Below are 60,948 nucleotides of genomic sequence, written 5' to 3' on the forward strand. Positions count from 1 at the left end.
TGTGCATGTGTGTGGGTGATGTAAACCTTGCAATTATGTGCCAGTGACACACACTTTGTCAAGAAGGAGTCTCAGGTCTGGGTTGTTAGAAAGCCAGGACTCATCAGTTGTTAGATCAACATGATGTAATTGAGCTTTTTAAAGCGCTTTGCCGGGCCGCCTGTGCTGAATCTGTTACAGATTTGGTGTTTTTCCTTCATGCATTTCCATTGGACATCGTGTTCTGATGAGTCTGTTGAGTGGCTTTGATATTGCAGCTGAAATAGCCAGACTAATGCCAGTAATAACTGGGGGAAGATTGAGAGGATAACATTGGGAAAGACATCTAGTGTGTCTTCTTTGCCAAAGGGAAGGGGTCTTGGAATAACAGGCTTAAGATTAAGGAAGAAATATTTTCTCTTTCTGCTCACTCTACTGGTTGCAAGAAATATTCTGTGGGAAAAAAGTCAAAATCTTCATTATGTTTGGTGACAAAAAATAAAAAAAGCATACTGTAACCTTTCCAGATTGAAATATGTTTTTTCTTAAAATTAAAACTTCAGTTTGTATTTTTTATTTTTGCACAATTGAAAATGTCTCCCTTTTAAAATGTTTGTTTGTTTGTTTGTCTTTAAATCAGATGATAAAACTAAATCATGTTTTGTATAGACTTCCTACTCCATACTCCACTTGGATGTTGTGGACTCACTTGTTGCTTTTGAAATGGTTGCTTTGAAGTTGGGGGCCACGAATAGTGGTGACAAATAGTAATGACATTGTGCTTAATTACAAAGTGATGTAGGCACCTATCAACCTTGCTTTTATATAAGAACATAACCAGTTGGCAATCAGCTGAGTTGTTATCTAATGCAAAGAGACAAGCCGGAGATGAGGTGCAGTTATCGGTGCACCCTGCATTTAGTCTGCAGTTATTTGCAAACCTTCACCAACCTAACTGAGAGCAATTGCAGTCAGTCCGAGTCAGACCACAACTGGTTGGAGACAGGTTGCCTCCCACCAGACAACCTATTTAATCACCTTGTAATCAAAAGTGGTCGCCCAGACGTTGAGCTTGCAAAAAGTTTGCATTAAATTCAATTAAATTCAATTTTATTCATACAGCGTCAAATCACAACAACAGTCGCCTCAAGGCGCTTTATATTGTTAGGTAGACCCTACAATAATGCATACAGAGAAAAACCCAACAATCATATGACCCCATATGAGCAAGCACTTTGACAACAGTGAGAAGGAAAAACTCCCTTTTAACAGGAAGAAACCTCAGACAGGTCTGAGAAACCTCAGGTTCAGGGAGTGGCAATCTGCCATGACCGTTTGGGGTTGAGTGGATGAAGACAGGACAAAAGACATGCTGTGGAAGAGAGCCAGAGATTAATAACAAGTACCAATGTACCAATTCACCAGGCAACCACCAATTTATCCTAGTTGCAAAGAGGCTGCTATCATAGTTTTGTTCTAGAGTGAGCAGTTAGCAGCACTCTACTGTCTGTGCCTTATTCAGACATGATCACAGTGAAAGGATCTCGCTGGCCTTGAGATTACTTTACACGTGTGAAGTGGTAATGTGCAGTAATTTGTAGTGTAACTTGTGTAACAGTTAGTCTTTGCACCTTACTTACAAGATGTCTTTCTAAGAGATGCTGTGATGTGAAGAAAAGAGGTCATAAAGTTCTGCAACGCACCCAAAAAACAATCAAACACCATACACGACTTAAATTTGGCTGAACACCCCTTGGAGGTCGTCTCCGTGGACAGCTCTGCGGTGCTTACAGTGGGGCTTCTATTTTTTAGTCAAAATTAATATTAGGGGTTTTTTTTCTTTTTAATTTTTAGAAACATATTGTAACTTTGTGATCAGACCTTTTATTTCATGCTCAAAGGAGGTCTTGAATATGCACAAATGTCTTGGCAATCAGCAATCAGGACAACAGTCCAGTCTAGACCAAAGGTAACCCATCAATACACCACTTATTCGATGAACAAGTCCACACTGTAATATTGTGTGAATACCACTAATACTAATAGTAAATAATGACACTGATACACTATCATTGACAGATTTTTTTTGTTGTTTTTTTTAAACCAAACTGACCACAGAGCCAGCTGAGAGGAAGCTTTGTAATGTTATTAAAACCCAGGGACTTTCCTCAGTCTTGTTTTTGAAACCAGTAAATGATGTTTGAGCTTTCCACCAAAATTTTTATGTTTCTTCTCTTTAGCTTATGGAAATAGAGTCATCCCATTGAAGTGTCTCATTGTTATAGGTTGTTATCATTTTTTTTATTTACTTCTGCACATCCCCACACAGGGGATTTCTGGTAAAGGGCCTGACCCTGCAGCTGGGCCCAGTTTATGCGATGCTGACTGCCAGGTGGCAATGAAGCAACTGGAAAACCCACAATAAACCCACAAACGCTCATTCCCACAAGAAGAAGAAGTTCTTTATGAGCCGTTGTCAGCACATCTGCCTTGTGCTCATTGAAAAACGCTAGATTTTCTTTTAATACGGTATCTGTTCTTACTCTTTTTTTGGCTTTTTTGGTGGGTGGATGACACTATTTTGAAGATACATTTCACCCCAAAAACAAGGATGCATGAAATTGCTTTTTGTTTTTCAGAACATATGATGTAAGTTAAGTTTTGTATTGAACCAAGAGTAACTATTTCTTCATCCAGCAGAATCCTGCCAGCAGGGTATGTGGGAGTTGAGTCAGTGTCACTTTGCCATAATCACCATAAGCTAGTTTAAAATAACATACAGAGCTGAAAACCCCCAATTAGAGTTCAAGGCCCTCTTGTCACCGTGAACTAAATCTGTCACGCTAATCACAATCTTGTAAATTAGGCACGCTTGTTTGCCTGCCTCTTTTGCTGCCTGACAACTGTCTGTCTGTATCATTTGATCTCTTCTTTGAAATAAAAAGAAGAAAAGTCTGTTTTATTCCCAGCACCTGCCTCAGTATATTTGTTGTTTTCACTACAGACTTCAGCGTATCTGCTTCAATTCTTTTGTGTATTCCAAGGATTTCAATGAGTCCTTCCATCCATCCAATCTCTTGCTGAGAGTCGCTCCCAGGGCTGGTCTGATGCAGACCACACGCAGAGCTTGTGCATGACGGCATTGACTTCTCATTCACTCTGCTTACTCTCCCAGGACTTCCCTTGGAGAGGTAAAATAGGGTCTGCAGCGTTATTTTGCCCCTTCCAAAACCTCACAGTGAGTTTCGGCATGCAGGATGGATGCATGGATATGTTTTGGGATGCGAATTTTGAAAATTGCCTACAACAAAAGTACAAACAAAACCAGCCTGAGGTCTACATTGACAAGTCCGCTTTGATGTTGCATACTCTCCCAGTGATGTCAACCTGCCTCTATTAATGCCGTTGTCATCTACAAGAAAGGGCTCGGTGCTTGACAGAGAGTATTGCCAGCAGAAGACCGTCTAGGAGCCAGAGCATTAGCATAGAGGCTAGACAGGTCCACTTTCAAACCCAGTCACCCGAGCTGTCATCTATCAGCTACCGCCGCTTGTTGCTGTGAGCCCCTGTCATGGCTGGGTCTCAAAATAACTACAAAATAATATTCAAAGAAATGCCTGTATTCTGTAAAGATATTTCTTCTGCAAAGCTCATCTCTCTGCCGTGCTGTAATTGGGGTGTGACCTAAATATCTGACTGAAGCTGCACTTGAACGAGTCTGCAGCCTTATTGACCTACATTCGAGGAGAACATTGGTAAAGCTTTGCAGGAATCGATACACCCCAATGTCCTTGCACTGCACAGCGGGATTGTCTGTCTGAATGCAATTCATTTTGTTGTTGTTATTTTTGTGTGAGGCTAATAACTTTGATTAATTTACTGTGTTGCTATGACCACATGGTGTTTGTTACCAACCTGTTGGCCAGCTGAAAAAAAAACAGGAAGTGTTTGATTTTAAAACCTTTTTCTCATACAGCTTTTAATTTTTTTAAAAATAAAGAAATAATTTTGATTTTAAGATTTGTTTGGGTTAACAGAGACTTTCCCTTTTGTCCTCTTTGTGTGGCTGTATCAGCTGCTATTCATGACACAGTCGATTTGATTGAAGCCTTGAGTTTTCTTTTTGGCGTGTTTATGCTTTGAAAGGAATCTTTCCCCCCCAAGTGTTTCACTCATTTTCATGTGGTCAGTTTTTGTCCCTAACTTTGTTTCGGCTTAAACCCTCTGTGATCCTCAGAGATGGTGTCTGCAAACAGCACTGATCGCAGACAAAAGGAACAGAGTGGCAAATATAGCCGTTCTGCATTCATACTGCAAATGTTTAATGCTTTTCATTATTTATTTAGATCGCAATTTAGTCTTTAAATGGCTGCTGAACTTTTGCACTGTACACTTTATTCATCTGTACAAAAAAAGGGTTCAATTACATAAGTAAAATAAATTTTATTAACACATTTACATAGTAATGAGGTGTCTAATCTGTTTGGGTAAAGGGATTTACATAAATGTAGCGTTGTACGTGTCGATATTCAGACAAGCAAAAGACTTTTGATGACATAATCACAAAATCTTAGATTTTGTGGGGGGGGAAAGGATTTATGAGGCTTTAAATGTATAATCTAACTGTTAGGAATTCATCAGTGCAGAAAAGGTCTAAAATTAAAACAGAAAGACAAAGGCTTGAATCCGAATTCATTAGGGGTATTCCCTGTGGCTTTGTAATTGATCGTGACAGATCCACCTCCTGATGATGACAGCCTCCTTCCTACTGTGAGCCCTCACTGAGTGGGATTGATTTAGGACTTCCTCCATGCTCTTCTCTGCCTTGGCAACAGCAGTAAAATCGGCTCCAGCCTGATGTTTCTGTGTTCTTAGCCCTCCAGCTTGGTTTGGTTTGCACGCGCCCTGTAATTAGGAACATCCTCCGGGTCCTGTAATGTCCATGAATTAGGAATTGTTCTTTGAGGAGATGGTCAGCAGTGGCACATGAGGTTGGAGACACTGTAGAAATGTATAAATAAACCTTTGTTCTGTGCGGATTTTAAATTACAAGGCTGTTTTCAAAAGCATTTATCATCTGGAAGATCTAAGGTTGAGACTAAATAGAAGTTTGACACCTTGAGCCTGTCTTGAATGAATGCTAGCTGTTAGAAAAAGTAAATAAATAGAAATGTCAGAAGCGCTGTTGTTTTACTCAGTCTGTATTAAAGTGTCACTTAGCAACTCTTTTAATGAAGCAATAAAAAAGCAACTATCCAAATAGGACAATGAACCCGATCCAGTTCCTCAGTGAAGTTAGCTTTTATAGTTGTGAATAAAATGTTACTTGAAGGACTGCAATCAGAGTTGTCAAGAACAGCTGGAACAACTTAATCCTCTGACTTTTCCTGCCGTGTAATCATCACGTCTGAATTTTGGGTTTTGATTTGTATGCAAAATTACTGCAAAGTGCTATTCCCCATCAGCCTCACCTGTGCTCAAGGTTTAGCGCTAATTAGCAAGCGTGAGCCGGGTAAGGTGATAAACTGAGATGGAATACATGTTAAACACGGGGGTGCCAATGGAGTGAGACTATTGGGGAGCAGGCCGGTGGTGGTGGAGTGGTGTCAAACTAATGAGCTAATAGAGAGATTACGACAGTTATGCTAGTTCAAAACAGAAACATTTCAACAAACGCTAACTGTATTTAAAGAGAAAAACACTGTGAAGTCGAAATGAAAATTATATTTCTGATGGGTGACACGGTGCACTAGTGGTTAGCACTATTGCCTCACAGCAGGGAGGTCCTGGGTTTGAATCCATTTGCTGACTGAGGCCTTTCTGAGTTTGCATCCTCCTCCCGGGTCTGCCTAGGCTCCCTCTGGGCACTCTGGGTTTCCCCCCACTGTCCAAAGACATGCATGTTAGGTTAACTGGTTATTCTAAACTGGCTGTAGGTGTGAACGTGAGTCTGAACAGCTTTTTTTCTTTCTGACAATAGACTGACGACCTGTCAGGGTGTACCCCGTCTCTTGGCTAATGACAACTGGGAGAGGCTCCAGCCTCCCCTACGACCCTGAAGTGAAGAAACGGGTGAAGATGGAGGGATACTTTCAGCTTTGGTTAACAGACCTTTACTACCTTTTCCTACCTCCTCCTACCAGGTAGGAGGAAAAAAAGAAGACCATAGAGAGGATTCGTGGATGTAGTGAAGGAGGAATAAGATACAGAAGAAGATGCTGGTGATGGGGTGAGACGGAGGTAGATGATCCGCTGTGGTGACCCCTAAAGAGAGGAGCTGAAAGAAGAAGAAACTATAACAGAGCTCAGCACTTTCTGACTCTCTGTAACAAAAGATTTAACAGTAAAACTGAAACCCCTCACCTTTCTACAATAAAATAAAAAACCGATTGTGATCTGTGGACTCGTAAAAAAACCGTCACTTATTTATCATTTTTAAAAATGGCATGTTTGAAATCTTTTTGTGTGTGATATGTCCCTTTGAATGTTTCTTTAACTGCACTTTTCTAAAATTTGAGAAAACTCTTTCGTTCACCTTTCCTCAATGTCACTAACTGTTCTAATCAGATTTCCCTCTCACCCCCTTCCTGTGCGCTTACGTAACATCTCTCTTGAACCATTATGCATGATTATTGACACGTGATCTCAACAGTGAAACGTTGTCCGGGCTCTTCCACTGTTAGGAAGTCGCTTTTCTCTGACCAGCAGCCAGAATTACAGGCAGGAAATTGAGAGCAGAATCGGTGCCAGAGGGTGTGTGTGTTTTGTAGCAAAGGGTGTTTTGTGGAGACAGCAAGTTGGATTGTGGATCCCTTCCCCCGCACGGCGCCATGAGGCCCACGCACAGGAAGCTTCTCCTGCTAAATACAGCCACCCCCCACCCCACCCCACCCATCCCCTCTGATCTACAGGTCTGCACACACAGAGAACACGCAGTGAAAGTAGCCTCCCATTTGCCCATCCTGCTAATTTGCCATCCCCCATCTACCCAACAGCTGTAGCTTGTAATGAGCTCTCAGTTTTAGGATTTCTTGCACCTCATTGTTTTTGAGATGATGTATTTCTGCGTGTTAACGCACATGACCGCGATCTGACCCCACTCGGTAATCACACAGACACAGCTCCGGTAGAGACCCTCTGACCCTTTGTGCCAGAGACCCTGTAAAAAGGCAGACAGGGTCTATGGTTTCGGAAACAGGATTCTTTACGACCTTCCTCTTTTTTCATGGTTTGCATTGGAGTTACACCCTTTGCCTTTTTGGATTCTGTGCAGGGCCTGCTAATCAGCTTTTAACATACTGCTAAAGACATAGGCGCTGCAAAAATGAAGCCCTAAGTACATCTCTGTACCAACACCTTGGTTAATAATGTTGTCTCTGTCCACACTAGAACATTTTTCTAATCTTAAGCACCGGAACAGACTGGAAGAGTAGCTGTTATCTCAGCAGAGTGCTGTCTAGCTAGCTGCATGTCAATCTCTTCAGCTCTGGGTGAATAAAAGAGAATACTGTGCATCAGCACTCTGCAGCCAGCAAGTAATTTAGAGGCATGACATTCTGGATTTAGTGTCAGACAAATGAAACTTTTTTCTGGGAGATTTCAGGCAGTCGAGGGACCTGTTAGCAATAATTATGGAGCATTCACGGCATTTACACCAAACCTACACCGTAAATTGTTTAATTTAATCCCAGAGGTATCCCTATGATTTATATCCTTTTTGGATGATTTACCTTTAACAGCAATCTTTACTGCCTCAGGAAGAAGTATGACCATCAAAGAAAGTGGTGGAAAGAAAGGGTGTGTAAATTTCATGTAGGGCACTAAATCCAGTTTAACTCCAGTTTAAACCATAACAATAACCTCTTCTGATTTTAAATCAGATTTTAAGAAAGGTTTTTGACTGCTCAATGAAAGCAGAGAAATCTAGTAATAAAACACTGAGTGGGCAATTCATTTTCCCACAGAGCCACAGGAGAAACTGGAACTGTTGTGGAGGGCCACACCAATAAGCTCAGTTCTGCTCAATATTATTTTTATTTCTCTGTAAACTGCTCCTGGTAAGGGTAAATGTTACAGTTATGCCCTAAAGATGGCCCCCTGGGAAAGTCAATTGCCTCCCCCTCCTCCAGGCTGATCTAACAAGTTGTTAGTGAGTGGCTAACAGTTTCTCATTGACACGCCCAGCAGATAATGAGCAACATTAGCATTAACTTCAACAGGTGTGATCACTAGATGAATGCATACAAACAGGTTTTCAGAAAGTTGGCTTCAAACTATGCGTTGAGGACAAAGGTATGGAAGCTTGTTTCAGATGCTGGGAAAAGAAGGAACGAAAAAGATATCCAAATTTGCTGGTTATTAGCTCGAAATTTTACTTTCCTAACTAAACCTTCAGAGAAAATAACGAAAAAAAATAAACTTGTACTACAAGCCTCATTTAACCATTCACAAGCACATAAGCTCTTTTTTCTATGAATAAGCATATTCAGATACTTTTATTGTTCAGTGTCTTTGTTAGTGGCCATTTATCCTTTATGTTTAAAATATGCTCAAAAATCGGAGAAAAATCTGATCAAGAACATAACAGCCTTTTGTTTCGTTTTGTTTTTTTGTATAATGAACCCTTGTTAGCATCTTTGCTTCTGGTGTTTGTCTTTTTTTGAGTCAAGGGGAAAAAAAGATAACTTTAATCTCTAGGTACGTTCTGAGTCACTGTTCGAGCCTTTTCTTTTAGGCAGTCTTTGGGTTAACCTGTGTGTAATGTAGGCCAATGTGGCTTTACTGTTTAAAGGAAATGACTGTGCTTCTACTGTAGCCGCTGTGATGTGGACAGAGGTTTTATTCAGCGATAAAAGTGTTTCAGTACCAGTAATAAAATCTCCAGGAGAAGGCAGGTCCGTGAACGTTTGTACAGTAAAGGCTGTTTGGCTTGTTGAAACTGGCATCCTACAGAATTTGAGAGTCGGTTATAGACCAGTCACAAACATTTAACTGATTGTTGATTGTCAGATTAATCTTGTTGCTAGGATGTCTGCCTGTTGGAAATCTCACTGCGGGTTTTACATTTATGCTGTTATGTGGCCTGAATGGCCTTTTTAAATTCATTCAGCTTAATGTGCTCCTCAAAAAAACTACGCCTTTCTATGGCTAGGAAAAACCCCATGTGTTTGTATACCGTTTAGTGGTGGGCAGGTAGCATACAGTGACAATTTAGAGCCTTTTCCCTGAAAACAACTGCCTGCTGTGCCTGGAAATTATGCTGATGTGTGCAGTCAGACTCAACCAAAATAATTAAAATGCAGGGCATAAAACCTAAACAACAAGCTGAAATATACTAAAACGACACGCAGAGCAGAGAGGGGGGCCACTGAGTTAATGCTGTGTGTGTTAATATGAATGATCTCTTTAATATCACATGCAGTCATCTAAAATTAATCCCAGGTTTTGCATTATCTTATCTAGAGATACGGCGCATGTTCAGCCCAGATTATGAAGTGATAGTAGTAGCTGTTGACCTTACTACCCAACCTGTGTTTTACTATCTACCACTACTGTTTGGTGACTGCACAGTCAAAAAAATACATATATGTGGGTTTGTTCAATCCAGAGCAACAATATTTGTCCTCAGTGATCCTTCAGTCCTGTACAGTATGCCTAGCAGATGCTGGCTGAGATGTAGCTGGCAGATTGTGGGTGATCTAGGCGCTCTGCGGGAGGTTGCAAATGAAGGAGATAAGCAAAAAAACACTTTAGGATAAGATGGGACGGATGAGGTTAAAGCCTCGGAAGACTGGGATAATAGGAAATGGGAAGAAATTTCAGCTGAGTGGATGACTTGATGGCAGACCGCTTCTGAATCAGTGTGTGCAGAGCTTATGTGAGCGATGTGTTGTATGACTGCTACCATAAGGATGTGCTAGAAGTGATACCAGTGGATCAAAGTGAAGCAAAAAGACTCTGATGAAGGAGTGCTGCAGCTGCCTTCACTGAATGGCTCGGGTGGCCTGATCTAAGCTCAGTTTGTCGTTACATTGAACTCAGCAGTAAGTGGCTTGTCTTAATGTGATTAGAGCTCTTTGAACCCTTGCAAGACCCCCCCCCCCCCCCCCCCCACACACACACACACACACTTGTGTAACCTTTCTCCCTTCCTCAGGTGATAGTGTGGGTGGTGAAGATTGCCACACGCAAACCAATTGACTCAAATATTAACGGTCCCACTTTTATTAAGAGCTCAACAATGATGCCTTCATGATTTTGTTATTAAATATAACAGCCTGAAGTAGCAAAGTAGATGATTTACAAAAAGGATTTTATCTCACAAATGAGCTCAGTTGCCACTTATCTGTGCCATTAAATCCCTCCTTGATAACTGGGGCGTTTGGTGTATTTTCCATAGGGCATTCCTGGTTCTGAGCATTATTGACCAGTGGCACACAGGCATTGACAATCAAACATGAAGAGAGTAAGCTCAGCTGTTTAAGGTACTCATCTGTGCGGTTTCTGCTGGTGTGTATTAATGGGGCTTTGGAGTGCTCCTGAGCTCCGCAGACTCCTTATCCCCATCACTGTTGTGTAAAGAGAGGGAGCCTAATCCTATCTGGCCTGCAAATCCTCCTCTGGGGCCCAGACTGTGTGGAAACAGGCAAACCAACGCACAGGCGCCTGGCTGGCCCACTCTCTGTGTCTTTTGTACACTTAGTCACACAAGCACAGACGCTCGCGCACACATCTGGATAGCAGCCAATTGCGCCGCAGTCACAGGTGAGCGCTGTAGATTACCGAAAACAAAGAAAGGGATTGTCAGGATATCTTCCGCATCACCTATACGCTGTGGTGGAAATTGTTGCCTCTTCTCTGTGCGTGTGTAATGTTATTGATGCTATAAATAGAAACGTAAATCAGCAAATTCAGGACTCTAAGCACCTGGACTACATCTTCCAGCTTTACATCAAGGTTTTAAATGGATAACATGTACATAAATATGAGTCCTAATTTCAACTCTTTGGTGAGTGTTCTTTTACTGTAAGACAGTCGATTATTACACTGCGGCCAAGCTAACCTGACCAAATGAAAACAGTGACCTCCTGTCCACAAGCCGGAGAGAACAGTTCTCTAATTGTTGCTTTGCTGCTCTGCTCGCCTTTGCCAGCCAGCTACATTATCCCTAAATGACAAACACACAGTGTTATTTCGGGCAGTCCGCAAAACTGCAGGAGTCAGTAGGACTCTCCAGTAAAACACAGACAAATGATAGTCTGCCAGGTTTGGTACACAAATCATCCAGTAGAAATAAGCAGTGTGCGTCCAAAGTATCCTTGTGTTGAGACAAAAGTGCCTTCATTTTACAAATACAACTGAAAAAAATCTATGCTTTGATTCTAAATTGTAGGCTATCATGTGTGATAGGGTTTCGCTCTGTTTATTTTAGTCCCTTCTGTGTTTGTTTTTGAGAAAAAAAAAATCAAGCTCATTTATTTTTAACCGGAGCAGTCGTGAGCATCACTCTGATCCTCTCCGATCAAATGTTTGTGAAGTTTTGTTTGCAGAAAGCTTTGCTCTCTAATACGATCAGGTGGAGCAAAAAAACAAACAAACATCCAAAACGTGTCGTTTTCAGCTGAAAAAAACGTTTCCTGGGAGAGCGGTCACTTTGTTTTTATATGACAGTAGGTTCTACTCGTTTAGGAGAATGGAAATTACAATGGGAGAAGGGGAAGTCCCTTCCTCATTTGACTGACAAACATGACAACCAAAATATCCAGTTGCTTCTGCGTCATCAGCGAAAGCTTGCACAGTTCTGAACCCCTTTCACCTGGAAGAAATTGGCATAAGTCACGCAAACAACTAGTTTCATGTTTCTGCTTTGAAATATTTTAACTGGGGTTTTTTTAAGAAATGTGTTTAGGTTAAATATTTTCATGTCAGACAGAAGACACATTAAATAAATACAATTAACTTTACTTCATTATCAAGAAATGTCAGCTTTTAGATCCATTGTTCTTATGGAGCATTAAGGCAAATCGAGCACCCTTGACTAAGTCAGTGTGCAGCAGAGGTTCAGAAGGTGAGACTTCAAATTGTTCTAGCAGATATTGTAATTGATTTACAATATTTGCATACCATATACAATTGTGTATGTTGTTACATCAGTCTATAGGCTTATTAGCTGTAAAGTATGAAAGGATTTACCTGAACAGTTACTGTTACCCGCAGCTGTTGAATGGAATGTATTGAAGTCAATGTACTTATCCAATGTTAACTTCAGCTCCACAGCAAAAACACAGGTAAAACTTTTGTAACAATTTTTATTATGGTTCTTATCAAAAGTTAATTTTATCTGTGTGTACTGAAAGCATAGAGTTTAATTTTTAAACATCTTGCCTTAAAAAATAACAGCTTAATCTTCTGTGCCATTATATCACTATGGGGTGGCTAGCATATGTTGCTAACTTCTGGAACTATAGCGAGGCTCTGTGATCTGCCATTACTGTAAACCAATGGTCCATTAGAGTGAGATGACACAAATCTTCCATTCAGCAACTCTGGGGAAAACCAAAGTTAGCCAATGGATTCTCATGACCCTCTATCACTTTATGTTTTTTGTATTTTGCTTTGCTTTGTTTTAACTAACTAGTCTGTTGTGTTGTAACTGCTTTTACTTTCCTTTTCTGCTTAGTAAGATTCAGAAAAATGTTGTGGGTTGAATTAACATTCATGCTGCATTCCTTTTAACTTTCAAGTCAAATTTCAGAGGTGGGAGTGACACTGCAACTGAGCTGTCATCTATCCGCTACCACTGCTTGTTATTTCAGTATTGGTAGCTGAAAAAACAGGCTTTGTTCGCAAGGTAGACCCATTTAAAGATCTCTACTAATACCTAGAGTACAACATTTAAAGCTGAACATTGGGAAATACCCAAGTTTCGAGTGGGATTGAACTGAACTCCAGATTTCCTTCTTGAAAAATCAGACAAGCTCCACTAACCCCTGATTTCAGCGCACATAAGCAGTGCTAAAATTGTAAGCTAGGCTACTGCTGTGTATTTGTGAGTCACTAAATTAGCCGCACACAAGGCGCGGACCAGGTTCTATCCATGAATGTGTTGCAGTGACACTTTCAAGTTACAGACATCGCGTTGTATTGCTAAGAGGGGATGAATGGCTACATCAGCTTGGGAGCAATGCAAAGTCTGTTTTTCCATGCATTTCCGACAAACACTCCTGGAATGCAGTCAGCTCAGGAACAACGTCACTTTCAGCTCTGACAACCAATTCCAAGGTAGCGTAAAAACACCACTGCACGGCATTTACAACTGAAGGCCGGTTGGTTTTCTGTGTGTGCCTTATATGGGAACCACAAGTTCCTACAACTGTTTTCCATCTTGGATAGCAAAATCGGAGTTGGTGTTGTGTAGTAACACAGAATTAAATGTAACGCCAAGGGTCTCGAGCTTCCACATTTGAAAAGCAGGGAGTGTCATGAAGCCACCACGTCACAGCATGGCAAACAACACTTTGTGCGTATCCCCGGATGACTGTGGCTTTGACATAATAGGAGTATTTGACAGCTTAGGAATGAAAACAGGTTGGGCCAGCTTTTTCCTCATATTTCAGAATGAACTGCTGTGACACCTGGTTGCTTTAGACCAAGCTAAGCTAATGAGGCGTCTGCCATTTTTAAAGTTCTATCCTACATGAAAAAGGTGTCATGTTTTTCTGACTGCGTTTTGCTCTTATTAAACAAGTAATGTGGCGGTGAATGACGAAATGGCAGGGGCTGTACCGCCGAACGGGACATATCTTTGTCACAAGATCGAGAGATCATCAACAGAGAAATCATTCCATCACATCTGAGTAAAATTTGCAATTTTATTAATCCCTAATCGCTGCCTTGAATTGGAATTATTCCTCGCGGATTAGCTCCCCTCTTTATTCCTCTGAGGCTTATACTCCAATAGTCAATCTATCTCAGCTCTGCAGAGCCCATAAATTGTGGCTAAAGAGGGTAGACAAACACAGTGGGCTGGCAGTGTGGGAATCAGGCGATTTAATCCTTTGTCATTATCTGGCAGGCCCTGCCAGCAGACATCTGCTTGTGAATGCATTTTAAAGGAACACTGAGAAAACTGGTGTTACTTAGGTTGGAGGGGAAGAGACACACCCTGGTCTCTTTATACCACTAATATGCACTTCATTGGGTTTGGCTGTTCTTCTCAACAATGGAGAACGGCCCCAGTCGTTGATAGTTTTATCTCCGAGTGGCAAAACAGACGCCAGAACCTGCCTGTCTCACTGCCAGCCTCAGCAGAAAAAAAATATCACTTCCTGTATCCTGCCGCGATATGGTGGGCAAAACTGATGAGTCAGGTTTGTGGAAAGGTGAAATGATTAGTCATGCTTGAAAACAAGAATCTGGAGCAGTGAAGTAAAACGCTATGCGGGAAAAGTTTATTTATTTCATTTTCTTTTTCGTTGACAGCAGCTGACTGGGCTGTTTCGCATTCAACAGCACACAGGCGAGGTCCAGAAGTCAATTTGTGAAAGTGGAACTGAAGCGTAATCTAGTTGAGAAGGTGTATTTGACAGAAAAACAACAGCAGGAAAAAAAACAATAATGTATGAGTATAAATTAAAAAAAACAAAACAGGGGAAGCTGATCCTGTTTGTTTCTTAAAAATGACCGTTGGAAAGGCAGTGTGGCAAATAGAGGGAAACAGAGTTGGTGGAAAGGATACTAATCTAGACGTAATCCCCTCAGCATCTGCCGCTGATGCATTAATCAGACAGAAAGGAAACATGTTATTCTGTAATGCCTCCTCTTATCTGAAGCCACTGTTGTTGAATTTTGCGGCATGGATAAGGGTCACGCGTTTCTTTATTCCAGAAACAACAGCAACAACAACATTTCACACTTTCCCAGCGCAGTTTACACAAGCTGATCGCATTTATAACAGCACTTTGATTGAAAACTATATGTACATACATTTATAGATATATAAATGATTTGCAAAGGATTTCCAAACAGCTTTGTTATTAGATTATAAAAGATTTAAAAGCTCACTCCATCTTAAAGGAGTCTTATTAAATTCACTGCCTCTGCCATCCTGTCAGCAGCAGACCCTGTGCGCTGATCTGACACGTATTTGCTTGTGAAAGTTTAACAGCGCGGAGGTGATCAAAATACACGGCGCTCTCTAATCACACCTGTAAGTGGTAAGCCCTCCTTCCCTTGGTTTAATTGAAGCAACTCCCTATCCAAATCAGTTACAGACATATTAATAAATGTATCTAATGATTGTTTTTTTTTCCCTCTGACTGGAATGACCCAAGAGGGTTAATTAGAGTATCAGGGCACCATTAGCATAGCGATGTTGATCAGCTGGTTGTCAGTGTGCCTATCATTACACCTATTCTCACTGAGCAAACACTTTTCATCAGCAATATCACAATTGCTATCATAAATGGGCCCCGCACTGCTGATACCAGGGCTGATGCATTCATGGCTGATTGCCTGTGCTTATGGATCCATTGTGTGAGAGGTGGGAGCATCATATTGTTTAGATGATTAACAGTACCTGGGGTAGGATGCCTAGTCACTGGTGGGATCTTCGCTCAGTCTTTAATCATCACGAAACACACGCTGTCACTCCCCCTCCCCTTCCTGTGCTCCTGTTAGTTGGAGAGGGGCTTAAGTGGGGGGCCCGAAGGCGATACGTATGCAGAGAACGCTGGTAGTGTGTGATGTCATGTTGGGGCTGAAATGATTAAAGTAGCCGCAATAAACATCGACTCTCAAACACATCATGAGATCTGGTGCCTTAATCCTCCATCAACAAAGACCCCGGGCTCCTTCTACAAAAAAAATAAATAAAAAAACACAAAATGTGTTTACACAAGCTGAGGTCAGCTGCTCGCTGCTGATTGGATTCACTTTGTTGTGTGTTTTTCAATCTAGAGCTACAGACACGAGTGTTTACAAAATCGATGGGCAGTTAGGTCCAACGTGCCGACCTCGATTTGCATTATAAACCTCAGCACACGCAGGGCTTCAGATTAAGATTAATCCACTTCATGACGACGTGCCCATTGATTATGTAACGACATAATTGGGATGATGATTTACTCTGCCACCGTTGACCATTAACGCCTGCGCTTAGAGGGCAAAAAATGCCCGTTTTGTTTTCCGTTTCATCTCTTGATTAGTCTCATCGAGATCTTAGATCGACTGAAGCTTTTCCCATGCAAGAAAACAGTAACCAATACATACTAAAACAACAACAGCAACAATAAAAATTACAGTTTTCGTGTGGTCGCTCGCGCAAACAAAAACACATTACACAGGAGCTCGGTAGCTCTTGATAAATGGAGTCCTGCGTCTGCATGTGATGTGCAACTCCCTCTCCATTTCACCCTGACGACCTTCCTCCTGGTACACAAATATTGCTCATTACACGGAGGTTTATGTGCTCGATATAGCCATTGACCCTCAGCCTGCCTCTGGCTCCTGCCTTTCCTTCTCTCTTCCTCATCTCCTCACTGTCGATGGCTAGTTACCAATGGGGCAGTAAATTACAGCGGCTGGGCTGGGATTAAGTACGAGAGGGGGGCTGTCTGCGAGGCAAGGTGGAAAAGCAGCACACACACATATCCACACACAGATGATTGTCTTTTCGTATGCCAGACAACTCCACATTTTTTTACTGCTCCTCCCTCCCTGCCACCTGCAGATTGTGCTATCAATCATTCCAGTTTCCTGTTTTTACTTTTATGTTTGCAGATGCACACTTTGGGGTAAACATGCAACACTCTTTAGTGGCGAAAAAAAGACTTTTGTTTTGTGCATCTGCTCAGATAATAAACGTGGTGGAGAATGAAGCTGTGTGTACTTTGAAGAGACTACAGTTTGTTAAAATTGAAAAGAAGGTAATGTATTGCTAAAAAAGATTCTGCAAGTATGAGGGAATTTGTTTTTTGCTTTTCTTAAGGGAAAATTTTACTTTTTTCACATGCACATTTCTGAAACAAGTGCAACTACCTCAACAAATATCATAGTTGACTTTTTTTTTTAAAGCTGCATGTGAAGATAAGCAACTTATTATTGTGGCTATATTTATATTTGCCTCTGCAGTGCATGTTTGTGGTAAGAGGAGCCTGTGGTGTTAATATAGGGGATGACCTCAGCAGTGTCCTCTTCTCAGTTCCTACTATAGACCGACTGTACACACATGGACTCGAGCTCAAGGCAGCTGATGGAAATAGAATTGCTGCAGGGATTTCTCCACCAAATGACCTGGAAAAGCCTGTTTGACTTGCGGGGAAATAAAATATATGTACTTCCTTTACGACTTTGCGATGGGCTCTTAATATCTCTGGAGTCATCTTTGCAAGATTTCTTGCTTAATTAAATCTGATCGTGTTGTTTTTTTAAGGAATAATATGAAATGAGAATTGTCGGCATCACAAGATCAGGGGAGCTTTAATGTCTTAAATATCAGGACTGTGCAGCGTTGTAGGAACAAATTCTCTCCATGACTAAATGCTAAACCAATTCAAGACTGCTCTCTTGGTGTGACTCCAAACTATTTGGCATTCCTTTCTCAGTTTTCTCTGCTGAGCTCTGCCAAACATTTTAGAAATAATTACATGTACTTCTGTGAATACTCCTAGGATTCGCTTTCTCTCTCTCTCACTCTTTCCTTCTTGCTTTCTCTCTTTCTTTTTCCTCACATGCACAAGACAGATATGCAAGCATTCATTGTGTTTGCATGTTTTCATGTGCAAGTGTATGGAGTGGAGTCGGCGTGTGGGGTCTTTGTGTCCAGGAGTGAGAGACCTGCTCCAGTGATTAATGGGGTTCCTGTGTGAGGCACCACAAGGCGCCGTACACAATCGCTAGGCCAGACCGCAGCCCCGCCAGGCTTGTCCTTCACATGAGAGAAGAGAAAGGCGGGAAGGAGGAAGGAGGGAGGGTGGAGGGGAAATTTTTTTTCCCTCGTTGTCCTTTACTCTCTCTTTCCTTCCTTCTGCCCATCCATCCTCCTTTTTTCTTCCCCCTCCTCCCTAAAACTAACCACTTTAACCACCCACTCCCGCCTTTCCTACCTCTTCCTCCTTTCCGCTGGACCCCGTCCTGGGTTTAGCTCACCCTGTGTGCACGTTAACATGAGTTCTCACACGTGCATATACGCATGATGTGGAAAACATTTTTAAAAGACAAACATTTTTAAAAGGGGAGAGGGGGGCAGTGAAGGGGAGAGAGAAAGAGATAAAGTGAAACATTGGCTTTTGAAGACGACGCTGAGGTGGAGGGTGAGGAGCTTGCTGTGAATCCCTCTCCCTCTATCCAACCTCCCCTTCCCTGTGGTTTTGAGTATGTGGCCCCTCTTCTCAGTGTTAAACAAGTCTTTTAAATAGGCTTTAACCTGGGCCCACCCTCAATGGGGCCATTGTGGGAGCGGATGTGTGGACAGTAGTGCTTGGTAAACACTGCTACTTGTCCCTTTCTCACATTCTGAAACCATTCAGTGCCGGCTAGCCCGGAGGTTGTGTGTGTCTGTGCGTAAGTGTCAGAGTGGGAAAGGGGAAAGCAGAAATTCACAGATTGACAAGAAGCTTTACTTGTTTGTTTCTGTGTATGTGTGTGTGTGTGTAAAATTAATCACATACAAGTCCTAAATTTAATCTAAAATTCATATACAAGACTCCACCAAGTCCAGCAGGCTCCTTAATTTGGCAGTCAATAAATCTGAATGACCATCAAGGGGTCTGTAACCAATTTTCCTGCCCCGAGATCCACCTAGTCATCTTTTTGTTAACACTAAATGACTCTGGACTTATTTAGTTAACCCACGTCAGTGTGCGGCTGGATTTCATTATCTCTCCTCTCCCAGGGTCTCTAATTGGGCCTCACTGTTGTCGGCCTGGCACCTGCAGTTGGCCTGCATGTCACTGTAGCCCTGGTAACAACAACGCGCTGTGATGCTGATTCTCCAAGCTTCAGCGACTTGCACATACCCCCCACCCCGAGTCCCCCCCCCCCCCCACCTGCTCCTCCCCTGCCGTTCCCCCATTACCAGCACCACATTGTGCTCCGTCGCCTCGAGTGAAAAAACTGCCACTCGTTAGGAGTTGTGTGGTGATTTTTGTTTGATGACAACCAAGGATGGGATCTAGTTAAGTAACTCTCACAACGAAAGCAAGCGAGCTGCACTGCTCAAAACACACACACAACACACTCAGCCTTTTTTTTGTGTTTTTTTTTCAGTGGGCTCGCTCGTTTTTTTTTTACTTCCTGGCACTGATGACTTCATAAAAAACAGTGCACTCTGACATTGCTACGCAGACAATGAGAACTGAAGAAAAAAAATAGAGGAAGTGTTCCGTTTGTGATGGGAAACACAGCAGAGTGTGATTTCCTTGTATGAGCGAGAGTTTGACGTGACGAGAGACTTCCATTGCGTTCTGCCCGTGTGTAACCTTCTGTTATTGAGAAACAGCAAATTTTTAACTCATTCAAAGCCAAACGGTTTCTATAAAGCATGCAACTGCTGTAAAATAGCAGAAGTAGAGTGTAAGAACAATCATAATGATAAATAAAAAAAATTCCAAAGAGTGGAATTTTAAAATGATTTTACGTTAATCTCGGAAACCACAACCGCAAATTCTAACAATTGCTATCAGCTCTGCATCAGTATCAGACGAGTCACTGGCAGCCGAGCGCTTCCTGTGCTTTAGAAGCCTCTGTCTTTTTCTTTGAAAGCACGTGTGCTGCATGTAAACATTTCAATGAGGAAGTACTGCAGTCAAAGGAAAATAAGCTGATGAGGGGTTTCGGTTTTGTTGTCTGGGCACTCAGTTGAGCTAATATCTGTGCGTGCACTCCCACACTACATCTTCTGGAGCTGTTGCGTGTAAGCCATAAAGCACAAGTTGCCATGTATTGATTTCTGGGTGAAGCAGAGGAGGAGGAGAATCATCCAGAGCTGTAAATTCTGGGAGACATGTGTCCCGACAACACCGCTGTCTGAGTAGTTTTCACAGCAATCGAGGGGAGCGCAACGGCAGCTCAGAGGTCTGCAATGATCACGACGTCTTTGTGATGAAGTGGCCAATTGAGGGAGCCCCGTGTGGAAGTGTGGTTCGGCACAGGTGTGTGAATGTTGACCTCTGACTACTGCTGAGTGATGTGATTTAAATGGACTCTTGTTCAAAGCAGGAGACCCTTCATTTCTACCAGTGTCAGTCATTCTTAACTCTTTCAGCACCTGTTTCCCATGCCTCATTTTCCCGATTTTCTTTTTGTGTATTAACACTTTCTCCAACCAAAACAAATTACTTTAAAAAATCCCACAGCCATTCACACGACTAATCACAACAGCATGTTTAAGCTTATCATACTGGAAAGCTCCAAACATGAATGCATGTACTTGAAATCCATTTTTAAAAAAAACGTGGACCTGTTTTAATTTTTGCTTCGTCACTTTAAAAAACTGTTTACACCTGCATGATTACTGCCTCTGCTGCGGCTCTTCTTGCTACGTAAAGTTTATCTGTGTTGTGCGTAAATATTCATTACTAGAGCTCAAACATTCAGGGCATTCTTTTTAAACAACAGGACATTTTCAAAACACACTAACCTAAATTTAGTTTCCCCATAGCAGAAAACGGATGGATGGATGGATGGATGGATGGGAAGCCTAAACAATTAGTCAAATGATTAAGAAAATTAAGCTACAGAATAACAGCTAAGGATAATCACCATTTGGCGCTTCCCTGTTGTTTTTCCTAATCAGGTATCTACAAATAATAAAGGCACTCTCGACTCTTGAAGTGGCTGATTTAATCAGCTCAGTGCAGCCATTCTTCTGATAGCCTATTAGGCAATCAATATTATTATGTCAGGAGGGAGTCTATAGCACATCACACAGATGAATAAAACATAGACCGAACATCAGGGAGAGACAATCCAGGGTGCATTAGTCAGACAGCGCTGTGACGTTGCCAAGTAAACAAAACACAAACTGGCAGGTTTTTGTTTCTTGCCCTAAAGCTAAAGACACATAGTACACAAACAGCATAAGAGCACACGCGTATACTGTATGCACTGAGGGAATTCCAAACATAGTGCTTGTTTGTTGGGGAATGAATGGAGGCATTGAACGGCGAACATTTCTTGTCACAGTGCAGTGGTGACAAAGGAAGACGGGAGAGGCAAGTTGCTGAATTAATGAATTGTGTCTGTCTCAGAGCTGAACAACTGAATCTCATGAATATTGCGTTACTATTCAGTTCACATGGCCCTGCAAGGTATAAAAGAAATATAATACTACGCAAACTCATTTTATGTAAACAATTAACATCAGTGGGTTAAAAAAAAAGAAGCAAAAAAAGCCAACACACACTTGGAGTTGTCTTTATTGCATCTCCACACTCATCGTCATTAAAGGTGGAGGGAAAAGGAAGAAAGAAATAGTGACCACTCCTTTAATGGGCAGCTGATGATGTCATATCACTACACAGATTCTTTGGTCTCCAAGTAAACCAGCTCTTCTACTTGCTGATTGGCTGACTGGCTTTGAGAGGGGGAGGGTGGTTTTCTTCCCCTTCTTCTTCTTCCTGCTTCTGGATTAATCCCTTTGCCAGAGTGAGCTCATCTCTCCACTTCGTTTTGCTGTCTCTCATGTAACCTCAACAATTATTCTTAATGCAGTCATGTCCAAGTGTACAAAACTGGATGATTTAGAGGGCTGTATTGTCCCTAGAAGATGATGAGGTGTGCTTTCTGCTCAGGTTTTTAAAGTAATCTTATTAACTAAACACTTAGGTGGCAAATTGCGCCTTCTGCTTGAAATCCAATAAGTTTGCCTCTTGCAGGCTTTTGTTGGCAAAGTCTGCTTCCTCGAGAGTTCCTTTCACTACTTAAGTCTCATCCCCTGTAGCCCTGCCGCTTGTTTTCATAGCTGTGATGAACGGCGCCCTGAACTCTTGCACTGGTTGCCCTCTGCAGTGAAACACAATGCCATGTGCCTCTATCACACTCATGTCTGGGGCTACAGGTGACCAGCTGTCTGCTTGTATTCCTCTCCTCTGGGACAGCTGGAGCCATCAATCAGCTCACCCCCTCCAACCCCACCCTCCCCGAGCCCCATTGTGCCCGTCTGCCCGGTCTGACCACCACAGCAGCACCGTCAGACTCATCTCATCTGCTCTTTCGCTCCTCCGGGGAGCACTTCTCAACTTCCACGTAGTTGCGAATTCATGCTTGTTTCCAGGCTTTCAGGACAAGCTGTGCAAATCTCTCACTGTCTCTGGTGTTGGTTTTTGGTTTGAGTACTCATTGATGAGTTTGGCATTTGGCTCCCATGAACTTGCCCTTCATCTAACAGCTAGTTTTATGATGCCTCTGATGGTCATAAATTGATACATTGTTGAGCCCACTCCACACAGCACGTGCAGTCACAGTCCTTTCTCCCTCTGCAGATGGAAAGCATTGAAGCCCATTATTGTGTTCTTGGAGGGGCGTCTTCCACCATGAACTCTTTGGCACACTTTTAAAGAGAGTGGCCTTAATGTATTCAGGCCTGATTCACAGTGGCTTTGGCACTACCGCTACCATCCCCCCAGCCTACACACACACACACACACACACACACACACAACTCTTTTTCTTAAAAGAGAGAGTAAACATGTGTGAGTCGCACTGTTCCTTGGAACTTTTTCTTGTTTATCGAAAAGGGAATTGATGAGCCTGACAGGGGACTTCAAAGGGGGACATTAAAAAATTCAGTTTACCTCAGGAGAACTTTGTGAAGGACACTTGATCAAAGAGCAGAAGGACCCAACAGTTGCACACTAAAACTTTTTATGTGACCCAGATTTGCCTGTTGCATAATGCTTGTCTGTCGGAACAACATTGTTGAACCTGTGTCAGTTATCTGAAGTTTGCCAGAACTGCTACTATAATTAGGCTAAACCAAACCATAGAAGTGGCTGAGCAAGCGTGTCTCCAAGCTCTCCGAGCCTTGTCAAACAGAGGGCTAATTGTGAATGTTGGTAATTATTAGCTATTTTATAAAGAAAGAAAGCAGAATTCCTCGGTAATGGTGACTGCTGCTTCTGCTCATGTGACTATCAGTTTCTCCCTCTGGTCTGTGGACAGTTCATTGTTGTGTCTTAAAGAGCTGCAGGGCGACAGGGAAACTAATTGGGTGGAGCATGTCTGGACATACTGACTCCCAGGCTCTCTACTGGAGCGTCGCTGTGCCACACACGCACACAGACACACTCACCTTACTCGATTATACACCTTTGACGTGTGAAAACAAAAAACAATCATTACTATAAAGCATGCAATCCAATCAGCGATAACAACAGAGACTCTCTGCACAGATGGCACTATTAAATGTTTATTTACATCCTCAGTTACTTAACCTTGTGCTTTAGAAAGATGTAAGTTAAAGGTACCTGATATTTCTTTCTGATATTTATTCACTTTTATTGTAACTGCGCATGCCTTTTTTTGTTTGTTTTTACAAACAAGCTTCGTGATGAGCAGTTATCCGTGGTTTTTACCATGTTTATTATCACAAAGCCATTCAGTCCTGATCCAGCGCTAATTTACGGCTCCGGTGAAACTGCTGCCTCCAAAGCAAACGACGTCAAGTAAATCTACGTGTTTGCATTTGTTGGGTGTTATTTTAGCACCACTTATTCTAATTTGAATAGAGAAACTCTGTGTTTTCAGCGAGAGCTGCGGAGGGACTGTTTCTGCTGCCATTCGGCTTGAAGTGCCTGTTTTTGGCTTTCAGGGTGGGGCTCTAAGGGAGGCCCTTGGGCACAGTAGGTAGTGAGAAAGGGGTCTTCTTTAAGGAGGACACAATTTGCATAGGTCTATGTACACAGCTTTCAGAGACCTCTCCCCAAATATCTGAGTCGAGCACCTGTATTGACATTGGCAGAACACTTTGTCTCAGGATTCAGGTCCAGCTAGGAATGAAAGCAAACCACCACAGCGCGCTCGCCGTGGGCAGCTAGACTCGCAAATACCTGAGAGGACTTTATCAACTGGGGTGGGGAGGGTTCGTGACGCTGCTACTTCATGAGAAAAGGGTTGCAAATGAATCCCATCAGTGATTACGACACATAGAGTTGTGTTGTAATCCAACAACTAAAAGAGATGATGTAAAAGAGTTGATGATACAGTCTTGATCCCTGGGGACAAAAGACAAGGTCAGCAAATGAAGTTAAATGTATTTAAGTGGGGCCTTTCTGCTGTTATAGAGTTTGTTTTATTTAACTGAGAGAAAGAAAACAAAATTCAGAGAAAACTATGGTCCTAAAAAGTAAACAAATGAAAGAAGGAAGGAAAGTAAGATGAAATTAAGAGGAAACTATCACCCCAAAAATAAACAAATGAAAGAAGGAAGGAAAGTACAAATGAAGTTTAGAGGAAACTATTGCACTGAAAAAGACTTGAGGGAAGAAGAAAGGAAAACAATATGGAAATTATAAGGAAACTACAGCCATGAAAATGTAATAATAAAAACACCTATTTCTTTTCAAAGAAATAGGTGTGTACATCCATTACACAAGATGGGCATGCAGTTTCTGGGGCTTTCAAACTCATCTCATTGCCCTAAATAAACATCAAGCCACTCAAGTTACTTTGTTAACCAACTTAGTTAACTAAACTGTTTTCACCATGTAATTTAAAAAAGAAAAGAAAGAAGAAAGAAAGAAGAGAAATCATTCCAGGACAGTAGTTGTGATTGCTTGGTTATGATAAGAGGTGGCGTTTCCTCTAAAGCCTACTTCACTTTTGCGTTCCATGTAAAAAGAAACTGAGTCAGAATTTCATGCAGCTTACTCAGTGTTTTCCTTTAACTGGAAATAAGCCACAGCGTATACAACATTTAGGCACCACCCACGTTACAATAGCAGGACTTTTATCTGCCTGGTGATCACACAGTTTGTGACTGCTCATCAGCTGCTAATATAGAGAGGAACCTGGGGATTCCTATAACTGCCTTTAGAGTGTATAATAGTGAGTATGTATTTAAAAAGGGTGATAAAAAGAAGAAGAAAAACGTATTTTATTGTGTTTATTTCATCAATCTATTACTACTACTCCCAGGCTATTATTATTATTATCATTATTATTATTAGTGACCAATTGAGTTTTCTCACGCAGGTAGTAAGGGCTCAAACCAAACACAGAAGGACGGGCAGGAAGCGGCGTGGGCAGCCTCCTTGTGTCACCGCCTGCGTCAGACTAGACGCCAGGAGGGAGTTTTCCACTGACGAAAAAGCCTGCGCTTCTCGGCAGTCTGCTACAGACAAGGGAAGCGCTTCAGCTGGTACGGACCCCGTGCGGCAGAGAGGCACAGACAATAGGAGAGAATAAAAAAAAGGCTGTGTGTACGCGGGGGATAAGCGCTACGTTTATTCGTGCCATTTGGATTACTTCCACCGTTAACACCCGTCGGCTGTTTTACCCAGCGTGACTATTCGGTGACTGATGGTGATCGGATACTTGAACTGGTGGTGAGTACAAACAGAATCGGGAGTTTCGCTGCTGGGTTATTGAACACCGTAATTTACGCGTTCAACCTCAGCGGAGGGAAGCAGGGGGGAAGCCAGATAGTTTGACTGTTTATTCTCGTGTGTCAGGAGTCGTTTAAATGCCCTGTGCGGTTTGTGTCTATGCGTGTCATCTCTGGTAGGGTTTTATTCGCTTGATTTCTTTTTGAACACTTTGCCTGACGCTTTATTGGAAATGGACGCGGCTGTGGTGGCCCCCGCTAGTTAAAGTTGAGTTTTAATGAATTGTTTTCTGGTGGCAGCACACGGGTGCTGGTATTCACGGTAACTGGAAAGAATTAAAGTCATTTAACTGATTTTCTTTTTAAACGCGAGATTCCACGACCCGCTTCATTCACTTGGTGATTGATTGATTTATTTGTTTTTAGATCGATCGCTGATTAATCAGCGTTTTACAAACTTCACGGCTCACGCCGGGAAAGCCGTGCTTCCCACCGCTGTGGGTTTTCGGCTGCGGATTCATTTAGGTGATCTGAACTGTTGATGAGGTCGGCTTTGTGTATTCAGCCCGTGCGGAGTTGTTCTTGTTCACCTCGGCGGCGCTGGTGCGCCTCTTGTAACTAGAGCGACTCCTGAAGGCACTACATCTGAGCACACAGCTGACAGGGCTGCTGTCATTAGAATTAGCATTAATCATGAGGCATGATCGGGTCAGCTGGGGGAGAGAGCCGGCTGGACTCGTACGACGTGCCTATTCGACCCGATATAATTATAGGTTTTTAATTTTGGGGGGGATTTTAGCGATTTGCCACATGCAGGTAACAGTTCAGTCTTTGAGCCAGGTGTGGACAAGGAATGCGGAGCTCCTTCATTGTTTGATCAGTTTTCCATCACGGCATGTGGACCTTTCTCTTCTTTCTTTTAAAATGCGTAAATGACTGAAGTTTCTAATTCATTTAAGTACTATAAAGAGAAAATGATGTCAATGTGGTTTATTTTTATTATTATTCTCATCCAAAGGTCTTGATTTATTAATGTTATTATTTTTTCCAGGTATAACACTGCCCTCTGGGGCTTTTATTTATTTATTTAATCTCTGGACAGTGTCTGTTTTCGATAAAGCGCCTGAGTCGATTTAATCGTCTCTAGCGCGACCTCACCCGGATCATTTTTGGAATCATGTTTTTTGGAATTAGGCTACAGAGAGCTGAATGATCCTTTGTTTACTGAGAAGGAATACAGCACTCGGTGCTGTGCATTTAATGTCCAAGGAGGTTTCAGATGTGTTAAATAAGTCATTGTCTCTGCTTATTTAACATCATTTTCCATTTATAGCACACATTTTGCACCCACGTCCCTCTTTAAAATAACAATTGACCTGTTTGCTGCCTCCTTATTAAAACTGCCAATGCACTCCCAAATCCTCTCAAATGATTTGAAGGAATTCGCAGCACAGCGAATAACATCCCCACATCCTAACTGCCTCATCTCCATCGTGTGATCCTGCATTCAGTTTGCCTTGTGGTGCCTGCAGCTGTCAGACACAGCACAGATAATCTGGATGGCCACTTCCTGTGCACTGCAGTGCATGTTTCACAACCTCAGGAAGCTCATGCACACTTTTAGTATCTGTCTCCCCAGCTGGGAGAGGCAGCAGCCGCATGCTGGGTTCAGACAAGGTTCTCTGTGCCTGCTTCATTTTGGTCACGCAGGATGGCCCCACGCTTTTGTGCCTGGAGACGAGGGTGGAGTGGGGTGTGTGTGTGTGTGTGTGTGTGTGTGGGGAGGGGGTAACACGGAGCCTGCTGACAGCCTCCAACACAGCAGCCGAGAGCTCCCATCTGCTTTGTCCTCTCTCAGCATTCCATACAGCAAGTGTCCCAGACTGGAGCATGACCCCTGAACCCGAAGCCACTCCCCCTCCCTCCACCCAAACACACACCCAAAAGCTGTGTGTTTTCTGCTTGTGAACTGCTATTCTAAAGAGGTTTTCTCAAAGTTTGCTGCTGTGCACTTGGCACAGTTTCTGTTATTTGCAAGCGTGTTACAGAAAAATCAAAGCTGCATGTCATTTTGTCTGCACAGTGAATGCCATTCGAGGTAAAGAGTGGAAAAAACAGTTTTAGCCTTCCCTTTAAAGCAGGAGTAAAGCAACCCAAACAGTGGGTAAATAGTCCTCTGCAAGCATCACCTGGACATTTAGGTTTGCTCTGCATAACAGATTAATGGCAGCCTGGGGCGTGTGAAGTCCACGTGCAAGCTAATACCCTGTCAGGTGTGGCTAGGAAAGGTGGCTGGCTCAAGTGTCTAGTGGGAGTAGGACTTTCCAGTGGTTAGCAGTAGAAAACACATCTGGGTTAGATAGAGCCTGTGTTCTTCTTCCACTATTACTGCGGGAGCAGTGCTGCCAGAATGGAATTCCTGTGGCTTGGAAACATGACATTATTTATTTGTTTTGTACAGTCCTCCCTCCTTCTTCCCACTACCTCTCCTTTTTGGAATCGCGCTGTGCACGGGTCAAGGCAGAGGAACAGAATGTTTCTGTGGCACAGTCACAGCAAGCTTTGCGGCTTCGGTGAGAACAACAGGCTTATAGGAGGAGAAAGCGGGAGCGCTCCCTGCATTGTTCCAGCAGGTGGAGCGCTTCTGACTAACAGCTGACTTCATAAGAAATGAGCCAGTGTTTCCCCCAGCTGTGCAGGAGCTGGAATCCAGCCCATCCGTCACCTTGACGGCTTTGATCAATTATCTCCCGTCCTCTCGGTGTCAGAACTGGAAGTGAGAGGTGCAATACCTTGAAAGCCTGCAGGGGCTGTCCTGCCCAGCCACGGTTCTACACACACGGGAAGGCTCCCAAGCTTATCATTATCACATTTTATGAGCACTCAGTCAGTCATTCAGACACTGCACAAGGCTGTCAGTGTGCCATGTAAATGCTCCCGGCTGGCTAAGATTAGTGCAACTTGTCGCTCCCACCCACACGGTTATCAGCTGCAAAAGGGCTGGACAGGCGGTGCGAGGGGGCAAAGTCAACTGTGACTTGTCCTGATGGCTGAGGGGCAGACGGGAGCAGTTCAAACAGGGTGAAAGTTGATATCTGTGCAAAACCAAAGATGTGTATAAGAAAGCTTTTATGATTTGGTTCTTTTTTTGTGATTCTGATTAAACTAAAGCTTTCCGATAAGTTAGTTTGATAAGATTTACCGTGGCATTTTGCCTTTTAAAAGTAATTCAAACTCTTTTACATCCTTCTCAAATAATTGAATACTCTTTCATAAAAGGGTTTGAGGGGCTGTCTGCAGATTTAAAATCAAAATGAATTGAAATTCTAAAGTCGTACAAACAGCCCCGTAGCTGGATGTATCAAGATAATCTTATTCAACTGACATAGTTATGCATCTGACTTGAGCTGTGTAGTGCTTCTGGTGACAAATCTCCTCGCCAGAGATTTATCTTTCCAAGTCTGTGACAACTGGCTGGGGAGCACCTCGGTGGATGCGTCCTTTATCTGCCTGCCTGTGTGCGGTTGATGGAATGACAGTGATGCATAATTTAGCGCACGCTGAAAACATGCTGCGCTCCTTCTCTGGCTCGGCTGTCCGATCACATCCATTCTCCATTTAGAGCAGACATCCACAGGCACCGCTTTCTTGACGAGCCAGCGCCGAATTCCTCTCTTTTTATCTTTGTCCCACCCTTTTGCAAATGAGTCACTACGCAATGTCTTTTCTTTTTTTTTTTTCCTTTCTTCTTTTCTTTTTTTTTTTTTTTCACCCCGGGTCCCTTGTTCCATCCGCTGTCTGTGCTCTCTTGGCCTTGTTCAGTGGGTGCAGCGGCTGAGCAGGCTGAGAAGCTCCAGATTGACTACAAGCCGTCCCCTTGCCAGGATTAACCTCTCGCCATTGTTTCTGCCCGTTGAACAGGATTAACAAATCAATGTGTCAGGTAGACTGCAGTCAAGAGACAATGACCCAGTTCTGACACCACTGCCCCCCCCCCCCCCACCACCACCACCACCACCTCTCTCTCTCTCTCTCTCTCTCTTTCTCTCTCTCTCTCTCTCTCTCTCTCCCTCTCCCGCACCCCCCCCCCCCCCCCTTCTGCCTCACTGCAGCTTTTAATTAAAAAGACTTTGCTTAGCTGGCGCTATGCACTCCCTGGAGGATGCTTCACAGCTTTGTTTTTTTTTGTGGGGTTTTCTTTTTCTGGGAACTGGAGCTGGGAATGGTGGCAGAATTGTAAGGTGAACCCTCGCGTGCTCTGCGTGCACAGAGACGTGAGCTTTGTGGTGTTTTTCAGAACACACATGTTGTCTGATAAGGGAACACACAAAGCAACAGATGCGGCACCCAGGTGTTTCTAAATGGTTTCAAGACAAATCCCATCATCATGTCATAATATTAGTTATACGTGTACAAGGCATTTTGAGATTATTTTTTTTGCACGAGTAAGCTGAAGGATAGGATGGGGGGGATTCAGTGCCCCCCTCCTTTTTTTTTTTTTTTTTTTTTTTTTTTTCCTCCACTCTTATTGTCTGTGTAATGTGAAGGCTACAGTGTGGAAGGGAGCTTTTTTTTGTTTGTTGCAGCGACAGTGTGAGTTGGCTTGACCTATTGCAAGGTGATTCATTCATCAAGCGTGCACTGGGGACAACAATATCTGACCGCAGCAATAACAATAACCCCCTCCCTGTACATCTGCAAAGATGCACCCACTGCCTATACGAAGGTGTCAGCCTCTTGCCCTTGACTTTGCCTTTGTCCTTGTCATAAGGATTTTTTTTTTCATAACTGCTCTCTGTTGCATGCAGAAAATGGCTCTTTTCCTTGTACACCAGCTTCCAGATCTTCTTCTTTTTCTTCTGTTCTTTGAGTAATGACATCCCGATGAGACAAGCAAGACATGCAGATCGCAGATGGATTCAAAGTTCCTATAAAGTCACTGGAGCATTTCTGACAAATTGGCTGTGTGCTAAAGAGCAATGGTCACATTTTAAGCTGTTGGAAGGATGTTTGGGTGTTTTACGTGTGTGCAGTACTGTGTTTAGTAAGAGTATGTTTTTAAAAAATGACGAAAATCAAAGTGATTCAGCTGCAATGTTGAAAGATTTGTAAGCAGTTTGACGGTGAAACGAGGTAAAGCCTCCTTTTCCCATTCCACATCATCATCATCTGAGGGAGTGTCTGTGCTGGAGCACGGCCCGGTTGTGTCCTACCTCTCCCTTCACTTCCTTCCTCCCTCCCTCCACCCTCTCCCTCCCTCCCTGGTTAAGATAGCAGGGGCTCGTCCTCGCAGTGATGATAAACTGTGCCGTCTAGCAGCAAGCATCGCCTGCTAATCTTCCCAACTTCTCAAAAGTTGGGAAGATTAGATTGTTTGGTGTTTGCTAAGGTCACGAGACACATTTGTATCCCTTAACCATAAAACACAAAAGCAGCAACCTTGCTTTTCATCAAATCTGCTCATTTGTCATGTCAGCGGTTGCTCTTTTTGAAATTTTGCCTGGAAAAAGACGGGGATTTAGTCGAGCTTTGAAAGTGTTGCTGCCCGACAAAAATAAACATTAAACACATCGACAAATCTTATACTTGGAAAGGTGATATTGGGCAATATTTTTAAAGATTAGAGGGCAGACAGCACTCCCTCCCACTGAAAGCATTATTTTTTTACTTTTCTATCTTTTACTCAGCTCTGGATATGTGGACAACAAAACATTCTGCCTATGCGTAGCTGCGCATGTATTCAATGACTTCTATGTGGACACGTTACTTATGACCAGTGGCAAATTGCCCTTGCTTTCCTTCGGACTGCATATTTGATTGCAAGGGCTGCTTAAAGTGACTGATTAGAAAATAAAATGTCAGGTCACCTCTGTTTGGTCGTCTCTCTTAATTTATGCGTTTGCTGAGCCGATGAGATTTAGAAGAGGGTGAAGGGTTCGCTAATTGTTGACTTAGGCAAATGGAACTGATTGATTGCTTCCTGTGCCATTGTTCTCAACTGAGAGTAGCAGGAGACTGGTATGCATACATGACTCACTTGTACCATTGATTTTGTTTAAATAAAAGCCTGACAATGTACAGTTGATAATTTATTGGGTTAATAAAATAAAGATCCGGTGATGATTTATTAAAATAACTGTTAGTAATTTGCTAATTCGTCTCCTTCTCTCCTCCTTGCTGCAGATCTTTTGCGCTAACGCCATGAGTGGGCTTCTCAAGAGGAAGTTTGAGGAGGTGGATGAGGACCCATGCTACTCCTCACCGTCGCCCTCTTCCCTTTCCTCTGCCTGCTCAGGCTGGGACTCGGAGGCGGAGAGCTGCTTCTCGGACACCCTGGATTCCACCCCCAGCAACCCCAGCTCCCCGGCAACAAATTTCAACAGTGAGTATCTCTCTCCAGCGATAATAAATCACAGAAAGAGCTGATGGCACATGTTTTTATAATGCATTCTCTTGCCTTTAACATCCGCTGAGACTCTGATAACAAACTTAGATAAATGGGGGAGAGGTTAAGGAATTTAGGCAGCTGGAAGGCCATGAAACACTTCACAGAAATGATTTCAGACTTCTGCAATGAATACCTCTTTTGATTTCATGCCCTAAAGCTGCAAAATGGCTAATCACATTATGCACTGGCTGCTCACCTTGGCTGTGTCGCCACCTTCTTCTCAAAGCCCCGCATGCAGGCACAGCCTCACCTTTTCTTGCATGATGTGGGTCGCGCGGCCTTGGGCCGTTTTGTGTCTCGACCTGGGTGCGTCTGCTGAGCTTTAGGGGACGGACCGGCTTGGAAAGGGATTGCAGTGTACAGGAGAAGGGCAAACAGTTGTGAGGTTTCCAGGATGGTGGGGCAGGCAGCCAGGAAGAGAAGCATGGCAGGTTGCCAAGGCTGGGAACACACAGAGCCTTGTCTGAAGCCCGGGCGTGCACCCAGCACAGGTGCTGAAAGTGAGTGGGTGAAGGGATACAAAAAAAAAAAAAAAAAGGGGGGGGGGGGGGGGGGTAGGACAATCAAGAAAAAAAGGCGTGCAGACACATCTGAAGGAGCAGATTGGCTGGATCATTATAATCCAGTGTTTACACAGAAATTGTGAAGTGACTGCTAGACACAGCAGAGAAGATGATGGATGTGAAGCTGTACCTTGGTAGTTTATTTTTATGTGTATTACCCCAAGCAGCAGATCAGACCACATAGTAGAACTATTGTGTGCCGCTTACCTCTATTAAGGTAAAAGGTTACTTTTCCAAGCTTCAGGTATCACACCAGCTTTCTGTGTCTTTTAAGGCCAGTTCAGGGCGAACTAGAAGTCTACAAGGATCTCCCCACCAAATAATAATTGTAATGTCCAACACATGTGGCTTGTAGATTCGAAAAGTTCTGGTGACTCAGGCAGAAGGGAAAAAGTTGCTTGTCTCTAAAAGAGTCTCTAAAGTTTTGTTGAATATTCCTGGGTGGAGGAAGTGGAATATATAATAAAACTTGAATAATTGGGCTTTTTTCCCACATATGGTTCTACTTTGGCTCCCATATGGTTTTATTGTATTTGTCTGGGTATAGAAAGATCGTGAGCACTTTTTAACAGCGAGAGAACCTTTGACCCGTTTCAGTTACTGGGCCATTTGTGGGGATTGTCAGCTAGCAGCGAGACCCGGGTGGGCAGGTTTTATTCTTGCCCTTAGGGCTACACTTCCACCCTTCACCCCCATCTGGAAGCCTCAAGCATTTACTCCCCACTTTTGTGATCCTGGCGGCTCTGTTTCCTCCACTTTCCTGGCCAACAAAGGGAAATTCCTGGGTTGGGTGTTTTGTTTTGTTTTTTTGTTTTTTTTGTCGCACAGTAGGGCAAGTTACAAAGCTAAATGGATTCTTGGGTTAGTGTAGGTTTCACTTTACAGGATGTAAGCGTGTTAGAGTCCTGTTAGCAGTGTCTTTTAATTGGGTACATGATAAGGCGGGAGCAATGAATCAGAGGGGTGTCCTTTTACAGTCTGTTCAGCAGCATTTATACACCTCTCAAGTACAAGTGCTGGGGAATTATGCCATCTAGTGGCACGAAAGTAAGAATCCCCCCTCTTTAGAGCATCCTCTCTTACTTGTGCATCATGTATTCTAATCCTGCCTCTTTTTTTTTTTTTTTCCATCCATAGCAACGTCCATCCTTAAGAAATCCAAACGAGCGCGGCGGGGCAATGTGACGTTTGACCAGGTGACGGTGTTCTTCTTCCCTCGGTGCCAGGGCTTCACCAGTGTTCCCAGCCGAGGAGGATGCACTCTGGGCATGATGCAACGCCACAGTGCACTCCGCACATATTCGCTCGCAGAGTTTGCCGTGGAGCAGCGGCTCCTGCGTCGGGAAAAACTCCTCAACAGACTCAGGGAAGAGAAACTGGAAGCTCTCAAACTGAAGGTGTGCACCATAAAAGAAATGCAGTGGTTAAGGGATCTATGAAACTGTGCCTGTTCAACATGACAAATAAACTTTGTTCCTTTTGTTGTGTTCAGCTGACAAAAAATGGAACCCAGGAGAGCGAGGAGGCCGAAAAACTTACAGTGGATGACATCCCAGAGCAGGATATTGACATCAGTGGAGCCAACGTCGACGAGGGCTCTTTTCTCCAGCCTTACACGTCCAAGCGCCGCTATGCGCTGCTCAAAGCGGCTGGTGTGAAGAAGATCGACAAGGAGGAAAAGAGGCAGCTGCACGAGCTGAGGCTCTCCAGGGAGAACTGTGGTTGCGACTGTCAGGGGTTCTGCGAACCTGAGACTTGCAGCTGCAGCCTGGCTGGCATCAAATGTCAGGTAAGAGCCCCAACAATTTCATGCTATCAAGAGCACCCGGGCAAGACACAGCAACTTAGGAGTTTCTGTTGCATGATTTAAGAACTTTTCTTTACTTCTTGCAGATGGACCACTCCTCTTTTCCATGCGGATGTACCAAGGATGGATGCGGAAACATGGAGGGCCGCATTGAGTTCAACTCCACCAGGGTACAGACGCATTATATCCACACTATAATGAAGCTGGAGCTGGAGAAGAGGCTGGAGGAGCAGTCCAGCACAGAAGAGGATGAGGAGAACACAACCGGTGCCACCCCCTTACCAGCAGTGCCCTCCTTCCCCTTCAGCTCAGAGATGACAGCAGCTGGGGAGAACAGCTGCAGCAGCGATATGACAGACTTGTCGGACTCTCAGAGTGAGGACTCGGAGGCAGGCGAAGGTCCGTGTGAGCCCAGCGCCCAGCTGGATGTTGATGAGAAAGGCCTGAGCCGCATACTGTGTTTCAGTGACACAGAAAACTGTTCGAGAAGTAGCAAGGACAGCGGCGATAAGAGCGACAAAGACACTTGTTGCCCAGAGCAGCAGCAAGAGCAACAGCAGCCATCTACGGAGGCGTTTAGTAGCTTTAGTATGGTGGACTTTGCAGATGAGAATGACAATATAGACGCTGCACTGCTGGACTCTTCGGACGATCAAACAGACAATCGAGCAACAGCCATTTCAGAACTTTTGGATGAGAATGCCAACCAGGGAAACGCTCTCTTCCATAGCTGTAGTGTTCCACACACGCCCTCTCCCACAGTCGATCGCTCAGCTAGCTACGACATGGAGCTGAGCCTCTCGTCTGAGTCAGACCTGGAGTTTTTCGATGGCTTCCCCTGTTTGGGGCCCACCTCCCTCTACAACTCCCTCAAGGAGTACGAGCACATGGACAACTTTTTTCAGTTTCAGTTGCCTAGTTATCCCAGTTTCCCTGCAGCCAGTGACCCAGGGACCTGCCTCCTGGAGTCGCTGATTGGCCTTTCAGAGTCCGTCCCAGAACCCCCCGCCACTTTTACAGACAATCAGCTGTTGGAGGAAGCCATGAAATTGTCTGTGATGGAGTCTGTGAAAGTTTGACCCACGCAAGGTGAAAAATTTGTGGACAGTGCAAGAAAAACGCAGGTTTGAAAATGCACATAAGATGTCAAAGTGTTGGAGGAAGCTGTGATTGCGTTTGATTTTTTTTTTTTTTTTTTCCCTCTCGCCTAATAAACGTTCAAAATTCCAGACTTGCCTTCAAAATTGTAAGCAAAGCAGTTTGGAATGATTGCTGTGTGAGACGGCAGCTAGTGTTGAAAGAGATACTAAACGTATATCAATTTGATCAGGCATATTAAAAATAATAATAAAAAAGATGTGGTGGCTCTCAATTCCTAAGAAAGCTTGTTTAACCAAACCAAGATCACCAACCATACGCTAAATGGGAATGAACCCTCTGGGGCCAGGTTGGGAATCTCAACACAGCTGAATGTGCACCTCAGGGATTTTTTTTCTAGCTTTTGGAGGCAATGTACCTTTGCTGTGATGGCCTTCATATGAAAACCAGAGTCAAATGGTAACCTGTTCGCGCCCTAGATTTTAGGCTAACACCCGGACGACTTGAGTAGAAGGGGTCCTCCTCGTGTTAAATCCTAAAGCTAGTGGACTCTTTCTCCTCAAGATCTCTCCCAAGGGTCTTTTATGGTACAAATAAAATCCCTCTAAAATCTCCTTGATCAGCACTTTATCTGTGAAAAAAAATAGTTATGTATGAATAGGCATTGTTTTGGTCGAACGGGATCGATTCAACAGTTAAACGCTAACATGACGGAGTTTCATATTTATGAGCAGGGTAACTAGATATAATGCTCATGCCATTTAAAAGCTGTAGCTGTATTGTCTTTTTACTTTTGTTTTAAATTATTTCCTTTTATGAATTCCTTTTATTTATTTCTGATGAAGCCTACTTTCACTCAAGCAGCACTGTGGTTTGATATTTCACCTGAAAGTGCAATCTTCCTTCCTGTTTTTTTTTTTTTGTTTTTTTTTTGTTTTTTTTTTGTTTTCCTTGTCCATATCACATTTAGGCATTGTTATGGGAAATGGGATCACAAGTCCATCAGCAAGTATTTAATATCTATTCTCTTTTACAGTTTAACTATTTTCTTTTTTTTTTTTCTTTTTTTTTGGATAACTTATTATGTCATTATTTCACTAGTTATTTAATTTAAGACGCCTGGCAATAAAATGGGGTGTTGTAAAGTTTACTGGATGTGCCTGCTTATCGGGGGGAGCCATGCATGCTAATAGAGTGTGCACAGCGCTTCCATTTAAGCTTTGGGACTGAAAACTGTGGAATCTCCCTAATCACTGAAACTAAATTATGGTTCTGTTGTATTGCTGCCTATAATGTAAACATAGAAAATTACACTAATATTTTCTAACTAATTTATGTAGAATGACAAAAGAATTCTAATCACTGACAAATTGAATATTTTATTAAGCAAAAGCGAGTAATTTTCAATCTGGGTCGACCTTTGTAATATATGAATTATAGAGAAATGTATACTTATGAAGGTTATTGCTCTCCAGCATTCTGAAGTATTTTTCATAGGCAGCCTTATGGTTCGATATCTTAGAGACATGCCACTAAAACTAAGTAAATTGCGAAGATCAATTTGATTGTACTCTGAATTTCTTTGGAAGTCTGTGACTTGGCTTACGATATGTTATGACTTACACATGTAAAGGGTTTTTGTGCATAAAAACTGCATATATTATACAATTTTTATCGCACGCGCAAACCCTGAAAATTGAAGAGTTGCCTCATTAATTATTGAACGAGACCTTTCAAAGGTGATTGTGCTGTCACCTGTGTGAAGAGCCGAGGGACACTAGAGAGTCAATGTACATATCTCACCCTTTCTACAGCTGTTTCAACAGCCTTTCTGGACCCTTTAGAAATTATGCATGCAGGTCCTGTTTGTTAAAACTTGTTCTGATTAATTGTATACTTTGAAAAAGTGCCGAGTGCACATTTTGGAACTGTATTATTCGCTTTTTTGCCTTTTTTGATTACTTTGAAGTCCATCCAATATATGTTCTTATGCCATGAAGAGGGCACTCTTTTTTTTTTTTTTTTTGCAAGCAGGCATTTGATTCTCTTGTATAAAACATCAAATCTCATGAAGAAATGGCAACAGTGAGTGTTCAATGTAATGTATTACAGTACAATTTATATTGTTTTCAAAGAAATTGTCTTACTTTTTTTGCCTTTTGTGTTGTACATATTTCTGCTTGAATGGTCCTGCAGAGCAAACAAAGCTGCTTTAATTTTTTTATTTTTTTTTACATACTCACACATTAACCTGCTGTTCAGAAACAGTGTCTTTCATCTACGCCATTTTGACAGCCTGTCCCTCCAAATAATAATAATAATAATAAAAAAAATGTTTTCTAAATCTTTGACTGTTTTTTGTCTTTGTAAAATGCTGAAAAGTAAACTTTTTGCATTGTTGGGGGAAAAAGCATGGACAAAAACTCCTAGGGGTATTATTTCTAGCTTTCTTTGGTGGGAGGGGGTATACTTGATATATTAATAATATATTTTAGCGAATAAGCCAAAAATGTGTTATAATTGGTTTAACCCTTTCTAGACCAGCAAATAATTGCAAGAAGTGTAGCGGTTTGCACATCTGTTTGCCAAGCAAAGGGTTTCTGGTTCAATTCCAGCCAGAGACACAAACCCTTCCTGGGGTCAGGGTTTGCATTAAACATGTGAAGCTAAAAGTAGCAAAAGTAAAATAAGCACACTAATGTACTTTCAAATTATGTGTAGCTCAGGTAATCTACAGTACACTGCTACTTTACACCAGTGGTGGTGAAACCTCTAGCAAAGGAAAAAAACTAATTGTGCTCTCCATACTGCAGTTTTTACCACTCATTACAATAAAAACACAGGATCCAAGTTAATCTAGTTGTTCATTAGAAAAGAACAACGATTACATTACAATTGACAATTTGTTACTAGATCTGTCAAACAGGACGTATTTGGTGTTTTACACAAATGTGTAAACCCTGGGACGACCGTAACGTTTAGTAAAATGCTTCTGTGCGAAAGTTCAGGGGACAGACGCCATCTTTACTTTTAAGATTAGACTTAAAGCTAAATCTGAAAGGACTGTGATCCTGAAGTATCCCTTGGTTATGCTGAAGCAAGCTCAAACTGCTGGGGGACTTCCCACAGGTGCTTATATGCCACGGCTGCATGCCTTTACATTGTGTCATCTCTCTCCCATAGTTTGTGTTTTTTCCTGTCTTCCTCTTTCCCAATACAGCTGCTCTTCCCTGAGCCTGGTTGTGCTGGAGATTTTTGTCCTCTTAAAAGGGAGTTTTTCCTTCCTGGCGTCATGTAGTGCTTGTTCATAGAGAATCATATGACAATTGGGGTTTTCGGGTCTTTACGTTAGAGTAAAAAGAACCTTGAGGCCTTGTTATGTTGCCAAATGAATAAACTTGAACTGAATGAAAAATTCAGAGGGATCTAATTGCTTACTAAACTTTTTTTATATTAGTTTAGCTTCTATTTGGGAAACCATTAAGACCATTTTCTTCTACTGTATTAAAGAAAATTGACATTTCTCCTTAAATCTATTGAAACAACATTCCTGTTAGGTTCTAATGTAAACCACTGGAATGTATCTGTGGTTTTTGGTCTCCATGGTGTGGAGAAAAACACTTTATATGATGTCATGCAGAAGTCTCCTGACTACTACCACAAACATATGGCCAGAAATTCCAGACAAGAAGGAAATGTTGAGCCTATGACTACATATAGCATTTGGCCACAATTAAAAAGAGAGGGAAAAAAAGGTTTTCTGCTTGTTGGGACAGGGTGTTCAGGTACACCATGCAAGAATATTCCAGTTGTCCTTGTAATTCACTGCTACTTAAGCCTGTTTTTTTTAAAAAGAGGTTCTCAGTTTGAAACATCCTTAGAAATTTTCCATCAACTAAAACTGTGGTTCGGGAGGTCAGGAGGTCACAACCGTAGCCGCTGTGTTGGTATTCAAACAAAAACTGTGGCACATGTATGGACTGGTCGCAAAAGGAGTACACCAACAGCAAATGCATTCAGTAGAAAATGTGTTTCTGAAATTGTGGGAAAGTACCGGAATGCCATTAAAAGGATCTGATTCTGAGAGAAAAGCAGGACGTTGTTTGGTCAGAACATGAGGTGGTTTTGCCACCCTTTGGCAAATTCAAGAACTACAGGCAAATATCTGCTGCGCAGAACATGAATGAGATGCACATCAATTTTATTTTGCAGGTTGCATTTGAGAATTGTAAGGAATGCGGTGCCATTTAAGCAAGACCCATAACCTGAAAAAATAAATAGATAAAATAATGAGTCACGCTTTATAAGATTATAGTCGCCAAACAAAAGCACAGAGGCATCAAGAGACTCACTGAAAACATCCAGTCTTCAAAGGAAGAGACTCTGGTGAAGACCGTGGGTTTGAACACTTGGTTGCACATACCAGATGGGCCGTAACTGACAACACCGTGGACTCTCCAGGCTCCATCAGTAAAGCAGTTCAGAGGACCTCCAGAGTCGCCCTGGGACAGATAACAATAAGAACATAGCGTGCAATGACTGTGAGAATGTCTTAACACAGTATTGTTGTTAACAATATGATAGTTGCAGCATGAGGCGAAACCTCCTCTACCTGGCAGCCTGCTATGATCCCATCCCCTCCGGCACACACCATGGTTTCTAGAGCAATGCTGCCCCACCACTCGGGCTGGGAGCAGACCGAGTGCTCCACCACATTGATGGGAGCCACCTGTAGGATGGCAGGGCTACCTCCATCTGATTCAGTGGAGAAAGAATGCAGGAACCTTTTTATTACATCCACATATAGGGTGTGTATATGTGTACATTTAGCACCCAGGTGTACTCACAGTCTACTAATCCCCAGCCGGTGATGTAACAGGTGAAGCCATGAGGCAGTGTCTGGTCCGGGTAGGGGAGATTAGCTATAGCCACGTAACCACTGTCATAGATGGGACCAGCGAGTCTCAAGAGAGCAATGTCATTTCTAAGAAAAAATAACCAAAGATAGAGTTGTATAATTTTAATAGTTGCTTGTTTGCTGAGATTAACATTTCATATTTAAATGAGGCTTAATTGAGAGAGGTGATCTGACATGCTGCCACTTACCCATAACGAAGATCACCATTCCAGCCAGGGTGGACTGTAATTTTTTCCACATGGATGAACTGCTCACTGCCTTCTAACTTATACAGGTCATACTCACCCACCACTACACGGTACTGACTAGCATCTGGGCTGAGAAGGACATGGAAAAAACATAAGTACAGTGCTTACTTACACTCTTTTGTTCAGCCCAGGAGACACCAAGATCGACTTTAAAATATTACAAAATGCACAAAGGAAATGGTGTCATTAAGAATAATCATGGTCAGAGCCCAAACCTGAGGATGCAGTGAGCTGCAGTCATGATGTGGAAGCTATCAACAACAGATCCTCCGCACATGTGGTAGAATGAGCCATCATAGAATTGATCATACTGCACAGAAACCTGTGAAATATTAAAGATATATGAAAATATGGTGGAGATGGAGTTTTTTTTCTAAATCTAGCATTTTAAAACTACAGTACAAAACCTATTTGCATCAAAAGATAGAAAAATAAAAATATCATTAGTGTTCAGAGGATTTACCTGCCATTTCCATGTGTTTGGTTGAGCATTACTGCCGCCTATCACCCTCTCATTGTCAACTTTGTAGTTGAGAGGTTCTTTGGCACAAATCAGCCCTTCAGCACACACATGGACAGATGTGGTAATATAGTTTTAACGTTCAGAAAATATAGGCACAGAAAATTATTTAAGTCAGGTGGGCTTACCAATACAGGACAGAAGAAGCACAAGCCGCATCATGTTGGAGCACTGATGACAAGCTGCAGTTTGCTTTTATACCCATTTGAGATTGGGAAACCGGGCAGATGTTAAGTTACCAGCCAGTATCAATAGTCCATGTGGATCAATTCACATTAAATGTACTGCTATGAAAAGCTGAAAGTTTGAGAAGTGTGAGACTTTGTGTGGCAATCCACCACTGTGTGAAACTCTTACAAATACAGACTTATGTACATTTGCATTTCATTCAACTCAGAAAACTTTAAGGACAAGAGAATTTTATTAATTAATTAATTAATTTATTTATTTTATCATGGTGGGAAAAGAACAGGTGCTGTCTAGTGATGGCAGAGTCGACCAAACCATCTGTGAAAGGTGTGCATTCAAGACAAATATTACAGCAGATAAAAGTCTGAAATGATCGACGGCCAAGGTAAAGAAGAAAATGTTCCGCTGCCTTCTGTCTGTACACTGTACACTCAACACAAAACAGACAAAAGCAGAATATTCAATGAAAAGTTAAATCATAATTCAATAAAAATACACACGTGTATTCATTATAATAAAAAATGTACAGTATAACTACCGTATACAAAAGTGTATACATGAGTTCTTTTTCTTCTGCTTATCTAATTCTCGGTCATAGGGGAATTAGAGCCTATCCCACTTGTTATGGAGCAAAAGGCACAGTACACCCTAAATGGATCAGTCTATCACAGAGATACAGACGTCCATTAACAGTCACATTCACATCTATGGATCTAACACATTCACACATGTATTTGGACTATGAAGCCAGAGTGCCCACAAGCATGCAACCTCACATGACCTTCTTGCTGTGAGATAACAATGTTGACCATCACGATGTTTTTATTTAAAGATAGAATAGATATATAAATGGCTTCTCCATCTTCAAAGGAAAGATGCCATACAAAGTTAATTGCATCGTTCATGAGGTTCACTGTAAAAATGTTTTTTTCTTTGTTTTAGACTTAAATAAAATACTCTCTCTCTCTCTCACACACACACACACACACACACACACACACACACACACACACACACACACACACACACACACGTGTGTGTGTGTGTATTGAAGCTCCCAGGACCCGAACTTGAAGGACAGACGAGGGGCGAGAGGAATATGAATAAGAATAGTATTTCGTTTTCATAAATGTTGTCATCTTTAATTACTTTTCCCACAGACATGCGCAGTAAGGCAACAAACTGTCAAATCTATGTAATATTTATTTATTTATATATTCGGTAATTTATTGTTTTGTTTTTTTATTGCCTAAAATATCTAAATACTTAACAGGAAGTGGCATTTTTTTTATGAATGAGCATGGCGTTATGTTTTGCTAAGCAACCGCGTAGAACACCCTGTAAAGGACGGCTAATCGAACTCCGCTTGTTTGCTGCTGATATGAAAATCGGGAAGAAGAAACTCGATTTTTCTGTCATCATTATTTATAAGCTTTGTCTGGCTCTCCAGCGCCTGCTGTCAACCTATCTCAGCTGCTGGCTAGCTAGCTTGTATGCGGAGTGTATGTACCAGTAATGACTCCTGAAATAAGTCTGCTTTAGTGACATTTAGTCAGAACTAGTAAAACGTAACTGCTGAAGGCAATGGGGTTACCGCAGAGCTCGTTACTGTCGGACGGAGGAGCTAATTGTGGATATCATGTCCACGGGGTACGTTAGAAAGTAGTGCAAGGTTACACTTCACGCGGTTTGTTAGTCTCACTTTTCATACATTTTTTGCTTAGTGACTTGTTAACTGTGCTTTGAACCATAATTGCTGCTTTATCTATCTACGCAGAGCCTGACTGTAATTGACAGGTTATCGTGTAACTGTAGTTACTCGTGAGCTCAGCTTGAATGGTGTCCGCCCATGATGATGTTGAAGATGAGGTGGCATTTGGCACACTTCCAACCCCCGTGCCTTTGTTGGGAAATGGAATAGTTTAACAGTCACTATAGAAACTTTCTTTAGTTATGGCACGTTTCAAAGTTGCATATAACATATTAACCGCGCGAGAAAGCGGGTACCTCGTCTCATTGAGAAGTCCCAAATTTTGGACACTGCAATATCTTAGGTTGACACAGGGGGGGCGATAATATCACTGTGCTGTTTGTCAGTCAAACCAAATGTCAAGTTTTCTGTTCTGTGTTTTAAATTATTATTAATATTTTTAATTATTTAAGTAATTTTATTTTATTCTCAGGTTCAAGAGGACTCTCCTGCTCTGAAGGCTGGTCTGGAGCCTTTCTTTGACTTCATTCTCTCTATAGGAAACGCCCGACTTGTGAGTAGGCTCCTGTGTCACTACACTCCTGGTTAAAATGAGTAACTAGGTGTCAAATATTGACTTTTTCTATCTTTATGACATTTCAGGTATGAATTGTAATTGAAAATGACGAGTTGAGGACAAAATGAAAATGCCAAAAAAGCCCTGCAACGTAGCTGTGAATGTGGCATATATTCAATTGTATTTGAAAGTATGCTAAAAACTAAAACATTTTTAAATTCTAAACTTATTTTAAAAGGCGTTATGAAGCTGAATAACATATTTATAGATCTCAATCAACTTAATAGGACAAAAGCAAGTTGTAGTCTGTTTTGAAACCATCTTCAAGACCCATTTTTCTGTATATAAAGCAAAGTACTCGGCAGGTAGGACACAGCAGGCAAACACCGATTTCCATAATTTTGAGGTACTGCCTTTATGAGATAATCCAGTGTTTTTCAGTGCTTTATTAATAACCTCATTTGGAAGAGTGGCAGTAATTACATTTCATGTTCTTTTTCATGAAAGAAAACGCATCTGCACAGTTGCAGCTGGAGTAGCCCTTTTTCCTTTTGTTTCTCCAGAATAAGGAAAACGACCTGCTGAAGGATCTTCTGAAGGCAAATGTGGAAAAAGCAGTCAAACTTGAAGTGTATAACTCCAAAACCCAGCGTGTGAGGGAGCTGGAGGTGACACCCAGTAACATGTGGGGCGGTCAGGGTTTGCTGGGGGCTAGTGTCCGCTTCTGCAGCTTTGAAGGAGCCAATGAGAATGTGTGGCATGTCTTGGTAAGTTAAATCTACCTGTCTTCGCTCAGGTTTCACCCTTTGCTGGTTACTGTAGGTTAAAGGCCTTTGCACACCGAATGTATGCGGAAAAATGGCTAAAATTCTGATTTTAGCCATTTTTTCTAAAAAAAAAAGCCTGTTTTGGATCCAAACCTGCCGTATAACAGATAAACACAACAAAAGTCTTGCTTTGTGTGAAAAAATGAAGTTGAAAGAAATGATGAGATGATTCTGATGTTTCTAAACAAGAAAAAGAAGAAAGTGAGAATCCGGGTTCATCCAATTCTCAGGCGAGGACAGCAGCAGGGAAAATTTCTTGGTTTGATCCAGGAGTTGAAGCTGTATCTCGACTGCTTTCTCTTTTTGGCAAAATTGCAACCACATCTGAGGACGTACAGAAATAATTTTAGAGAGCTGATTTAGCCGGAGCAGTGTCTGGCTGTCTGTCTGAGGTAAAATAGTATTATTTTTACTATTTCCATATCATTGCACATTCAGTACTGGTGCATACGCTGAGCAATGAGCACACTTGTTGCCAAATGTAGTGGTCTGATTGGTCAGATCTGTTTATTCCTATGTGGAAAAATATGAAAAATCGAGCTTGATCCGAACTATAAAAAAAATAAATCCTGCAAATTTGAATTGAACAGTTGCCTTAAGAATAAGTGAGTCTGAAAAATCATTGCATTCTGTGTTCAAAGGCCTTAAAATTGCAAATGTTAATAATTTTGGTAGATTTTAGAATTTTTAAAAAAACTTTTAGGAAGTGGAACCAAATTCTCCCGCCGCTCTCGCAGGCCTGGATGCATACAATGACTTCATAGTTGGAGCTGACCAAGTGTTACAAGATGTAAGATTTCTTGTCTTTTGACTTTTATTCCAAATAAGAAATAATTGTTTTAACTAGCAGACATTATTAAAAGAAATAACAAAAACGTTATTTTTGTGTGAAACGTCTGCAGTCCGAGGATTTCTTTTCTTTGATTGAAGCCAACGAGGGGAAACCTTTGAAGCTTTTGGTGTACAACACTAAGACGGATCAGTGCCGAGAGGTAGTGGTGACTCCTAACGGAGCGTGGGGAGGCGAGGGAAGGTTGGCATTGATTTTTTTTATCTTTATTTAAATCAAAGCATGTAGATAAATATTGCCATGTCAACACCCGTGGGTTTTTTTCCCTATTTTTTAGCTTAGGCTGTGGGATCGGCTATGGATACTTGCACAGAATTCCAACTCGGCCAGTTCAGCCTAACGCCCAGAATAAAAATGTTCTTCAACCAGTGCTCACTGGCAGCAGTGAAGAGGTAGCTGCAACTGAGCACACTGAGGTGAAGGTTGTTGTATCTTATTCTTGCTTATTTATTAAGCTGTGCAGGATGTAATGGCATCTATTGGTAGCAAGGGATCATGTTGAGAAGTACAAAAAGAATAATCTTTTTTATGGCTTAAAATGAGACCTACATATCTACTACAGGAGGGATCCACCTTCTACACTAGCTCAGTTTTTTTTCAGTCGGGGGTGACGACCTAGTATTCACTTACATTTTTAGAAGCGGAAGGTGAGGCCAGGTGTATTGACTTTGTTGTAATCTGCAACCTCACCACTAGATGCCACTGTATCCCACAAACTGCTCCTTTAACTGTAACTTGCTAGAGGTATTTGTGACCTCCAGTTTTCTCTCCTTAGGTGCCTTCTACCGATGAATGTAGCCCATCTACCGAAGCAGCACTGAATCAAAATGAGAAAAGCATGCAAGATCAGTCTTTAATCTCACCCACTCAGCAGCCACCAGACCGAGGTAACAGGATCACTTCAGGACATTTTCATCCATTTGACACATTATGCATTTTCACACGGAATAATGGGCATTTGCTTTGTACTTATTTCAGATGCTTTCACCATACTCGATGCACCGACTTCAGATTTATCAGCCACTGTTTCCACTAACGAGGAAGGCAGCAGCTCCATGTTTGCTAATTATGGAGATGACTCAGGTGATCAGAGTAGCTTGGGTAAGTACTTCATACGTGATTAAATTGTGTGGCTAAATAGAGCAATTACGTGTTTATGATGGCATCCCGATTGAGAAGAAAAATAAGCACGATTAAAACCAGCTATTGTTGATACGCCTCTCAGTTAAGGAGTCATTTAATGCAGTGGTTTTGTATTAGTCTATTTTACTGCAGAATAAAACTACTCCAGCCAAATGTGTTAAGTGTTTTTTCACAGATATATGTTTTACAGCAGGTAAAGTGGTCTATACTGAACACTTCATTAGGTAATGGATTGGACCCCATTTTACCTTGAGAACATTTTTAATTCTTCATGGCAGAGATTCAACAAGGAGATGGAAACATTTGTCAGAGGTTTTGGTCCATATTGAGATGACAGCGTCACACAGTTGTTGCAGAGTTGTGAAGTCCATTCGACTAAGATCTGGTGACTGGGGAGGCCATTTCAGTAAAATAAACTTATTGTCATGTTCAAGAAGGGAGTTTAAGATGACTGGAATGGCGCGTTATTGTCTCAGAAGCAGCCATCAGAAGGCGGGGTACTGTACTGATACTAACGAGCCCAAAGCGTGCCAAGAAATTTCCCCCACCGTCACAACACCACCACCACCAGCAGCATGAACAAGGCAAAATGGATCCAAGCTTTCATGTTGTTTGCCCCAGATTCTGACCCAACCAGCCGAATGTCACAGCAGAAGTGGAAACTCATCAGACCAGACAATATTTTTCAAAACCTCTATTGTACAGTTTTGATGAGCCTGTGTGAATTGTAGGTTCAGTTTCCCATTCTTAGCTGACAAGAGTGGCCTTCGAAGTTTGACACGCTGTACGTTCACAGATGCTCTTCTGCATACGATGGTTGTAACAAGTTGTTATTTGAGTTGCTGTTGCCTTCCTGTCACCATGAAGCACTTTAAATATTCTCATCTGGCATCAACAAGGCATTTTCAGCCAGAGAAGTGATGCTCACTGGGTATTTTCCCTCTTACAGAGAGTCATTTAAATCACCTTTCTTCTTCATTCTGATGCAGAGCTTGAACTTGAGCATATTGACCATGTCTATGGGTCTACATGCACTGATTTCCATGTGCCATGTGATATCAGTTATCAAGAACTCAGTTAGCATTTTAAACAGTAGGTGCAGGTCAGTCCTTTCCATCAGTGGTCACGGTCTGAAATGCAGCAGTCTGAGCTTTGGTTATGTAATCTATTGAAGTACAAAAGTCATAAAAGGATGCTCAGGAGATTTGATCTTAATTATTGTTAAATATCTCCTTACAGACCAAGGAAGTTGAGCAATTTCCCATGGTTTCACCATCCATAACCTTAACAATATTGTATTATTCTTTCTTTTTTTTTATTATTAGATTATTCATCTTTTGACCAAAGACCTTCATTTCCAGAGAAGCAAGGAGAACCAGACATCCAGGAACCTGAGCAGAAGCTCGGTATAGACCTGACTGCCAGCACTTCTCCTATCAGAGAGACTGCTGAAGACATGGCTGGCCTCAAAATTACCACCGAAAACCCGAGTATCACAACAATCCCCAAGGTACCAGATGCTAACTCTGAGCCCTTAAGCTCAGTTGAGGTTGTGAGCGAAGAGATGTTTGAGCCTGCTGGGCCAGGCAGTTAGCTGACTTTCATAAAGAATATTCAAGAGCACACCATGTTACAGAAAAGCTGCCGTTAATGATTGTAAGCTGTTATCACTGGGGCTGTTTTTTTTTGTTTGTTTTTGTAAAAGAATTGCATTTGCATACCAGTGCCACTGCTGCATGCTAAATTGCACATTTATGTTGACTTGAAATTCTAGGAATGCATACAGTTAATACACATGAATGTATTCTGTAGTTTAGGCGTACTGTATGTTTCAACATCAAACAAGATGAAGCCTTAGTTAAGATGTCATGCTGCTTAAAACCATCCTGGTGTGCACATTAAAAGCCCAAGGTAAAAAAAATAATAATTACCCTTACCTTGTTGCTCTTACAATAACCACTGTAACACAGTACACACACTGTAGATTAATGATGTTTGACTTAAGTGTCACACCTGGACTTCTTTTCCCTTTTTAAAAAAAGAGGTTTTAATTAAAGTTTGTTTTTACTTTCTCGTGGTTACTCATACAGAAGGATTTAATCGCAGGCGTTTCCTATTTAAGCCTTTTTGCCTTTAATCTTGGTCAAAATCTTCTGTCCAATGTGAATGAGTGGGCCGTGTGTGACGCAGCTCTCTGATTGTTTTCTGTTTCTTCTCTTTTAATCGATTTTAGTTAGATCATGTCTCTGATTTGTATGGAAGAATTGAAAATATACAGCTATTTATAAATATATGTTCAAGATGAACCTCCATGAGTCTGTTTTGGTTTCTGTTCTTTCTTTTTTTGGGCGGGGAGGTCCATGCTGTTGTTAAATCAAAATGTCATTAGACATATTTCCTGTGTCTAATATGAGTCATGTCCACCCAGCGGAGTTCATATTTTGAGGCAGCAGATGTCAGCAAACACCTCACGATACTTCTCTACTGAGCTGGCGCCAGTTTATCTCCCCTTGCAGCTCCTAAAATTCTGTCCAATCAGATTGCACATTTTCATATATTCAATGAGTCATAAGATGTTTCTGAACTTTTATTTTAATAAATCACATCTCATTCTTAAAATTATGCAGGAATTATTTATATTTGTTGTTTGATCCGGCTGCTTTCCTCTTCCTATTGACTTTGGATAATCCAGTCTTGCCATGAACAAATACTTGGTCAGTTTCAGGAACCTATTTAGCTGGAAAAGAAATAGTTTGAGGTTTCAGATATTAAACAATAGAAATTTACTGATGGGAACTTGAATGGTTATGTAGTCCATTATTTACATTTCTTTAAACTGATCCTATATCCAGCAATCCGTGTGTGATCATACGTGGGCTCCAGAAGCTATTGATCAGAAAACAAAGCACAATTTATTTTCATCACTTTTTATTGCTAGATCAGGACAACCAAATATTCTTTGGAAGTATGCCAAAAGAAAAAATGTAAATAAATAAGCATTAGGGGGAAGCTACAGTAGCAGACAGGGAATATGCCTCAATTATTTACCAGGGCACTCCAATCCTCCGCTGAAGAGGGGGATGGGCATGAAGGGAAAGAAAAGACTGTGCGTGGGGGGAAGAAAGACGAGAAGGAGATGGATTTGTCTTTTTTTTTCTCCCCAGAATGAGAGCTGGAATGGCGTTCCTAAGGAAGCTTTCCTCTGGCACACCTGTGAATCTGTTGTATTTCTTATATAAATAGGAATTAACTTGGTGGCTTTGGGTCCACTCGCTGTTGGAGATTTAATAGCAGCAATGTGGACATCTCCCAGAAATGTCAGGCTTGTCAAATCAGCACGTTTTAAGTGCAGGGTTGGATGGTGTTTGCGGGTGTCCATTGTAAGTCTCACTCAGGAGGGGGAGATATGCTATTTCTTCTCTTCTATGTGAGGTTAGATGAAGCAGCCCAAGGCAAAAGCTAGCAGCTGCATGCCAGGAGGAGTGTAAGGAGGTGCCACCTCTGGAGGAACATGCCTTGCCTTCCTTTTTTCCTTTTTTTTTTTTTTTTTTTCTCCCTGAGACTGTTTCAAAGGACGCTGTGACGCAGCTGAACCCACACGTCAGCTTAACTTTATCTCAACCCCTAAGAGGCTCGGCTCACAGGCACCAGCATAGTGCCCGTTGCCTCAGCCTATCGTTGCAGCATGACAAATTGTGAAACAGAATAACTACAGGGAAGGATGGATGGAAGGAAAGGATGAAAAAGGTATAAATACAAGGGGGAAGAGAGTGAACATACAATTGGTGCATGCACGTTAGTCACACGTCTCCACATAATGCTGTTCCTGTGGCTCGGTTAATGTGCGACGCTGTCACATGAAGTAGGTCAGATTTGGATGTGTGGATGTTCAAGGGATATAAAATAAAGTGTTATAGTGACTTCTTAATGTAAAAAATAAAGATTAAATACTAAAAACTGCTGCTTTTCTGTTCACGTGTGGTCACAAATCCACACCACGAACACGCTCGTCAACTTCTATTTTCTGCTTTCAGCACCTTCCCACCCTAATCACAAATATTTTGTCGGGATGGAGACTATATTTGGAAGTGCTGCGAGGTGTATTTGCATACATGCATCACGCGGTGTTCTTCACAGTGTGTTCTCTCAGAGCCTGGGAATAATCCTGGAAAGTGCCTGTGTGTCAGACCACCAATGTACAGGCTGTAATTACATTCATTCATGCAAGGGGACTGTCACTCTGAGGGGTTTGAATTCATTAGGAAGTTGTTTCCACCTCTTGCCGTCATTATCAACTGGCTTTATGCTTCTAATTGAGCAGGAGATTAGAATTGCTTCCAGTAAACATTACCGTAGATTTGCTTGTAAATTGTTGTTCCACACATACTTTAGCCCTTTGGACTGAAAGCAATCTTCTATAAACAAGTGGGTTATATTTCTTTAGTCTGCACTGTGTATATACCAGTCTTTGATGTGTACTGTAGAAAACTGACTAAGAGGCAATACTTTTTGGGGAGAAGTGGAAAGTAGTTTGGTTAAATCAAGGTACAATAACTACATGCAGAAGAAAATCCAGTATACTGCCCCAGTTAGGTGTCATGTCACACCAAATCTCCTTTAATGCACTTTGGAATTGATTTTTCAAATCCCTGGAATTTTACTAGAAGGGTTAAACACCTTTCTTCTACACAATCCCCTCATTATATGCTGGTGATGGAAAATGCCATCTATCACATTGGTCCAAACTCTCTTAAAGGTGTTTAATTGCGGGGCTACAAAAGCCGTACCATATTAGCCGCACCATTTGCATTCTGATCGAACCATTCAGTCAACCCATTGAAGAGACCACTCCCCTCAGGGCAGAAATGCTTCATCACTGGGTAAACATGATCAATTATAACAACTTCAAACTGATTCACAGTGGCTCTTTCCTTCAAGGAAACAAGACGTCCATATACGCTAAACTGCACGTGAGCTTGAATTCTTCCCTTTAAAACTGCTGATCGTCCCACGATATGTTCCCATCCCTTTTCTCTCTGTTATTGTAGGGTGACTTCAGGTGACTGTTGCTATGATTTGGCTCTGTATAAACAAAAGGGAATTGGACTTAACTGAATCCTAAGGCATTATCTGCTGCCACTGGTATCTCAGAGATGCACATGAGGCGATGTAGAGGAGCCCTCGTTCTTATTGGAAAGGGAGAAAGACTGTTTGTTGGTGGTTGTTGGAGAAAGTCACAGGTTTTTCGGTCAGGTACCAGTGATATGTGCCCTGTTTGTTTTCACTTGTATTCCACTTTCACTCGCTAATTAGATGTAGGCACTATTTAGATAAGCCTGGGCACTGAAAACTACAAGATTGGTTTAGGAACACAATATTATCTGGCCTATAGAAAAATAACATTTACCCAGTTTTAAAAATTATTTATATCAATTTTTGTAAATACTTTTTAAAATGTATTTTTTTATTATATATTTTATTTTTGTATATTATTTTTAAATACTTTTTACAGTTTTATTTTTATTATTTATTTTATTGATTTATTTATTTTTAATGATGATGATTATTTTTGTTTTTTTTTTAACCCAGGGGGTTTAAATGTGAGGGGGGTTTAGCTGGGAGTGAGAAACCTGTGAGAATTCGTCCTAACACCATTGCCACAGGAAACCACGTGTGGAATAATTTTGAGACACTGGTGGTTTTGACAATCGGCAGCATTTCACACCTTTTGAATGAGACCAGGGTGATTACAAAGAGATGTGTGTGCAAATTTAAAAAAAGCTGCCATATTGCACCAAAAGTCAAAATATTTCACTTGTGATATTTTCCCAGTTTATGTGCACTAGATTTAGCTCAACATGAGTCTTTGCTGCTCTGAAACACAAGCAAAGGAAAGTAGGACAAAAGCAACTGACTTATTGTTGCATATTACAGCATATAATGCTAGTGAAAATGAAAGCAGTGAGTGTTAGAGAGAAAAATCATGTCAGCAATAAGAAACCCTAACATCCCTTATGTATGACTCATAACATCCCCTATGTTTTTGGTTTTAAGAACTTTTGTGGAATTTTACCACCAGCCCCGTACTTCTACCTTGTTTCTGAGAAATGACAGTTATTGGTCACATGAACACAGGAAGTTGTTAGTCAGAAAAAAATAAAATAGCTGTTTAAAGAATTGTCAGTTTCACGAAGCTCAAATCAAAAGTGCAGGTGTAATAGTACGGTCGCCATCTTCATTCAGTGCATTAGAGTGCTAACCATTCCTGCAAAATGAAAGCAAATTTAAAAAATGAGCTTAGAAATGATTATAATATTATAGCCAAGAAGCACTACGAGAGCACAAACCTCCTCCAAGACAGTTCACTGTAAAACTCTGTATATGTTAATTTTTCATTCATTTTCTTCTTTGTTATTGTAACACGTAGTTTTTAGAAGTTCGAGGTGGTGATAGTGCAGTAAAAACAAGCAAAAATGCAGGTTTGTGTAATTTTCCCTGTTGAAACCAGTTTTTAACATGCTCGACATAATTATTATTATTTATACACATGGATATGCTACGTGTGTAGCATTCCTTTCATTGTTTAGTACAGTTCATTTAAATGCTTAATTAAAAAAAAAAAACTTTTTGAAAAAGTTTGTTTTGTTTTCCCAAAAAAAAGCTTATTCAGAAACATACATGTTATAACCTGTTACTGTAATTCACACCACAAAATGGATAATAGGCATGTATTTGTGAATAACAATAAGCTTTTTACATAATAATTTTATACCACAGTATATTTTTAAGTAACTAGGCAAACAATGACAAGAAGAGTGGACACACAAGACAATATAGATGACAATAACAGAAACACATCAATTATATTGCACAAACCCTAGTATTGCACATGCCCTGACTGTCCTGAAATTGCACTGACCTAATAGTTGTTTCCCTTTTTTTAATACACTAACTCTTTTTCACCTTCAATATAAAGCATGATTATTAAATATGATCACATGTTTGTGTGCCCCTCAGCCACCCTTTTAAGTGACTCTTAAAGATGGGGAGACTTGTACTTTCCCTCATTGACAGTAGAAGACTATTCCAGAAGCTCACTCCCTGATATGACAGAGCATTCTGTGAAAAGGTGGTCTGTCTAAATGCCAATTCACAATCACCTCTAACAGTGGCCCGGCAACACTGCTAGACTTTTGTTTAACAAAATCACTCATTGGTGGAGGCGCCAGACCATGTATAACTTTGTATATTAGACAGGCAGATTTAAATAATTTGAAATTAGTAAAATTTAGAAACTTGTATTTATCGAAAATATGACAATGGTGATATGAAAAAGGTTTCTTATCTAATATTTTCAATGCTCTTTTGTAGCATACCTCGATTGGCTCAATAGCAGCAAAGCTCTTATAGGACCAACTTGTAATACAATATTCAATATGAGCCAGTAATCGCTGCTGTGTCTGTTAATGATGTGCAGATATGTCTAAAGTTCTGTATAGGAAACATTCTTATTTCCTATTGTAAATTTTTAAGCATAATTTTAAAGATGAATTTTTTTTTTATCAAAGTCTAAAGTAACAGGATACTTAACCTCTCCATATATCATTCCCTACATGCCTTATATGGATTATTTCTATGTAGGACTTTTCCACTTGAAGCACTGCTTTCATTTTTTTTAAATCATCTAATATGCACAGTGATGATGATGAATGCAACTTGGTGTTCAGGATCTTGCCGAAATATCCTTAGGTCCAAGGATATTTGGGCAAAATACTGGCATGGAGCTGGGAGCAGCCAGGGATCGAACCGATCTTCTCCGATTTGTAAATGACCAGCTATACCTCCTCTTTTAAAAAACTTTTTTAACAAACAAAACACTACTAAAAAAACCCTTCTCGGTTAGAGAGGGAATGATAAAATGACATGCAATCATACCACTCCATAGTGATGCCCAGTGAAAAGTTGGGGGCCTTCTGAGTGTTTATCAAAAACCTTCTGGACACCATAAAATTCTGCAGCAGTCCTTTTGGGAGTAAACAGATATTTAATCTTGTACAATTTCCAATGGTTTCCTGATGACAGCAGAACTAGAGATAAGGCAAAAAGGATGCCACAGCCATTAGGAAGATAAGTGAGGATGCCCTGCTTTATTTCCATTCTAATTGCCACTCAGCAGGGGTGAGGAGCTGGCCACACAAGACAGCACATGTTGTTCTTCCGCCAGGATGACCCCGCTGATACCAGGCCTAGACCCATCTGCTAGTGTGCCCGTCTCTGAACCTGGAGAGGAGATGCCACCGTTTTTGTTAGTCCTGCGTAAATATCAAAGACAAGACAATTTTTCAGTGCTTGACTTTTTAAATCACTACCAAATGTCTCCCTCAGGTGCATTAATTAGTTTTTCAACGTACTGAAAATCCAGCTAATTTGATGTTAAGCCATAAGTCGTTCTCTAGCGGATGCTCATTCCATTTCTTTTTTTAAATGCAAATTTTGATTTTTCATTACGTCGTAATGATGTAACGTTCTGGGGGCACATCTTCAAAATTACTGCATCTGTTTTCATCATGCCAGAACATTTATATTTATAAAAATAGAGATTTCAGAGTCTGCAGCTTTTCTTGCTCCCGGTTTTCTCCCTTTCTTGTCTGACTGATCAGGAAGCCCATTTGTTCTGGTGAGCAGCAGATGAGGCAGAGGGATAAAGGTTTAGCTCAGCCTCTCACTCTGAATATGATCAGATGAAGAAACACGCCTTAGCGCGTTCCCTGCTGCTTTCCTGTGCCTGTGACATATTTGCTGTGACATCCCCACCACCACCCAGGCTTAGTTTTGACCCGATGGGGAGATGTCTCTTAGTGTTACGCTCATTTACTAGTTAACTATGACCCCACATGGTAATGCACGCAGAGTTTTGGCCTCCTCAGTCACAGTATATAAACGTGGACATGCACACAGTATAACATACCATTTACAAATGCATGCATAGCCTGAAAAGCTATTTTCCGAGAATTAACCGGAATGTCAGAAACATAGGACAATGTTTTTATCATTCAGAAAATATAATATATCATCATAGTATTGTTAGGTAAGGGTGTGACACAACGGCACAACACAGCCTTTATCTAAGTGGCCTGCAGAGCTACAGACATATTAAAATCTCCTATTTATGTAAAACATAACACCTTCAATAGCATGATTTATCACCCTCTAACGCAAACATCCGTTTTGGCCCTGCTCAGCATGTATGTGTGTGTTCACACATGTAAAAACACCACAGCCTGAGTATGACAGCAGCAGCATTTGTGAAAAACATAAAAGCATCAATCTACCTGATAAAATGGGGTATGGGAAAAATAAGTATGTTCCTGCAGGGAAGAGCTGGCAGTATGATAGAGAGGAATGAAGTGTGTCAGCTTTTCGGAGCAAAATAGAAGCACCATCTTACTACGCCAGGGAGTGGGGGGATTAGAGGGAATGGTGACGCATACAGATTAAAAAATGTGGAAAAATGATTCTGTAGCTCTGTCAGAGGTGTGACGCTGAGTGAGGGCAAGCGAAGAACTGCCTATCTGCCTCTTCAATTCTAAATCTTTCATGTTGGAAAATAAACCAATTTAAATAATTCACTTTGCACATAAAATATGAAACATTCAGCACATTTATTCTGTTAAAAAAGAACATTGCTCGGAATCTGGTAGACATACATTATGTTGAATGTGTCATAAATACACATAAAAAAACCAAAAAAAAAACCTGTCTTGAGTTCTCTGATCTCTTGGCTCGTTCAGTAGCACAGGATCAAACAGCAGAATATCTGAGAAATCCCTTCAAAGCTTTATGATTATTTTTGGAGTAACTGTTGTTCAGTAATGCTGGGTTTTGCTTGCTGTGGTTCTGTGTGCCACATTATTTTCACAAAACCTGAGCCCACAGATACAGAGGGTGTAATAACATTCATACAGAGCGGGGAGGGGGTGAGAATTGACAGGGGACGTGCAGAGGAGCGTTTGAAAACAATGGCAAAAAGTGGAAAATCGTTTGAGGGAGTGTGTGTGTGTGTCTGTGTACTAAAGTGAAAATGTGCTGTTATCAGGTTAGGCCAGAGCCACATTCCCCAATAGCAGCTGAGCTGCACAAACACTCGGCACCCCCTTGAGATTCCCTTTTTTGTAATCACTTTGCAGAGCAGGGCGATGCTGCATGTGCTTTTCTCCCGCTCTCTGAAAGCTTTACGTCCATCTTCCTCCTGCGTTTAAATGGTCCGACTTCTCTCAAGAGCTTTTCCATTAATCGTTTGTTCGGGTTACTAATGTAACCATGAATTTCATTTGTTATGCATCTCATTAAGCTGCTGTTAGAAGAGCTATCAGTTGATGACATTAACCATCTGTCATAATAATAGTCTCTATGAATGGGTAGGTTTTGCATTGGCAGATAGCATTATTCAGCTTTCCAGAGTCCATGGGGGACAGGAAGAGGCCCATATACACCAAAGGCTATATTTACCCAGTGAAATGCAAACAGAAATGGCAGTGGGTTCAGGTTGCTGCCTCCACCTGTGACTGCAATTACTGTGGAAGATAGAGATCAGTGCACTCAGGTGACTCAAAAACAGCTGGACAATCACTTATCTGGTTGTGAGTCATCAGGAGCCCAGGCTGTCAACACCAGTCCATCAGCTGGAAGGAACATTGCGTTTATGTTTGTGGCTTCTGGATGCGCATGAATCTGTGTTTGCTTGTGTGCACATATGTGTGGGTGGGATGTTTCGAAAGTGCTGATGGCAAGTTAGCACAATGGTTATCTAGTGTCCTTTGACAATGTGACTGTGGTCTTTTTAGTGTTTTCGCCCTGCCTGGAGATGCATGTGTCTCACAAAAATGAAGATGAAGACACAAAGCTCTGGCAGGAGTGTTACATTGATTTAGAGGTGAATATCTACTTAGTACATTGTGTTCTCTGCGTGCACTTTAGTAGACAGGACTCCATCATATATAGTGAAAAGGTTAATTAATACCTTAGCATTACCTTAATCACTCTTTGTCATCTTAATTAGTCTTTCTGTCTTTAAAAGCCAGGAAACTCAGACAAGCTGATATAATTATTCAAAATTTATAAAAGAAAGAATGCATGGTTCATGCATAAGTTCAATATTTTGAATTAAGTGGAGCTTCCCAGTGCAAAAACACTGTAACAAGCCCTCTCTATAGCATAGCAATACTGTGTTCTGTCTTTATTCTTTTGAATAATTACTTAAACATTACTGCTTCCAGCAGACCAAAATGCGTGCTTTAATTGATTACCTTGTCCCTGTCCCCATGGCAACTAGAAATTACCAGAAGGACATAATCATAGGCTTCTGCAAGATATCTTGAAATCTATGGAACTGCTACTTTTTTTAACCTTCCCTTGTTATATCCAGTTACACTGGTTGAGCCGTTGCTTTGTTTTTAAGGTTTGACCTGTACTGCGCTATATCAGCAAAGTACACAACCTCCTGAAAGCAGAAGAAAAAGATGGAGATATAGGTGTTGATGGGGTGTCGCAAGTTTTTTTCTTTCCAACCATAATGTAGCTCATTTGGTAGGCGTGACTTCAGCACTTTCCCCTGAAGTTAGCCAGCTGGCAGCTGCTGATTTTTCTCTTCCTTTCTACTGCTAAATTGCTGCCCTAGATTCCCACCCTGACATTTCAAGCAGCATAGAATTCCAGTTTGATATGTGAAACCAAACCCATACTCATGTATGCAGTCTTTACCAGCACTTACAGTGTAATGATGTCTGATGATACATTTAAATTCATAAAGTGAGGGTAGAGCACTTACACAAAAGAAAGCCTCACAAAGTAGCATTCTTCTGTCCACAAAAGCTGACAGAATAATTGAAGACCTTGTCTTCCCAATATCTGAAAAATTAACTATTTTGCTTTTTGTCTTGTGTGTCATAAATTGATGTTAAGGCATTAATAGCTCCAAAATGCCGCATTTTTCCAGACTTAAGCTTTGAAAATCTGAAACAGTAGAAAAGTATTCAATATACACAACATAAACTGCTACTTTATTAAAAATTAATTATATTCAGCATTACATTTCTAATTCCATCCTTGACCACATTTCCCATTGCACTCTGGTTGCATCCAACTCCCTTCCTCTCCTGACCCACTGGTAACCTCTGAAGGCTGTTCTTGTCTGAAACAATCAACTGATCGAAAAGGATAAGTAGGATCCATTTACGTTCAAGTAATGGCCTTTGGCAGATTAAAGTGGTCTTACTTACTGCATGCTCTACAGTGGTGAGAGGCTTTTGGACAAGACAAGTGAACAATCATGTGGCTAAAAATGGAGCATAATGAGCTGGATGAGAAATCAGAGGGTTCGAAGCTTCTTGAATGAGGTGCTAAAGATTCTCTATATTTTATAATACAAATGTAAATGCCATATATCTGCCACACATTTCACATTTGGTTTCCTTTACAAGAATCAGATGAATGAAAATATTACTATCAATACACTAAAATCCAACATATAGACTAAAGACCAGCTAGTTAGTTTAATTTAGCACATGCATCAAAAATAGTTCCTGGTATCAAAGTGTCTTATGTAATTCATGTGCTTTAAAAGAAATTAATCAACATTTTGGGAAGATTTTTAATATGAATCATAGTGTTAGACCAGGGGTGTCGAACTTCAGACCTTGAGGGCCGGTGTCCTGTAGGTTTTAGATAACACCCTGAGTCAACACACCTGAATCAAATGATTCGTTCATTAATAGGCCTCTGGAGAACTTCAAAACATGTTGAGGAGGTCATTTAGCCATTTAAATCAGCTGTGATGGATCAAGGACACATCTAAAACCTGCAGGACACCAGCCCTCGACACCTGTGTGTTAGACCATAAGATAAAAACAACTCTCATACACAGCTAGCAGTGTCTTATATATAGCTAGCAGTTGACCAGCTTGGCTTGCGCTGGGTGACTTTTACAGAAAAGTAAGGCACCTGTCTGCTTGCACAGCTACAGCCTTTTTTTACAGAAGCATGGGCACACCCATGAAAACAGCAAACGCTATACATCTTCAGTGGTTTGTCAAACAGACAAAAACAGAGAAAGCCCAGAGACGATAGCCAACTACAGCCATGAGATGGCAGTTATTTAATGGATGGATACAAACAGGCAATACATTTCATAACAGAGCTTTTTCTGGCATGTGTGGAGAGAGATTGTGTTCACTTTATTAGTTTTGTACTGATGTTTATTTTTATATTTCACTGGGCAAGCACTGCCTGCCTTGCTTGCCCTAAAAGAATGCCACCTGCACAGCAGGAAAACACAATTAAAGGCATTACAAACTCTGTTTTTTCACCTCCATCATACAATTTGATAAACTGTTTCTTCATGCAGATAAATAGTAGGGGTGCAACGATACACAAAATTCACGGTTCGGTTCGGTTCGATACTTTGGTGTCACGGTTCGATATTTTTTCGATACAAAAAAATGTTCATGCCTTTTTAATTTGTCATTTATTAAAATTATAAATATATATTTTAACTCAAAAGTACAGTTTTTAAATTTAACCCTAACCCTTGTGCGCGTTTTTTATTTTGACAGCGAATGCGCACCTGCGGACCACTTATGTGCAGCCCTGGTTATTTAGCTCGTCATATTGCAGCCACAGAAATTCTTTTGTCCATGAAACCATAAAGCTGCACTTTCTTTTTGCCTTATAGTCTCATTTGTCATAACTTCTCCGTTTTGTGGTAAGCTTTTCTTTGGCTGTCACTTCTTCACCCCGACCTGTCTTATTTGGCTCAGCAGAACTAAAATATATATACTGCTACTTTTACACACGGACTCACATAAGCTCAGCGATTCTCTGCGCGATCAACCTCTCACATGTTTAAGCTGCGGGAGATTTCACTTGTCATGTTTGCATAGTAAGCTAACGATTAATAAGACGATGTCAGAGGAATTGGTGCACAAATTATCATCACTCACAGATCAGTGCTGTCATTGCAAAGTGAAAGCAAAAAAACAAGCGCAAATTCAAACGCGATTTCAATATGTCACATATTGACAGTGGCTCACCGATGCCAATGACATAATTACCCAGCTACATTTCTGAAAGAATGCAAAAGCATTGACATATATTTTTCCTACAATAGCCCGACGGGCAGGGAAGAGATAGATTTTTGTAGCCCGACTGGAAAGATCGCTAGCTCCAGGACGTCAGGCTAGCGATTTTGCAAGCCCTGTATCTGATTGAGGAATCACTCATCTTTGGAAAAGAGAGTTTATTACAGAGAAATGTCTCTTTCCAAAATAAAAGCTATACTATCCGCTTCTTCTGGGCTATATTCTCAGCAGCATAAGGAGAATCATGTGCTAACAGCTGTCTAAATGACTCGGCTAAAGTTAGTAGCATGCTTGTTGTTTTTGTCTTTGCACTAGGATGATGTCGGCGTAAATGTGCAGTCATATTCGTTGTGTTCCCACTAGTGCTTTCAGGTTAATCTCGTTGAAATGACCTTAACGCCACAACACGGCAA

At 41.5% G+C, this 60,948-nt stretch overlaps 3 protein-coding genes and 2 long non-coding RNA genes across 9 annotated transcripts in view; 3 read left to right on the plus strand and 2 right to left on the minus strand.

Moving 5' to 3' along the window:
• LOC113029776 (uncharacterized) overlaps nt 1-6,503 on the plus strand; it is a 15,020-nt gene extending 8,517 nt beyond the window's left edge. Inside the window, exon 3 of the long non-coding RNA XR_003273494.2 lies at nt 5,960-6,503. This is a non-coding gene — a long non-coding RNA (uncharacterized LOC113029776). The remainder of the gene's footprint in view (nt 1-5,959) is intronic.
• An 18,428-nt stretch (nt 6,504-24,931) lies between these two features.
• csrnp1b (cysteine-serine-rich nuclear protein 1b) lies at nt 24,932-37,782 on the plus strand. 2 transcript variants are annotated; one of them, XM_026179646.2, is made up of 6 exons: nt 24,932-25,023; nt 25,171-25,523; nt 31,706-31,904; nt 33,671-33,930; nt 34,026-34,322; nt 34,427-37,782. In XM_026179646.2, the coding sequence occupies exons 3-6, from the start codon at nt 31,724-31,726 to the stop codon at nt 35,417-35,419; spliced, it is 1,731 nt and encodes a 576-aa protein (XP_026035431.1). In that variant the 5' UTR covers nt 24,932-25,023; nt 25,171-25,523; nt 31,706-31,723; the 3' UTR covers nt 35,420-37,782. The 2 variants fall into 2 exon arrangements, with proteins under 2 accessions (XP_026035431.1, XP_080162148.1); XM_080306022.1 differs by lacking the exons at nt 24,932-25,023; nt 25,171-25,523; nt 31,706-31,904 and adding an exon at nt 31,973-32,470.
• A 1,840-nt stretch (nt 37,783-39,622) lies between these two features.
• LOC113029230 (elastase-1-like) lies at nt 39,623-41,313 on the minus strand. The gene is made up of 8 exons (XM_026179996.2): nt 41,253-41,313; nt 41,068-41,162; nt 40,820-40,926; nt 40,545-40,673; nt 40,286-40,422; nt 40,051-40,193; nt 39,791-39,940; nt 39,623-39,703 (listed from the first exon to the last, which is right to left on the minus strand). The coding sequence occupies exons 1-8, from the start codon at nt 41,284-41,286 to the stop codon at nt 39,686-39,688; spliced, it is 813 nt and encodes a 270-aa protein (XP_026035781.1). The 5' UTR covers nt 41,287-41,313; the 3' UTR covers nt 39,623-39,685.
• Nucleotides 41,314-42,565: 1,252 nt separating this feature from the next.
• On the plus strand, nt 42,566-48,706 carry LOC113029807 (Golgi reassembly-stacking protein 1-like). Of its 4 annotated transcripts, none has more exons than XM_080306023.1 (9): nt 42,566-42,963; nt 43,497-43,577; nt 44,144-44,347; nt 45,111-45,197; nt 45,310-45,440; nt 45,535-45,679; nt 46,033-46,144; nt 46,236-46,358; nt 47,762-48,706. In XM_080306023.1, the coding sequence occupies exons 1-9, from the start codon at nt 42,898-42,900 to the stop codon at nt 47,992-47,994; spliced, it is 1,182 nt and encodes a 393-aa protein (XP_080162149.1). In that variant the 5' UTR covers nt 42,566-42,897; the 3' UTR covers nt 47,995-48,706. The 4 variants fall into 4 exon arrangements, with proteins under 4 accessions (XP_080162149.1, XP_026036605.2, XP_026036606.2 ...); XM_026180820.2 differs by having other exon boundaries at nt 42,569-42,963; nt 47,726-48,706; XM_026180821.2 differs by having other exon boundaries at nt 42,569-42,963; nt 45,535-45,673; nt 47,726-48,706.
• A 5,718-nt stretch (nt 48,707-54,424) lies between these two features.
• LOC145430947 (uncharacterized) lies at nt 54,425-56,855 on the minus strand. Its single transcript, XR_013911295.1, has 2 exons — nt 55,733-56,855; nt 54,425-54,712 (listed from the first exon to the last, which is right to left on the minus strand). It is a non-coding gene; the product is annotated as an uncharacterized LOC145430947 (long non-coding RNA).
• Between the last annotated feature and the right edge of the window lie 4,093 nt (nt 56,856-60,948).

Source organism: Astatotilapia calliptera, chromosome 9, assembly GCF_964374335.1.
Source record: "Astatotilapia calliptera chromosome 9, fAstCal68.1, whole genome shotgun sequence".
Taxonomy (NCBI): Eukaryota; Metazoa; Chordata; class Actinopteri; order Cichliformes; family Cichlidae; genus Astatotilapia; species Astatotilapia calliptera.

Coding starts and splice junctions, on each gene's coding strand:
- LOC113029807 (XM_026180820.2), top strand. CDS start 42,898: ATGGGGTTACCGCAGAGCTCGTTACTGTCGGACGGAGGAGCTAATTGT. Junction 43,578..44,143: donor CTATAGGAAACGCCCGACTT/GTGAGTAGGCTC, acceptor TTGTTTCTCCAG/AATAAGGAAAACGACCTGCT. Junction 44,348..45,110: donor AGAATGTGTGGCATGTCTTG/GTAAGTTAAATC, acceptor AAAAACTTTTAG/GAAGTGGAACCAAATTCTCC.
- csrnp1b (XM_026179646.2), top strand. CDS start 31,724: ATGAGTGGGCTTCTCAAGAGGAAGTTTGAGGAGGTGGATGAGGACCCA. Junction 31,905..33,670: donor CCCGGCAACAAATTTCAACA/GTGAGTATCTCT, acceptor TTCCATCCATAG/CAACGTCCATCCTTAAGAAA. Junction 33,931..34,025: donor TGGAAGCTCTCAAACTGAAG/GTGTGCACCATA, acceptor TGTTGTGTTCAG/CTGACAAAAAATGGAACCCA.
- LOC113029230 (XM_026179996.2), bottom strand. CDS start 41,286: ATGATGCGGCTTGTGCTTCTTCTGTCCTGTATTG. Junction 40,674..40,819: donor GCAGCTCACTGCATCCTCAG/GTTTGGGCTCTG, acceptor TGTCCTTCTCAG/CCCAGATGCTAGTCAGTACC. Junction 40,194..40,285: donor CGGCTGGGGATTAGTAGACT/GTGAGTACACCT, acceptor CCACTGAATCAG/ATGGAGGTAGCCCTGCCATC.